At 45.6% G+C, this 72089-nt stretch overlaps 1 protein-coding gene across 1 annotated transcript; it reads left to right on the forward strand.

Moving 5' to 3' along the window:
* The first annotated feature begins 277 nt into the window (after positions 1-277).
* LOC144509848 (putative pleckstrin homology domain-containing family N member 1) lies at positions 278-54207 on the forward strand. The gene is made up of 12 exons (XM_078238744.1): positions 278-619; positions 8497-8575; positions 11233-11289; positions 17592-17738; positions 24539-24625; positions 28900-28963; positions 34181-34314; positions 36443-36589; positions 44666-44752; positions 47961-48036; positions 49624-49700; positions 50723-54207. The coding sequence occupies exons 1-12, from the start codon at positions 534-536 to the stop codon at positions 50804-50806; spliced, it is 1125 nt and encodes a 374-aa protein (XP_078094870.1). The 5' UTR covers positions 278-533; the 3' UTR covers positions 50807-54207.
* The last annotated feature ends 17882 nt before the right edge of the window (positions 54208-72089 follow it).

The raw sequence follows: 72089 nt of genomic DNA on the forward strand, positions 1-72089 counted from the left end.
GGCTGTAAAGTTCTTTCGAACATTAGGGGGGCATGAAAGAAAGCAAGTCTTTCTTTTACCCTGTCTGAGTTTGACGTGATGTGAACCACAGGACAATTTGCTCAGCTGAACACTAGTCTGAGTACCTGTACTCGGCTTGAGAAAGTAACAACAGTCGTTGCTTCGCAGACTCCACAGGAAACTAAAGACGTAGGAGAACTCGAGATTTACGCAGACAGGAAGCAGTGTAGTTTGCTAATTGTTCACCGCGAACCCCTTGGGTTGGATGATAGCTGTTGATATTGACAAATTTGGACCGATCGATTGCCTGCCAGCTTTTCGACCGAGGAAGAAACGAGGGAAAGAAACTCGGTTGTTTAAAAAGATATTTGAGCTTCTTACCGCTTTGCAAAGTGGACTTCCTGATTTTCTTCAGTGACGTTGCGCGTGAAGCAAGATGTTTATGTGGAGGATTTACGATGTGTACAAGTTAACATGCCTACCCAGTGAGTGGGCTTAGACTTTCGCTGCTCCAAGCACGGGTGGTTTCCAGGATGGGCTGCCTGCTTGTTACCCCTCGGTGTTGCAGGGTAGCCAAAGAGCAAGAGCATGAGGACTTGGTACAAATACCAAGCACCAGGTATGTACCGGGACTATACCATTGATCAACCACCAGCCATGGTGGTTCGGCAACTGTGACCTTGGAAACGTGGTTTATTCAGAAGTGAGTAGAACATTTTGAGTGGCTCAGCTATTAAAAACCAAAACCTCGTGTTCCAATTGTTCCTATTGAGAAAGTGGAAATAAATTTCAAACAAGGAGTAAGCATGGTTCAGTGATTATAACCTCTAATGTTTTAGGTTGGAGCATATTTTATAACAGGGTTGCTCATTAGTTTAATTGTATCATCTTATCAAGTACAGGCAAAGCTAGGAAGTGCCATGTTTGACCCCTGGTGAATGCCAAGCCAACTGACTTCAACCAGACTAATAATTAGTGTGTGCCAATGGCCTTCATTATCCCAGGGATGTCAAGGGAATGAATAAAATTAGCCAGGGTTCCTACTCCTGATCACTGTTTGATGAGCCCTTCAAGAAAGTGTATGTTTTGTGGATGGAAGAATAGGATTAGGATTGACTTTGATGCCGTATTGCCTACTCACCTGCATAGGAAGAATTTCTACTTAAGGGAAACTTCAGAGTTACTCAGCAACTTTGTCAAATGAACACTGTAAGTGTCTCATAAAGCCCCTACATGCAGAAGGAGGCCATTCGGCCCATCAGGTCTGCACTCTGACAAAGCATCTTATGCAGGCCCACCCCCACACCATTCCCTTAACCATGCACATTTACTCTGCCAATCCCCCTAACCGACACATCTTGGGACTCTATGGGGCAATTTAACATGGCTAATCCCCCTAACCGACACATCTTGGAATTTTATGGGGCAATTTAACATGGCTAATCCCCCTAACCTACACATCTTGGAACTCTATGGGGCAACTTAGCATGGCCAATCCACCTAACTTGCTCATTTTTGGAGTACCCGGAGGAAACCCATGCAGACACGGGGAGAACTTGCAAACTCCACACGACCCAAGGCCGGAATCGAACCTGGGTCCCTGGCGCTTCAAGGCAACAGCTAACCACTGTGCCACCGTGCCGCCCAGAAGGTGAGATTTTCCAATGTGACGGGAAAATCTTGGAATTGACGATGTGGACGTGTTACATTGCTTTCCATCTTCCTGGAACAAGCGCCTAACCCTGGCCTATCTTTCAGGGTCAGGCTCACTTGCAAGTGGATGGTGTTCCCCAGTGGTACTTCACTGCCAGTGAGCCAGTTGCCTCAGGTGGCGAGGTAGGAAGAGATGGCAGTGCCTGTCAAAGCCAACAGTGGCTGGCAGAAGGAAAGGAAGTTTTTAAGTCCCTCAGGTTGTGATGGTGACCCTTTCTATCTGTGACCATCCCTTCTCCCTACCACTCCCCGCCCTACCCAGCAGCCCCCCTCCCCCCAGTCGCCAGCCCCACCTGCCCAAGCACAACCAGGTGCCAAAAATACTCTGGCATTCTTGGTGCCCAACATAAGTAACGCAACCTGGTCTCCTTCCCCAACAGGGGAACCAGGAAATGGTGCCAGAGACCAGGAGGTCAATGGATCATTGGCCACTGTCAGGAAATCCAATCAGAGCTTTAACAACGGGAGGTGGGGTGGGGATGGGGGCGTGGTCATCTCAGTGCTTTAATGAGGTTCTGAGGTCCATATTCCCGAGAGGGACTGACATCCAGAAACTGAAGAGGGTCACTCGAGAACTGATGGCTAGATAATAATCGTTTTGAAAGCAGGCAGATGTGGGAAGACTGTGAAAGAGTTTCAGTTCCCCGGCACAGAAGGAGGGCACATGTAAAAAGGAAGACAGTTGAGGTTTTAGGTGGAGAATCAGTGTGAGAGGTGAACCTCTTTGTACAAACAACAAAACTTTGAGGGGGGAGGAGGTAGAGAGGAGCAACGTACAAAAAAAAAGACAGCAAATTCATTTTCGAAAAAGGTACTCAGGTGAGGGTAATAGCGTATCATTGAATCATAGAATCCCACAGTGCAGAAGGAGGCCATTCGGCCCATCAAGCCTGCACTGACAACAATGCCACTCAGGCCCTATCCCCGTAACTCCACATATTTACCCTGCTCATCCCCCTGACACTAAGCGGCTATTTACAATGGCCAATCAACCTAACCCGCACATCTTTGGACTGTGGGACGAAACCGGAGCACCCGGAGGAAACCCATACAGACACGGGGAGAACCAAGGCCAGAATCAAACCTGGGTCCCTGGCGCTGTGAGGCAGAAGTGCTGACCTATGAATAGGTGAAATATCCTTTGTAAGGTTGCGACTGGATTCAGTCGTATTGAAGGGTCTCAGCTGAAATGTTACCCTGACCCATCCCCATCAAATACTGATACGTCCACTGTGTATTTCTGCATTTGGCTATCAATTAAACATCTTTCTGTATGTTATTTCCTATTATCACATAATAAACAAAACATCTGATGGCATCACGAACATGCCAAAACCAAGCTAACTGATCATTGAGCTTAATGCTGCCTGTATGATCTTGCTGCTTGCAAACGTATTGCCACATTAGCCCAAGCAGCAGCAGTGACCACTTCCTGGCCTGGATGAGAAATGTGATCCGCTGTTTGTATCAGTAAATAGCGGACAGGGACCCATTTATTTGTCTGAGAGACCTGACTTGAGTAGTGGTTATTTGCCACCCTTTCCTGCATCACCCCTGCACTCGACCATCCACATTTGCTCCCGTTCCGATATCTCAAATTCTCATCCTGGTGTTCAAATCCCTCCATGGCCTCACCCCCACCCCCCTTCGTGTCATTGTAACCTCCTCCAGCCCTCCAACACCGCACTCCTTCACTTCTCGCCTCTCGCCCATCACCAATCCCCATCACTTCACTACTGGTCGCAGTAAGAAGTCTCACAACACCAGGTTAAAGTCCAAACTGGTTTATTTGGAATCACGAGCTTTTGGAGCGCTGCTCCTTCATCAGGTGAGTGGCCAGTCAACCTGATGAAGGAGCAGCGCTCCAAAAGCTCGTGATTCCAAATAAACCTGTTGGACTTTAACTTGGTGTTGTGAGACTTCTTATTGTGCCCACCCCAGTCCAACATCAGCATCCCCACAACATGTAAGCCAGACCAGGTAAGGACGGCAGATTTCCTTCCCTAAAGGACATTGGTGAACCAGATGGATTTTTCCAACAATCGACAATGCTTTCATGGTCATCAGCAGATTCTTCATTCCAGATATTTTGCAATAATGTATTATGTTCATTAAAGAATGCTACTTCCTTTTCTTCTTCTTGTTCCTTGATTTCTGTCTTTAGTTCCTTTAGTGCACTGATTCTCGCTGACGTAAAAGTCGGTACAACTGCACTGAAGTCTCTATAACCAGTTTGTGAAAAGTGTATAAATTAGTCCTGCTGTTGAGAATCTCCCCCTTTCCAGTGGGCAAGTGGTGGCCAGTGGGTTAGGCTGAGATCTTAAACTCAATAGTTGGGAGCCAGAATCTACCCGGTCAACACTATGTCCTATGTTGTTGGACCAAAAGCAGATAATCCCAATTTCACAAACCACAGGGAGCGCAGAATGTGGAATTAGCTTTACAGCAGCTGCACTAAGGTGGGAATGCTACCCTGGGGGTCTGACTAAGTTAATAGATGATGATGGTCTGACACCATCACAGCAATTGGGTTGAGTGATTGCCTCATAGTGAATAATTGACCACCATTTATCCTCAATATCTTGCCCTGGATCTCCCCGTTGTACCTTTAGTCCCACCTCACTCACAAATACCTTTTTATTCTTGGATATGCTTCCATTGGCCATCTCTGGTGCCTTGCTGGTTACTCCTGCCTTCTGTGAGTCCAGGCTGCATTTTCAGGCTGTTTGGTTGTGATTAGAATCACATCTGACCCTCATGTCTGCCCTCAATCTGCATCCATTTACACACTCACTCAACAACAGACACGGCTGAATTGAGAATCGGGAGCCAGAAATGGGGGTTAATCTTTTGAGTCCAGATGAACCTTTATCAAAGGGTCATCTGGATTCTAAACGTCAGCTCCTTTCTCTCCTTACAGATGCCAGACCTGCTGCGGTTTTCCAGCCTTTTCTCTTTTTGTTTCATATTCCAGCATCTGCAGTAATTTGCTTTTATATCAGGGTTAATCTTTATCTGTTCCTCTCTGAGGTAAATTGTACCCCACCCCCACTGCTCCCTCCCACTCCCTGCTTGAGACCACCAGTGATAAAAGCTGTGACTTTTCTGCTCTTCTTTATTGAAATTTGAACTAAAATCATTAATTGAACCATTGAGGGAACCTCCAGTGCCACACTCAAAACTCAAAGCATCGACCAGTTTGAATTCACTTTGTATAGTACTCTTTTTATTATTCATTCAAGGGGTTTGGACTTCACTGGCAAGGCCTGGTGCAACTGCTGTAAAGCTAATCCCACATTCTGTGCTCCCTATAGTTTGTGAAATTGGGATTATCTGCTACTGGTCTAACAACATAGGACATGGTGTTGACCAACTAGATTCTGGCTCCCAATTACTGAGTTTAAAATCTCAGCCGAACCCATCCCTAATTGCCCTTGGGAAGGTGGTGGTGAGCTGCCTTCTTGAACCGCTGCAGTCCATGTGGGTAACTAATGCACCCATAGTGCCGTTAGGGAGGGAGTTCCAGGATTTTGACCCAGTGACAATATATTTCCAGGTTAGAATGGGAGTAGCTTGAAGGGGATCTTCCAGTGGTGGTGTTCCCATGTATCCCATGGGGCAGCACGGTAGCACGGTGGTTAGCACTGCTGCTTCACAGCTCCAGGGACCTTGGTTCGATTCCCGGCTTGGGTCACTGTCTGTGTGGAGTTTGCACATTCTCCCCGTGTCTGCGTGGGTTTCATCCGGGTGCTCCGGTTTCCTCCCACAGTCCAAAGATGTGCGGGTTAGGTTGATTGGCCATTCTAAATTGCCCTTAGTGTCCTGAGATGTGTAGGTTAGAGGGATTAGTGGGTAAATATGTAGGGATATGGGGCTAGGGCCTGGGTGGGATTGTGGTCGGTGCAGACTCGATGGGCCGAATGGCCTCTTTCTGTACTGTAGGGTTTCTATGATTTCTTCTATGATCTGCTGCTCCCATGTATCTGCTGCTCTTGTCCCTCTAAATGACAGTAGTCATGAGTTTGGAAGATGCTGTTTAAGAAGGCTTGGTGAGTTACTGCAGTGCATCTTGTAGATGGCACACACTGCTGCTACTGTGCATTTATGGTGGGGGGATTGAATATTTGTGGATGGGGTGCTAATCCTATTTGGTGTCAGGCTTGTTGAATGTTGTTGGAGCTGTACTCATTCAGATAAGGGGAGAATATTCGCTCACACTCCTGACATGTGACTTGTAGATTGTGGACAGGTCGGGGAGTCAGGAGGTGATTTTCTCACTGTGGGATTCCCAGTCTCTGACCTGCTCTTGTAACCACAATATTTATGTGGTTCAGTTAAGTTTCTGGCCAATGGTAACCCCAGGAAGTTGATAGTGGGGGATTCAGAGATGGTAGTGCCATTGAATGTCAAGGGGTGATGATTAGATTCTCTCTTGTTGGAGATGCTGCTTGCCTGGCACTTGTGTGGTGTGAATGTTACTTGCCACTTGTCAGCCCAAGCCTGATATTGTCCAGGTCTTGCTGTATTTGAATTTGGATTGTTTCAGTAAATGGTGCTGAACATTGTGCAATCATCAGTCAAACATCCTCACTTCTGGCCTTATGATGAAAGGAAGGTTATTGATGCAGTTGAGGATGGTTGGGCCTAGGACACTACCCTGAGGAACTCCTGCAGTAATGTCCTGGAGCTGAGATGACTGACCTCCAACAACACAACCATTCTCCTCTGGGCTAGCTATGACTCCAACCGGCGAAGAGCTTCCCCCTGATTCCAGAGACTCCAGTATTGCTGGGGCTCCTTAATACCACACTCAGTCAAATGTGACCTCTTCACTGGAGTTCAGCTCTTTTGTTCATGTTTGAACCAAGGCCGTAATGAAGTCAGGAGCTGAGTGACCCTGGTGGAACCCAACTGAGCATCAGTGATTAGGTTCTTGCTAAGAAAGTGCCACTTGATAGCACTGTTAATTAATCTTTCCACCACTATGTAGTTGATAGGGGATATTTGTGGAGCCCTATCCTCCAATGAGTTGTTTAATTATCCACCGTCATTCACAGCTGGATGTGGCAGGTCTGATCCATTGGTTGTGGAATCACATAGCCCTGTCTATTACTTGCCCATGTTTGACCTGATGCCGTGAGAATTCATGGGGTCCAGGGTCGATGTTGAGAACTCCCTCCCGACTCTATACCACTGTGCTGCCATCTCTGCTGGACCTGTCCTGCCGGTGGGACAGGACAACCCTGGGTTGATGATGGTGGGGTATCTGGAGCATTACCTATAAAGTATGATTCGGTGAATATGACTATGCCAGGCTGTTGCCTGACTGGTCTGTGAGACAGCTCTCCCAATTTTGACACAAGATGTGAATGAGGAGGACTTTGGAGGGTCGACAGGTCTGAGTTTGCTATTGTTGTTTCTGGTGCTCGGACAATGCTGGGAGGTTTGCCCAGTTTCATTCTTTTGAGACCTTTTAGAAGTTTGATACAACTGAATGGCTTGTTAGGCCATTTCAGAGGGAAGTAAAGGGTGGCACGGTGGCACAGTGGTTAGCACTGCTGCCTCACAGCGCCAGGGATCTGAGTTTGTTTTCCGGTTTGGATCATTGTCTGTGCAGATTCTGCATGTTCTTCCCGTGTCTGTGTGGGTTTCCTCCGGGTGCTCCAGTTTCCTCCCACAGTCCAAAGACGTGCTGGTTAGGTGCATTGGCCATGCTAAATTCTTCCTTAGTGTACCCGAACAGGCGCCGGAGTGTAGCGACTAGGGGATTTTCACAGTAACTGCATTGCAGTGTTAATGTAAGCCTACTTGTGACCAATAAATAAACTTTAACTTTACTTTAAACACATTGCTCTGTGTCTTGAGTCACACGTAGGTCAGACAGGGTAACAGATTTCTTTCATTACAGGGGATGAGTGAACCAGATGGGTTTTTACAACAAATCGACAATGGTTTCCTGGTCATATAAAATTCTGATGTGGAGATGCCGGCGTTGGTCTGGGGTAAACACAGTAAGAGTTTTAACAACACCGGGTTAAAGTCCAACAGATTTATTTGGTAGCAAATGCCATTAGCTTTCGGAGCGCTGCCCCTTCGTCAGATGGAGTGGAAATCTGCTCTCAAACAGGGCACAGAGACACAAAATCAAGTTACAGAATACTGATTAGAATGCGAATCTCTACAACCAACCAGGTCTTAAAGATACAGACAATGTGAGTGGAGGGAGCATTAAGCACAGGTTAAAGAGATGTGTGTTGTCTCCAGACAGGACAGCCAGTGAGATTCTGCAAGTCCAGGAGGCAAGCTGTGGGGGTTACTGATAGTGTGACATAAACCCAACATCCCGGTTTAGGCCGTCCTCATGTGTGCGGAACTTGGCCGGCCATGTTTCTGACTGAGCAAAAATCGTTTGAATTTCTGGCAGTCACTTCTACAAAAAGTGACAGTGAAGTGATACAAGGCTAGTGGCTCCTGAATCAGTTCAAAGCCAGCTACGCCCATGCTGCTCTGCGTATGGTGTAGAAGGAGGCCATTCAGCCCATCATCATTCATATCATTTTGGCAAACGTGATTTTGGCAAAACATTTCTTGCTTTGAAGGCATTTCTGTTTTAAAGGTGACCTGTTTGGAATCAAAAAAAGGATGTGAGAAAATGTGAGCTCAATTTGATAGCAGTTTGGCAAGATTGAATTCCAGAGATTTTATTCCAGGAGGCTTTGTCTTATTTTTACGAAGAATATGTCTTGTGGAATTTTGAGTCTTTTGATTCCTTTTCTTTCCTAGGAGACACTCTGCACCTGCGCTGAGCGGAGGGGAAGTCGCCACTCCCCAGGAGTTGGACAAGTTGATAGGGCCGGTGGAGGTGAGCGTTCATTAGATTTCACCTTTTGACTCTGAAACTTTCATGAATGTAATGTTATCTACTATCTCTGTCTGTGAGAAAAAACAGCACAGTTTTTTTAAAAATCATTTATGAGATGTGGGCTGGACCAGAAGGAGGCCATTCAACCCATCAAAATTCAGATCATTTTGGCAAACGTGACTTTGAGAAAACATATTCTGCCTAGAAGGCATTTCTAACCCATCCCTAATTGCCATTGAGAAGGTGGTGGTGAGCTGCCCTCTTAAACAGCTGCGGTCCATGTGTGTAGGCACATCCCCTGTGCTGTTGGAGAGGGAATTCCAGGATTTTGACCCAGTCACAGCGAAGTAACGGTGATATATTTCTAAGTCAGGATGGTGAGTGACCTGGAAAGGAACCTCCAGATGGTGGTGTTCCCAGGTATCTGCTGCCCTTTGACCTTCCAGATGGTAGCAATTGTAGGATTGGAAGGCTCTGACTGAGGAGCCTTTCAACACCAGTTTAAAGCCCAACAGGTTTATTTGGAATCACGAGCTTTCGGAGCGCTGCTCCTTCATCAGGTGAGTCACCTGATGAAGGAGCAGTGCTCCAAAAGCTCGTGATTCCAAATAAATCTGTTGGACTTTAACCTGATGTTGTGAGACTTCTTACTGTGCCCACTCCTGTCCAATGCTGGCATCTCCACATCATGAGGAGCCTTTGTGAGTTTGTGAAGCCTTGTTCAAATCAAGGCACAGGCTCTGCTACCAATAAATGTTTCATTTTATCCACATAGTGTTTGGAATACAAGTGTGAGTGTGCGCGTCTGACCTTTGATTCAGTTACAGATGCAGGGTTCTCTAACTATTCAATCAGTGCTAGATTTAGCTCAATGCTTTTGTTCAGTTTTCACATTTTTGTGGCATGGACATTGCAATCAATTGGCTGCACTCTTTCCTTTGAGGTAGGCGGTTGTGGGTCCTAAGCAGCAGAGACTTCTGTGTGTAGCTCCTCTTTGTGGGGCACTACATTGTCAGGGAGGCCATCTTTTTGAGTCAGACATTAAGCTGAGGTCCCTTCGTGTGGATGTAAGAGATCCTAAAAGGGAATTCCAAGAAAAGTTCTCCAGTTTCCAGAGTGGCATTCCTCCATGTTTGCCATAAATAAAATTTACTGGCCGTTCATCTCATATGTTATTTGTGGTACAGTTGTGTGCAGTTTTGCTGTCCTTATCTGAGGAAGGATGTCCTTCCAGAGAGGGAGTACAGCAAAGGTTCACCAGGCTGATTCCAGGGATGGCAGGTCTGTCATATGAGGAGAGACTAAGTCAGTTAGGATTATATCCACTGGAGTTGAGAAGAGTGAGAGGGGATCTCATAGAAACCTATAAAATTCCAACAGGGTTAGACAGGGTAAATTCAGAAAGAATGGTGGGGGAATCCAGAACTAGGGGTCATAGTTTGAGGATGAGGGATAAGCCTTTTAGAACTGAGGTGAGGAGAAATTTGTTCACCCAGAGGGTGGTGAATTCACTACCACAGAATGGAGTTGAGGCCAAAATGTTGTCTGATTTCAAGAAGAAATTAGATATAGATCTTGGGGCTGAAGGGATCAAAGGATATGGGAGTAAGGGGGGAGGGATCAGGATATTGAATTCGATGATCAGCCATGATCAAAATGAATGATGGAGGAGGCTTGAAGGGCCGAATGGCCTACTCCTGCTTCTAGTTTCTATGTATCGTACTGTGGTAATTGCCTTTAACATCAACAGTCACTGCTCGTCAAGTAGGTAATTAATTGGTTGGAACATCCATTCCTCGAGGAGACCTCCCAAATTCACATTTAGACAATATTGCTGTTGATGTCAGCTTTGTTCAGTTGGCTGCACTCTTGTCTTTGCATCAATAGGCCATGGGTTCAAGATCAATTCCCAATGAGGAGCCAACCATTAGGAGAATGTTGGGGACAATCTGAGTGACGTGCCCCATGGCATCAACAAAATCATGTCACTGAATAGGTTACTGCAACCGGTCGTGAGAGATTTGAGAAAAACCACTTTGATGACAGTTGTATTGGATTGAATTAGATTTGTGTGGATTTCAACCTCAGAATGGTGCACTGAGGTACCTGTACAGTCATGGACATGTCTACATCACACACCATAGAGTCATTGAGGTTTACAACATGGAAACAGGCCCTTCAGCCCAACTTGTCCATGCTGCCCAGTTTTTACCACTAAGCTAGTCCCAATTGCCCGCATTTGGCCTATATCTCTCTATACCCATCTTACCCACATAACTGTCTAAATGCTTTTACAAAGACAAAATTGTACCCATCTCTACTACTGCCTCTGGCAGCTCGTTCCCAGACATTCAACACCCTCTGTATGAAATAATTGCCTCTCTGGTCCTTTTTCTATCTCTTTCCCTCTCACCTTAAAACTTATACCCTCTAGTTTTTGATTCCCCCGCCTTTGGGAAAAGATGTTGACTATCTACCTTATCTATGCCCTCATTATTTTATAGACCTCTGTAAGATCACTCCTAAACCTCCTACGCTCCAGGGAAGAAAGTCCCAGCCTATGCAACCTCTCCTTATAACTCAAACAAGTTAAAGTAACTGCACAAATGGTTCGACCCATTTAATTAGTTGATCCTTTCAATCTATTTGTCTTTCAGAACCCATTTTGTGAAAATACCCATTTGTTAGGGGGACGTCTGGAAGAATTGTCTAAGGTAAGATGTTTGAAAAATGTGTTGATTCACTTCTTTTAATTACTTCATACATGATTGCCATGAATGTAAAGCAAACTTAGAAGTTCTTTGTGTTAGGGTTCTGGACCAGAACCTCAAGGTATATTATGAAGTCAGACTAGACCCCAACAAATTTTCTATTTTGGCATAAATGTGAGGAAACGCCTTCGCTCCAGGAGTAATTCCACTGGCAAATTAGGGATCCTTTATTAAAACAACCTTTATTGATAACACAGTTTAAGTATAACTTTTAACAAAATGAAGCAAGTTCAACTATTAAACTATTGAACAATCTTTAAACATGCAAAGAAACAACTATAATTTCTAACCTATCACTATTTCAGTTCCAAATAAGCAACATTCTTCTTGAGACTTAAAACCCACTTTAAATATAGTTAGCAATCACAAATATAATTGCTACAATGAGTCTAGACAACCTTAGAGCTTTCAGAAGACTGCAAAACTCTGCTAACTTCAACCAGAACAGCTGAACTCCAACTCCTTTCCCTGCCAAAGATTTTTCTTTCTGCTACAGATCCAGTACGGCACATAAGCCACAATGTCACATGTCCCTGTCAATCACTCTAATCTGAAATCCCATAAGAACTTAAGTGATCAAAAATTAATTAACTCTACTTAACATAACCATTTACAAGGTTGAAATGAATAATTATACTGCTCACCCAGCACCTGAGCTGTATTCTTTCCTGACATATCGACATTCTCCTAGTGCTTTTCATGTTTCAAGAGAATGTTTTAAAGTTCAGCTTTTTTCTACAGGTAGTCAGTATTTCTGGAAGGAATACAGCTCAGATGCTGGGAGAGCACAGTACATACTTATTTCATCCTTGCAAGTAGTTACGTTAAATAGAATATACATCTCATTTGCACCTTTGCATCACACTTGTCTGAGTTGAAGACCCACCCTGAAAGAATAAGTACTAAATTGGCCTTCGTAATGAAATTTGAAGGTTCTAGGTTAGATCACACCTCCAACAGCACAGGGCTTCTTTCCATGGGGAGGACAGTCCGAGGGCTGAGAAATTTTGACAAATACCCAATCTAGAATAATTTTGCCGTGTTGGTTCTCTGAAAGGCAAGGGAAGTAACCCTCCTTTATAATGTTCATCAGCTCAAATGTTTCAAGCCAGCAATTGAACCTCAAGGACCAAACTGGGAGAGACTAAGGGTGGAACTTTTCCGACAAGTGGGGCAAAAAATGTTTGGAACTTTAACAGAATGCGGGGGGGGGTCATCACGTGACATTGCACTACATTCTGTCACTGTGTACTCCATTCAGCCATCGTTAATTCCAGAGATAAAGTGCCCAATAACAGGCTTGTCAGCAACGTTGATGGCCATTGAATAAAAGAGGTAGTAGCAGCGGTACAAAGCGTGACAGGAAATAGCAAGCAATTGGTGATATTCAGGCTAGAGGAAGGTATGTAGTAATGGCTGGCCAAGGGTTGGTACGTAAAACATTGTTATCTTCATCGTCATTAATGACCTAGACTCTATCGGGGGTGCAGGGTACAATTTCAGCTTTTCAGATGAAGGATTATAACTGTAAAGAGGATTCAGACTTCAAGAGGAAATAGACTGGCAGATAAAATTTGTTACAGGAAATGTGAAGAGATAGGCGAAGAAGGGCAGCACAGTAGCAGAGTGGTTAACACTGCTGCCTCACAGCACTAAGGACATGGGTTCAATTCCGGCCTCAGGTCACTGCCTGTGTGGAGTTTGAGTGTTCCCCGCTGTGTCTGCGTGGGTTTCCTCCAGTTTCCTCCCACAGTCCAAAGATGTGCGGGTTAGGTTAATTGGCCGCGCTAAATTAGTGTCAGAGGGATTAGCAGGGTAAATATGTGCGATTACGGGGATAAGGCCTAGGTGGGATTGTGGTCGGTGCAGTCTCGATGGGCTGAATGGCCTCCTTCTGCACTGTAGGAATTCTATGATTCTAAGGGACATTTTGGGAGAAAGAATGAGGAGAGGCAATACAAAATAAAAGAGACAATTTGCAAGCATGGTGGCACAGTGGCAGCATGGTGGCACAGTTGTTAGCATTGCTGCCTCATAGCGTCAGTGACCCAAGTACGATTCCTGGCTTGTCTGCACATTCTCCCCGTGTCTGCGTGAGTTTCCTCCGGGTGCTCCGGTTTCCTCCCACAGTCCGAAAGACGTGCTGGTTAGGGTGCATTGGCCGTGCTAAATTCTCCCTCAGTGTACCCGAACAGGCGCCGGAGTGTGGCGACTAGGGGATTTTCACAGTAACTTCATTGCAGTGTTAATGTAAGCCTGCTTGTGACACTAATAAATAAACTAATAAATAAATTAAATTTTGCACTGATGGGTAATTGCTGTGCAAACCTTAACCTGTGGCATGTGAACATCTCTCCCCTACCCCCACCCCACACCAATACGATCGACGCCCTGAAGCTAGGAGGTTACGGCCCAATATCTCCACGTATGGCTCGGTGCCAAATGCTGATTGATAATCGCTCCTGTGAAGCTCCTTGGGAAATTTTACAGCATTCAAGAGACGATATCAATGCAGGTTGTTGCTGGTGTGGTTTGAGAGCCCAGTGTCAAGAGTCCAGACATCTGCTGCTGAGTGTCCCAGAGGTGATCGCTCAGCCGCTGAATTGTTCCTTCAACCTAACGGTTTCATTGGGGCCTGCTGAATTGACTTCATGGTTTTGCCCTCATGAATTATGGGACACCATGCAGCAACATTGTTCTGTAAGCGGGCACTGTCTTAAAAAAAAGTCAAAGAAAGTGTCGTGTTTTGGGCCTTTTGCAGGCAGCTTCCTCACGGTTCATTGTGGCTTCCTGTGTGGGTAAAGGTGAGAATTGAAAGTCTGTCCTTGTTGCTTTCCTGCGCTCCCTGGTGGCCAGTGATGGAAGTTACCAGTAGCTTGCCAGACACCCTCTCACTCTGTGCCTCCCTTGGGACTGCGAAGGAGGGAACCATAGCTTTGAGGTAATAAGTGATTTAGAAGCATGGATTAAAGCTCTGGAGAACACAGGTTCAAATCCCACCACCAGCAGTTGGGGGTATTTAAATTCAATTATCTAATTAACCTGAGATTAAAGTCCCAGTTTGACCATGAAACTGGCCATGTAACCATGTCATTGTAGCCCTTCACTAATATCTTCCCAGAGGAGGAAGCCTAACAGATGTGACTCCAGACCTACAGCACTGGAATGCCACTCTATGGGTGGGATTTTATGGCCTCGCTCGGGCGAGACCGGAAATTCCCGCCTGAGGTCAACGGAGATTTCCGCTGTCGGACTCTCGCTCACTCCGATTCCATGGCGGGCAAGGTGGTAGAGTTCTGGCCATTGTATCAAGCGTGCCCGCCTCTGCTCAAGCTGCAGTGTTTCAAGGTAGCTACACTACCACCTTCTCAAGGGCAATAAAGGCTGGAACTGCCAGCAATGTCCACAATACAAAAACCATATATATATACATAAAAATGGAGGGGAATTGCTTCATCAATTCTGTACAGAACAAGATGAAGAATTTTAGGATGAACACCATTTTGGGAAGCAAGCTTCAATGTCAAGCGCTCCCAGATCAGGCGATGTAGGCAGAGTGCAGAGTGCAACTCTTTCTACTTTGCCTCAACTCTACCCCTCAACAATGACTTGTCCTGAATCAATGCAACAGATCTTCCATTTCCACATTGGCCTCCCTGTGGCTTTTCTCATTGCGATTGCCAATTTAGTGACAATTACTGGTAACAAGATAGACACATAGAATCACCACGGTGCAGAGAAGGCTATTCGGCCCATCGAGTCTGCACCGACCCTCCGACAGAAAATCCTAACCAGGTCCACCCCTCTACCCTATCCCTATTACCTCACTAATCTCCCTAATGTCTACATCTTGGGACATCAAGGGGCATTTTAGCATGGTCCATTCACCTAACCGGCACATCTTGGGATTCTAAAGGGCAATTTAGCATGGCTAATCTACCTAACCTGCACATCTTTGGGCAGTGGGAGGAAACAAGAGCACCCGGAGGAAACACACTTTTGGAGTATGGGAGGAAACCGGAGCACCTGGAGGAAACACGGGGAGAACGTGAAAACTCCACATAGATAGCCACCCAAGGTTGAATTGAACCTGGGTCCCTGGCGTTGTGAGGCATCAGTGCTAATCAGCTTCGATTCTGGCCTCACGAGCAGCCCCAATTTTAATCACCATTGGTAGTGTGCCTTAGCTACCAAGGCCCTAAATTCCGGAATTTTTTCCCTAACAGCGCCCCCCACCCCCTCCCAACACCCCCTCACTCCTCCTCTGAGACACTCAGTGGTCGTTGGCAGTAATGCTGTTTGGCTGCTTCCTGACACTGAAGTCTGAAATGGAATGAGACTGCCCCCTTTAGGCCATTTGCTGTCAAGTCACACTGGCCCCTGACTCGAGATTCTGCCTGATGTAACACCACAAATGCAATGGTGTGAAGCAATAGTGCAGCAAGCAATGTGGTAGTTCGAGTGAGTGTGACTCCTCCGCAATCTGAAATATTGTTTACAACAGCTTCTTACTGTGAGGCACCGGGGGGGGGGGGGGAGGGGGGCAAACTCTTACCCATTTTAAAAAATTCGTTGATGGGATGTGGGCAGTGCTGTCAAGACCAGCATTTATTGCCCATCCCTAATTGACCTTGAAACTGAGTGGCTTCCTCAGCCATTGCAGAGAGAACCACCTTAACTGTGTGTCTGGAGTCACATGTAGGCCAGGTTAGGTAAGGAATTTCCTTCCTGAGGATTGAAGGGATTTTTTTATATTGTTCACAATGAGAGCTGTCATAGTCGCCATTACTGAGATTAGTTTTAAAAATTCCAGATTAATTTAAACGCTGCGGTGGGATTTGAACCCGTGTCCCCAGAGCATTAGCCTAGGCCTCCGGATTACATCACCACTATGCCACTGTCTCCGGGGGTAACTGTGCAACAACAACTTAGCACTGTAGAATGTCCTACAGTGCAGGAGTCCCATTCAGCCCATCGCGTCTGCACCAACTCTTCAAAAGAGCATCTTCCCCAGGCCCTATCCCCTCCGCCCTATCCCTGTCTCCCTGCGCATTTACCATGGCTAATCCACTTAATTTACACACCTTTTGACACTAAGGGACAATTTAACATGGCCAATCCACCTAATCTACACACCTTTGGACACTAAGGGGCAATTTAACATGGTCAATCCACCTACCCTGCACATCTTTGGACTGTGGGAGGAAACCAGAGCACCCAGAAGAAACCCATGCAGACACGGGGAGAATGTGCAGACTCCACACAGACAGTCGCCCGAGGTTGGAGCTGAAGTGCTAACCACTGTGCCACCGTGCTTCAGGAGAGGGAGGATTTTAAAAATGACACAGTCCCAAGGCAGAGAGTTCCAAATTGGAGGTGAGCGAGATGTGTTGAAAGTATTTTAATGGCATGGTGATCTAAGGTTGTTGAACTCAGCATTGAATGGACACCAAAGAAGCAAGTGTTAAGAGGTGGGGGAAGGGGAATCAAAAGCTTGCTCAAAGAAATGGGTTTTAAGAAGGGTTTTAAAGAAGGCAAAGCAGTTGGAAAGCGGTGTGGGTTTACATAAGAACTAGCAACTCGGAAGTTGTAAATTCAGCCCTTCGAGCCTGCTCCACCATTCAATCAGATCATGGCTGATCTCTCCCTGGTCTCAAATCCACCTCCTCCCCATATCCCTTCCTCCCATTTTTTAATTAGAAATATCTTGAAACCAGTCAACGATTCAGACTCCCCCGCGCGATGGGGCAGCGAGTTCCACAAATTCACCACCCTCTGCGAGAAGTAGTTCCTCCTCATCTCAGTTTCAAATCTACCGCCTCTCAGCCTATACCTGTGACCTCTTGTTTGAGATTGCCCCACAAGGGGGAAACATTTGATCTACATTTACTTTATCAATCCCTTTTAAAATTTTATAGACCTCGATCAGATCCCCTCTCGTCTTTCTAAACTCCAGTGAGAACAAGCCCTAACTGTTTAATCTCTCCTCATACGTCAACCCTTTCATCCCCGGAATCAATCTAGCGAACCTTCTCTGAACTGTCTCCAATGTCACCACATCCTTTCTCAAATAAGCAGACCAGACCACGGGCATGTGCTCGCTGTAGGACTTGGGGCGGTTACAAAGATATGGCAGGAGCTAGGCCAGGAAAGCATTTAAACACAAGTGTCATCATTTTAAATTGGAGGTGTTAAGATATGCAACTTGTATTTATTGACCACATTTCACACTTCAATGTTTGTAGACAGAGTTGCTGTGGGGGAAGTCGCGCAGGGAACTGGAGAAGATTATCTACAGCCAGCCCATCATCGGCTGGGAAGGAGAAGACATTGGATCTCTCGGTGAAATCATCTGGTCCTCCTCAGTCATCTTCCACGAGCAGTACACGGAGGTAATTTATTTTCAAAGCAACCACTCCAGATTAAGACACGTTTAAATGATTACCTCGTTGGACTCCTTGCTCCTTTAATCTGGATCCTCTCTTTCTCCCACTCCTGCTGGAAAGGTTTAATTTAAAAGTTACTGGGGCAGAGTCTGCTGCAGGCTCAGCATTGCCCTCCGCTGGAGCGTTTGAGATCTGCAAGGAGAGATTGGCCTTGATCCAAAAGCTAAATACTGTGGATGCTGGAATTCTGAAATATGCTGGATAAGCTGAGCGGGCGGGATTTTACGGCCTTGCTCGGGCGAGACCGGAAATTCCCGCCCGAGGTCAACGGAGATTTCCATTGTCGGACCCTCACCCCTTCCATTTCCATGGCTGGCGAGGTGGTAGAGTTCCGGTGATCAGATCACCCGTGGAGAGAGAAAGAGAGTTAACATTTCGGGTCTAAATGATGCTTCCACATAACAGGCATTTTTTTTTACATTCATTCGTGAGACATGGGCGTCGCTGGCTGGGCCAGCATTTATTGCCCATCCCTAGTTGCCCTTGGAGGGCAGTTGAAAGTCAACCACATTGCGATGGCTCTGGAGTCACATGTAGGCCAGACCAGGGTAAGGACGGCAGATTTCCTTCCCTAAAGGACATGAGTGAACCAGATGGGTTTTCCGATAATCGACAATCGTTACATGGTCATCAGTCGATTCTTAATTCCAGATATTTTTTTATTGAATTCAAATTCCACCATCTGCAGTGGTGGGATTGAAACTCGGGTCCCCAGAACATGAGCTGAATTTCTGGATTAATAGTCTAGTGATAATAACACGAGGTCATCGCCTCCCCCAGCGGGGTCATTCAGATCCGAAACATGAGGTGTGATCTTACCGGCCGTTCACACCATGCTCCTGATGCAGCGAGGTCGGAGAATCTGACGCCCAGAAAGATCTCCGTTCACTGCAGTGGGATGGGAAATCCCGCCAGCGTGAATGGACGCAACACTCCGGCCATTAACTCTGTTCCTCTCCACAGAGGCTGCCAAACCTGCTGAGTCTGTCCAGCATTTTTTGCTTTTATTTCTGTCTTTACCTTGTGCTCTTCTCAACCTCCTGACAGCCCAAAGTGCTTTAGCGCTAATTAGATACATGTAAAAAATATATAGAATCATGACCCATTCTCAGGTAGAAAATGCAGCAATCATTGTTCAGCAACATCTATGTCGCTCGTGCGACTCGGCCAACCTGATACACTGCAGGAAAGGATGTCCCGAGGCATGGTACATCGGCGAGACCATGCAGACGATACAACGGATGAATGGACACCGCTCGACAATCACCAGGCAGGAGTGTTCCCTTCCTGTTGGGGAACACTTCAGCAGTCACGGGCATTCAGCCTTCAATCTTCGGGTAAGCGTTCTCCAAGGCGGCCTTTAAGACACATGACAACGCAGAATCACCCAGCAGAACTGATAGCCAAGTTCCACACACATGAGGACGGCCTTAACCGGGACCTTGGGTTCATGTCACACTATCTGTAACCCCCACCATTTGGCCTGGGTTTGCAAAATCCTACTAATTGTCCTGGCTTTAGACAATTCACACCTCTTTAACCTGTGCTTAACCCTCTCTCCACTCGCATTGTCTGCACCTGTAAAGACTTGATTACCTGTAAAGACTCGCATTCCAACCATTATCTTGCAATTGAGTCTGTGTCTATGTATGCCCTGTTTGTGACCACAACTCTCCACTCACCTGAAGGGGCAGCGCTCCGAAAGCTCGTACTACCAAATAATTCTGTTGGACCTTAACCTGGTGTTGTGAAACTTCTTGCTGTGCCCCACCCCACTGCCAGCATCTCCACATCAATGTTCATACAGCAAGCTTCCACAAAGCCATTTGACAATGATCACCAATCTCCTTTGGGTGTCTGTTGAGGAATGAATGGTGCCCAGGATAGCTCCCCTGCCCTTCTTGAAATAGTGCCGAGGGAACTTGCCAGTGCAGACTCGATGGGCCAAATGGCCTCTTCCCACTGCCGGGATTCTATGATTCAATGAGCTTTTAGACCTGTCTGAGAGGGCAATTCGGACTTCACTTTGACATCTCAGGTGAAGCACACGCAGAACCTCTGACAGTGCTGCACTCCCTCAGTACTGCACGGAAGTGTCGACCTAGATGTTGCTGTCATGTTGGTTGAATGGGTCTGCTCCTCAAGCGTTGTGGCTCAGAGGCTGGAGCGCTCCCACTGATCCATTGCTGGCAAATATTCAAAGGAGCAGGTTTTCCATCAGTCGAGTTGTAACTAAAAAAAAACTGATTAGAGTCCGTGGAGTTCAATTTGAACAAGCTGTTTATTGCCGTTGCTTTAACTAATGGCATGCCTTTGCTCATTGGCAGCAAGGGTTCAAGTGAGAGCAATCACTTTGATGGCAGCAAAACATTTTAGGAGCCAGAGATGGGTGGGAGATGAGAGGAGCGTCAGCGTGGAGGGAAGGGTGATTGGGATGGTCTTTGAGTTGCTGATGTTGGTCTCTTCACAGGATCACAGTATCACAGAATATTACAGTGCAAAAGAGGCCCTTCGGCCCATCGAGTCTGCACCGACGCATGAAATGCCCTGACCTGCCCAGCGAATCCCACTTGCCAGCACTTGGCCTATAGCCTTGAATGTTATGGAGTGCCATAAGGGGGGTCTTCCTCCTGTGCTGTTTGCCTTGTGTGCCTGGATGTTAGGTAAGGTCCTTGCGTGTCACACCCTGGGAATGAAGAGATTCACATGCTGCCGATTGGCTCTGGACTCTCAATGGAAATGTCCCCAAGACCCCGTCTTGCAGCCCATCTCAGTAACATGGGGTGGCACGGTGGCACAGTGGTTAGCGCTGCTACCTCACAGCACCAGGGACCCGGGGTCGATTCCGGCCATGGGTCACTGCCTGTGTGGAGTTTACATGTTCTCCCCATGCCTGCTTGGGTTTCCTCCGGGTGCCCCGGTTTCCTCCCACAGTCCAAAGATGTGCAAGTTAGGTTGATTGGCCGTCTAAATTGCCCCTTAGTATCAGGGGGACCAACTAGGGTAAATGCATGGGGTTATGGGGTTAGGGCCTGGATAGGATTGTGGTCGGTGCAGACTCGATGGGCTGAATGGCCTCCTTCTGCACTGTAGGAGTCTATGATTCTAACGTCCTCAGGAGAGGGAGGATTGAAAGAATCCCAAGGCACAGAGTTCCAAATTGCAGGTGAGTGGGCAGCATTGAAACTTGAGAAACAAAGTACAGAAAGGAGAGTGATGGGGGTTGAATTGGCCACAGATGGAGGCCAGAGTGAAGAGAGTTTGTTTTATTCTTCAGCTGTGAGAGTCACTGGCCAGCCCAGCATTTATTGCCCATCCCTAATTGTTCTTGAGAAGGTGGTGATGAACTGCCTTCTTGAACTGCTGGAGTATGTGTGGTGTAGGTACACCCACAGAGCTGTTAGGGAGGGACCTCCAGGATTTTGACCCAAGTGACAGTGAGAGAACGGCCAATATATTCACCCAAGATGGTGAATGGTTAGGATGGAAACTTCCAGGATGCGTTCTTCCCATGCGTCTGTTGCCCTTGAACCTCTGGATGTTAGCAGTCATGTGCTTGGAAGGTGCTGCCTAAGGAGCCTTGGTGAGTGTGGTGAACCATAGATGGTTACCACTATGGGTACTTGTATATATGTTACTCTCGTTGCTGTTGGGGCTAGGGTTGTTGGGTGTTCCACCTATTATTACTGTTTATGTGGTACACTCCGTTCGGCTCCGCCCAGGACTCCGCCTTCTTACAGGAGTATAAAGGTCACTGCTACTTCCTAGTAGTCTTTAGTCTGGGATAATATTGTTGAGTAGTGTGCTCCCATTTGTAGTGAATAAAAGCCTTTATTCCCGGGTACGTTCTAGCCTCCCGTGTGAATCAATCGCGCATCAGTGAGTTCCCGCAGTGCATCTTGTAGATGGTCCACACTATGTGTCGGTGGTGGAGGAAGTGAATATTGGGTGGATCAGGTGCCAATTAAGTTGGGCTGCTTTGCCCAGGATGGCATTGAGCTTCTTGAGTATTGTTGGAGCTGCACTCATCCAGGCAAGGAAGATTATTCCATTACGCTGCTGACTTGTGCCTTGTAGACAGTGGATAGGCTTTGGGGAGTCAGGAAGAGAGAATTCCTCGCAGAATTCCTAACCACAGCATTTATATGACTAGTCTAGTTCAGTTCCTTGTCAATCGTAGGATGTTGATATTCGGGGTTTCAGCAATGGTAATGCCATTGGATGTCAAGGGATGATGTTTAGATTCTCTCTTGTTGGAGATGGTCAGTGCCTGTGCCAGAGCAACACAGATGTTATTTGCCACTTGTCAGCCCAAGCCTAGATATCGTCCAGGTCATGTTGTATTTGAACACAGACTGCTTAGAGTAGTTTGATTCAGCCCCAATGCTGTGGGTCTGAAATCACATGTTCAATTCAATAAATCCAATAAAAAATATCTGGAATCAAAAATCTATTGATGACCAGGAAACCATTGATTGTCGGAAAAACCCATCTGGGTTGTCCTTTAGGGAAGGAAATCTGGGTGACATGGTGGCATCATGGTCAGCACTGCTGCCTCACAGCACCAGGGACCCGGGTTCAATTCCGGCCTCGGGTCACTGTCAGTGTGGAGTCTGCACATTCTCCCCATGTCTGCATGGGTTTCCTCCGGGTGCTCCGGTTTCCTCCCACAGTCCAAAGATGTGCGGGTTGGGTGGATTGGCCATGCTAAATTACCCCTTAGTGTCAGGGGGATTAGTGGGTAAAATACTTGGGGTTACGGGGATAGGGCTTGGGTGGGATTGTTGTTGGTGAATAGTCGATGGGCCGAATGGCCTCCTCCTGCACTGTAGGGATTCTATGATTCTATGTAAGCCAGACTGGGTTAGGAAGGCAGATTTCTTCCCCTGGGGGGCATTAGTGAACCGAATGAATTTTTACCACGAACCAGTAGTTTTATGGTCTTTAATAATGAGACACACATTTTATTTATTAATTAATTGAATTGAAATGACCTCAGCTGCCATGGTGGGACCTGGTCTCATGGGGACTGGACCAGGGTTCTGGATGAACAGCACATTAACATTAGCTTCCAAAGCCCTTGGCCCACTGAGCCAGTCACTCAAAGCATAGGCAACACCAACCCAGCACTGAAGATTTACAGTGGAATATTTTAGTGAGATGCATTTATCATTAAGAATCAGTGGCAGAAACCAGTGAATGGAGCAAGATGACACTGTGTGCCTCCTGATAATTACAGCTACACATTAATCACTTACTCAACTTGCCACAGACAAATAAACCTGCTCATGGGGTACAACAAGTAATTACGAAAGCTAATAAATTGTTACCATTTGTTGTGAGGGCAAGTCAACACAGAAGGAGAAATGTTATGCTTCAGTTATACAGGACATTGGCGAGACCACATCTGGTGGTCCTGTGTACAATATTGGTCTCCTTGTTTAAGGAAGGATGTAATCGTGTTAGAAGCAGTTCAGGGAAGGTTAAAGGCAAAATGTTGTGGATGCTGGAATCTGAAACAAAAACCAAAATTGCTGGAAAATCTCAGCAGGTCTGACAGCATCTGTAAGAGAGAGAATAGAGCCAACATTTCATAGAATCCCTACAGTGCAGAAGTCTGCACCAACCACAATCCCACCCAGGCCCACATATTTACCCTGCTAATCCCCCTGACGCTCGGTCAATTTTAAGGTGGCCAATCCACCTAACCCGCACATCTTTGGACTGTGGGACAAAACCGGAGCATCCGGAGGAAACCCACACAGACACGGGGAGAGCGTGCAAACTCCGTGTAGGCAGTTACCTGAGGCCGGAATTGAACCCGGGTCCCTGGCACTGTGAGGCAGCAGTGCTCACCACTTTGCCACCGTGCCGCCCAATTTTCGAGTCGAGATGACCCTTCGTCGGGGAAGGTTTAATTCCAGGAGTAGAAGGGTCGTCTTGTGAGGAAAGATTGGACAGGCTAGGCTTGTATCCGCTGGAGTTTTGAAGAGAAGAGGTGACTTTGATTGAGACTTGAGGAGTATTGACAAAGTGGAGAGGATGTTTCCTCTTGTGGGAGAACTTAGAACTAGAGGTCACTAGTTAAATAAAAGGGGTTACTCATTTAGGACGCAGACGAGGAGAATTTTTTTCTCTCAGAGAAAATTTAACTTGCTCAAAAGACGATGAAAGCAGAGTCTTTAAATATTTTTAGGGCAGAGCTAAATAGATTCTTGATAAACAAGAGGGGTGAAAGGTTACTGGATCGGTGGGATTGTAGAGTTGTTGTTACAGTCAGATCAACCACAATCTTATTGAATGGCAGAGCAGGCTTGAGGGGCGAATTCATATACTTGCATGAGTAGCTTTTTGCAATGATTGCTGATGTATCATCGAATCTCTACACTACAGAAGGAAGTTATTTGGCCCATCGAGTCTGCACCAATGACAATCCCACCCAGGTCCTACCCCTGTAACCCCATGTATTCACCCTGCGTAATCCCTCTGACACTAAGGGGCAATTTATCATGGCTAGTTAACCTAGCCCGCACATCTTTGGACAGTGAGAGGAAACTGTGCACCCAGAGGAAACCCACGCAGACACGGAGAGAAGGTGCAAACTGACCTGAGGTCAGAATCGAACCCAGGTCCCTGACGCTATGAGGCAGCAGTGCTAACCACTGTGTCACCGGGCCATGATGCATCGCCAATCAAAGAATACAGTGGAAGAATTTAACCTCACCCCCTCTTTGTAATTTCCACAGGAAGAGGGTCGAAGGCACCTCGTTCTCTTTCCATTACACCTATTAATTCTGGCTGTTGACGATGAGAAAAACAAGTTTATTTATCAGGTAAAAATCTGTGCATTCTCTTTCCTTTTAAATCAGATTGCAGAACGATGGGTTGATGTTCCCTCACACGACAGCCTTGTACGTTTCCGTTGAATCCAATAGTTTGAGACTGAAATGAACTGCCGATTTGAGGTTGCTGTGGACCAATTTCATCCCCTGAGACCCAACAGTACGCTCCAAACCTCTCTCTTATTGTTCCCCTCCTTGACATGCTGAGGAGACACAGTAAGAAGTTTAACAACACCAGGTTAAAGTCCAACAGGTTTATTTGGTAGCAAAAGCAACCAAATAAGAGAGTCAGTGTTGTTTGGAGGAGGGGGGTTGGGGAGGGGATGTGCTGCAGAGAGGGGAGGGGGGGAATTGGGGCTGTTCCAGGGGGCGCGATGTTGGGAGAAGGGCAGGAAATTGACTTGTCTTGCCGCCTCCTTTTTCCACGTCACTGTCCAGCCTGGTATTTCTGAGCCCATCGCATTTAACATCTCTCACCTGGGAGAAGGCAATGAGGGGAGGCGATGGCCTAGTGGTATTATCACAAGACTATTAATTCAGCAACTCAGCTAATGTTCTGGGGACCCAGGGTTCAAATCCCATCACGGCAGATGGTGGAACTTGAATTCAATGAAAAAAAAATCTGGAATTAAAAATCTACTGATGACCATGAAACCAATGACAATGAAAGCAACGGTTTCATTGTCAACAGTCAGAAAAAAACATCTGGTTCACTAATGTCCTTTAGGGTAGGAAATCGGCCATCTTTACCTGGTCTGGCCTACAGGTGACTCCAGAGCCACAGCAATGTGGCTCTCAATTACTCTCCAAGGGCAGCCAAGGAGGGCAATAAATGCTGGCCAGCCAGTGACACCCATGTCCATAGAATCCTACAGTGCAGAAGGAGGCCATTCGGCCCATCGAGTCTGCACCGACCACAATCCCACCCAGGCTCTATCCTCATAACCCCATGCATTTTCTCTAGCTAGTCACCCTGACACTAAGGGGCAATTTAGCATGGCCAATCCACACATCTTTGGACTGTGGGAGGAAACCAGAGCACCCGGAGGAAACCCACGCAGACAGGGGGAGAACATGCAAACTCCACACAGACCCAAGCGGGAATCGAACCCGGATCCCTGGTGCTGTGAGGCAGCAGTGCTAACCACTGTGCCACCGTGCCGCCCCACTTCCCATGAATGAATAAAAAAATAGGCTGAGATTATAGAAAGGAAGATTCTTACTCATCCTTCATGACCAGAGGACATCCCTAAAGTGCTGTGCAGCCGACTAATTATTTCTGCAGTGGAACCACCGCTGAAATCTAGGAAATGTGGCTGCCAATCTGTGCACAGCAATGTGGTAATGATCAGAGAACCTGCTTTTGTCATGTTGATTCAGGGGTGGCTATTGGCCTGGACAACAAGGACAACAAGGATTAATTCCTCTTCAAATCCGTATCTTTTCCCTCCACCTGAAACCTAACATCTCATGGATTCCTCGATTCATAGATGATTACAGCACAGGAGGAGGCCATTCGGCCCATTGTGTCCAGGCCAGTCAACAAAGATCTGACTACACTAATCCCATTTTCCAGTGCTTGGTTCATAGCCCTGGAGGTTACGGCAACACAAGTGAATATCTAAGTAATTATTAAATGGGCAGTAGGTTGGCACAATGGTTAGCACTGCTGCCTCACAGCACCAGGGACCTGGGTTCGATTCCTGGCTTGCCTCACTGTCTGTGCATTCTCCCTGTGTCTCACTGGGTTTCCTACGGGTGCTCCGGTTTCGTCCCACAGTCCAAAGACGTGCTGGTTAGGTGCATTGGTCATGCTAAATTCTCCCTCAGTGTACCCAAACAGGCGCTGGAGTGTGGTGACTAGGGGATTTTCACAGTAACTTCATTGCAATGTTAATGTAAGCCTACTTGTGACAATAGTAAATAATGTTAAAAAAGAACTGAATGTTACCAGGGTTTCTGACTCAACCACCCTTTCAGGCAGCAAGTTCCAAATTCCCACCACCCTCTGGGTGAAAAAGTTTCTCCCCAACTTCCCTCTGAGCCAATGGGTGGCACTGTGGGTTAGCACTGCTGCCTCACAGCGCCAGGGACCCGGGTACGACTCTTGGCTTGGGTCACTGTCTGTGCGGAGTCTGCACATTCTCCCCGTGTCTGCGTGGGTTTCCTCCGGGTGCTCCGGTTTCCTCCCACAGTCTGAAAGACGTGCTGGTTAGGTGCATTGGCCATGCTAAATTCTCCCTCAGTGTACCCGAACAGGCGCTGGAGTGTGGCGACTTGGAGGTTTTCACAGTAACTTCATTGGCGTGCTAATGTAGGCCTACTTGTGACACTAATGAATAAACTTTAAACTTTAGTTTCTTACTTTAAGTCAATGCCACCTGATTATTGACCCCTCTACTAATGGAGAAAGTGCCTTCTTATCCACCTTATCTCTGCCCCTCATTATCTTATACACCTCTACCAGGTCCCCTCTCAACCTTCGCTGCTCCAAGGAAAACAGCCCCAGCCTATCCAACCTTTCCTCATAACTCAGCCCCTCCCAGCCAGGCAGCGTTCTGGTGAATCTCTGTACCCTCCAGCGCACTCACTTCCTGCCTATCTATTTAACATCTCTCCAAGAGACAAATGACAATGTGGCACTTCCTCAATACCACACCGGGGTTTCAGCTTTGATTTCCACACTCAGGTCCTAGACTGGAACTTTAACCCACATCGTTCTGCCTCAGAGGCGAGAAGTGTTACCCACGTGGTTTTGAAATGTACCCAAACTATCCTCCCCACTCCCTGTGAGTGGAGGCAGGATGGTTTTCTGAACTTCTCGTCTTGCTGGATGGGTAGTTCTACTCCGGAGTGGGGAGGGGTCAGGTCATTGCCCGAAGCCTGGCTCTCCAAGGATCTCTGGTTGAGGTTGGAACCAAGGGAGGGAATAATCTCTACTTACAGTGAAATGGTAATAGCCTGTAGGAGGAATCTGTGTGTAATCACAACACCAGGTTATAGCAGTGGCACAGTGATTAGCATTTCTGCCTCAGCGCCAGGGGCCTGAGTTCGATTCCCGGCTTGGGTCACTGTCTGTGCAGAGTCTGCACATTCTCCCCGTGTCTGCATGGGTTTCCTCCAGGTGCTCCGGTTTCTTCCCACAGTCCGAAAGATGTGCTGGTTAGGTGCATTGGCAGTGCTAAATTCTCCCTCAGTGTACCCGAACAGGCGCCGGAGTGTGGCGACTAGGGGATTTTCACAGTAACTTCATTGCAGTGTGAATGTAAGCCTACTTGTGTCACTAAATAAATAAACTTTAAAACTTTAGTGCAACAGGTTTATTTGAAATCACAAGCCTCCATCAGGTGACAAGGGAGCAGCACTGTGGAAGCTTGTCATTTCAAATAAACCTGTTGGACTGTAACCTGGCATCATGTGACCTCTCATCTTGTCCACTCCAGTCCAACACCGGCATCTCCACATCTGCGTGTAATAGACACACGTGTAAAAGGACATGTGTATATGGGAGACAGATGTAAGAGATGACTGTATGGGTGGGATTGCGTTCAGTGCAGACTTGATGGGCCGACTGGCCTCCATCTGCGCTGTAGGGATTCTAGGATAATAATATAGAGGAGGCGATGGCCTCGTGGTATTGTCATTAGACTATTAATCCAGGAACTCAGCTAATGTTCTGGGGACCCGGGTTCGAATCCCGCCACGGCAGATGGTGGAATTTGAATTCAATAAAAAATATCTGGAACTAAGAATCTACTGATGACCATGAAACCATAGTCGATTGTCGGAAAAACCCATTTGGTTCACTAATGTCCTTTAGGGAAGGAAATTTGCCATCCTTAATCAGTCTGGCCGACATGTGACTCCAGTGCCACAGCAATGTGGTTGACTCTCAACTGCCCTCGGGCAACTAGGGATGGGCAATAAATGCTGGCCAGTCAGTGACACCCATATCCCACGAATGGATAAAAAAAGATTAACCTTGTGCATGAGGGACTGTGCGAGCGATGTGATTGTGTAAGGAAGCTGTGTACAATGAATGGAAGTGAGTGTGAGCAACATGTATATGAGAGATTTTGTCACAAAAACAATTAGAGGGAAAACTGTTGACTGGGGAGAAAGGTTTCCTGTGAAATGATTGAATATTAAAAGTTTCTAAACACTTTGAGGGGATAAAGAGTGAGCCTTAAAAAGACACAACTGCCTCACTCTGGATGGAACAAAAGAATGGCTAACATTTCACTAATACCCTCTTTATTTTCCAGGGATTGTTACCACTGTCCGGGATCTCAGTCAAGGCATTGACGAAAGACACTTTTGAAATTACTGGTAAGAGCAAAAAAATATGAATTCAGACGAATGAGGGGGATCTCACAGAGACTTATAAAATTCTACCCGGACTAGACAGGGTAGATGCAGGGAGGATGTTCCCGATGGTGGGGGAGTCCAGAACCAAGGGTCACAGTCTGAGGATTCAGGGTAGACCATTTAGGACGGAGGTGAGGAGACATTTCTTCACCCAAAGAGTGGTGAGCCTGTGGAATTCATTACCACAGGAAGTAGTTGATGCCAAAACATTGAATGTAATCAAGAGGAGGCTGGATATAGCATTTGGGACGAATGGGATCAATGGGGCAAATGGGGAAAAAGCAGGATTAGGCTATTGAGTTGGACGATCAGCCATGATCGTAATGAATAGCGGAGCAGGCTCGAAGGGCCAAACGGCCTCCTCCTGCTCCTATCTTCTATGTTTCGGAGCGCTGTTCCTTCATCAGGTGAGTGGCCGTATTATTATAGCCACTGATGGAGCGGTGCTCCGAAAGCTCGTGATTCCAAATAAACCTGTTGGATTTTAACCTGGTGTTGTGAGACTTCTTTCTGTGCCCACCCCAGTCCAACGCCTGCATCTCCACATCATGACAAAAATAGATGGTGCGCTCATTATCATCTTGTTGTTTGTGGGAGCTTGCTGTGCGTAAATTGACTGCTGCGTGCCCCACATTGCAGCAGTGAGCACACTTCAAAAATGCACTAGTCGTAAAATACTTGAGACATCCAGAGGGTTGTGATTAGGTGCTATGCAAATGTGAGTCTTTCTTTCTCATAGCTCCATCAAAATGATCAGATATTCAGAGCCCTCCAAATACCAATGAAGTTTGCAGAGAAAGTTTACGCACAGCCTCGTTGGGAGCTGATGGACATTGAAATCTAGTTAGACAGCTATCAGAGATTTTGTGGGGCTGGATGACACCAAGGGCTCTACGATCAGTCACCATTCACTTATTAAACCATCCTTTGACAAATAGAACAAGATATTAATATGGCGGCACAGTGATTAGCATTGCTGCCTCATAGTGCCAGAAACCCGGGTTCAATTCCCAGCTTGGGTCACTGTCTGTGCGGAGTCTGCACATTCGCCCTGTGTCTGCGTGGGTTTCCTCCGGGTGCTCTGGTTTCCTCCCACACTCCAAAACAAGTGTTGGCCATGCTGAATTCTCCCCCAGTGTACCCGAACAGGTGCTGGAGTGTAGCGACGAAGGGATTTTCACAGTAACATCATTGCAGTGTTAATGTAAGCCGACTTGTGACTAATAAATAAACTTTAAACTAATAATCGACAGGCTATCAGTCCATCATATATATTGATTGCATCTTGCGAAATCAGCTAACTGCATTTAATAATAACTTTGAGTGTACAGTGGTCAACAAGTAAATAATCCAGGTCAGACAAAGGGGCTTCTTTTCTGTTACAGTAGCCCCCTGTCCCAGGTACTCTGTGCTGTTTGATCAAACAAAAAAAAATTAACATTGATCCAGCATCTTCCCTCAGTTTGAAGCTATCATGAAGATCATCGAACCATAGAATGCTACAGTGCAGGAGAAGGCCATTCGGCCCATCGAATCTGCACTGACCACAATCCCACCTCGGCCATGTCTCTGTAACCCCATGCATTTACCCTAGCTAGACACTAAGGGGCAATTTAGCATGGCTAATCCACCTAACCCGCACATCTATGGACTGTGGGAGGAAACCTGAGCACCCGGAAGAAACCCACGCAGACACAGGGAGAACGTGCAAACTCCACACGGACAGTGACCCAAGCCGGGAATTGAACCTGGGTCCCTGCTGAGGCAGCAGTGTTAACCACTGTGCCACCATGCCACCTGGATCTCTGAAACTAATTTACTACTTTTGAAATGCTTTTGCTACTTGGGGAAATGCGGCAATCAATTTTGCTTTATTAATTTGTAGATTTATTCACCAAAACATTTTCTTTAAGAGGTGAAATTCGCCTCTGGGACTTGATTTGATTTATTATTGTGACATGTATTAACATACAGTGAAAAGTATTGTTTCTTGCATGCTATACAGACAAAGCATACCGTTCATAAAGAAGGAAATGAGAGAGTGCAGAATGTAGTGTTACAGTCATAGCTAGGGTGTAGAGAAAGATCAACTGGATTCAGGTTGGACCTGATCGAAATCTGTCTTGTTTGAACTGAATTGAGTTCCAGAGTCTTAATCCAATTGGGCTGCTACTCAAACATTTCAAAACCATTTGAGAGAGAGGAAAGGCCTTCATTTCAGCAGATCTTTCCTGAACACAGGTGCCACAGACAATAACGAGACGAATAAGCATTTAATCATTTTTTGTTGGTATTGGATGAGGGAGGAATGTTGTCCAGGACACCCTGTTCTTCTTTGATTAATGTCATGTGCTTCCCTCCCACCCTTAACTGCTTTAACATCCCCTTTGAAAGTGGTGTTTAAGTTTATTGGCATCACAAGTAGGCTTACATTAACACTGCAATTAAGTTACTGTGAAATTCCCCTAGGCACCACAGTCCGGCATCTATTTGGGTACACTGAGCGAAAACTTAGCATGGCCAATGCACCTCTTTCGGACTGTGGAAGGAAACAGGAGCACCCGGAGGAAACCCATGCAGACACAGGGAGAACATGCAAACTCCACACATACAATGACCCAAGCCGGGAATCGAACCTGGCTCCCTAGCATTGTGAAACAGCAGTGCTAACCACTATGCCACCGTGCCGCCCTTCTAATGCAGCACTCCTCCAGGACGACAGCGAAGCGCCAAGCTCAAGCTTTGTGCTCAAATCTATGAAGTGAGCCTTCAACCCACAACCTTTTAATTCAGAGTTTCAAATGTCACCCAGCACCAAGCTGGGCTTTTTTATTGAGGCAGATCGAGTGTTCATGTGAAGGCTGCAAACCGGCTGCGGTTGCCCTTTAGAAAGCAGCGATAACAGGCGAGGTGTCTCCGTGACTGAGTTTGCTCTGGTCTTCAAAACAATGATGTCACTCTCGATAGTCACTTCAGCTTGCTATATAGTCAGCAAAATATTTTCCACAACAGGTGAAATCTGATTCTGGGACCTGGGTTCACACTCATTTCAGACTTTTTATTTTATTCGCTGATGGGACATGGGCATCGCTGGCTGGACCAGCATTTATTGCCCATTCCTACTTGCCCCTTGAGAAGGTGGTGGTGAGCTGCCTTCTTGAATCGCTGCAGCTCTCGTGCTGTGGGTTGACCCACAATGCGGTTAGGGAGGGGATTCCAGGATTTTGACCCAGCGACTGCAAAGGAATGGCCGATATATTTCTAAGGATCAAATTCTTCCCTGTTTGATTAGCTGTGAGTCGTAAGAACATAAGAACTAAGAGCAGGAGTAGGCAATTCAGCCCCTTTAGCCTGCTCCGCCATTTAATATGATCATGGCTGATCTCATCTCGCCCTCAACTCCACTTTCCCGCCCGTTCGCCATAGCCCTTCAAACTCTCACTAATTAAAAATCTGTCCATCTCTTTCTTAAATTTACTCAATGTCCCGGCATCCCACCCCACTCTGGGGCAGTGAATTCTACAGACTCACCACCCCTTGAGAGAAGTAAATTTTCCTCATCTCTACTTTAAATCTGCCACCCATTATCCCAAATCTATGACCACCTGTTCTAGATTGACCCACAAGGGGAAACACCCTCTCACGTCTACTTTGTCAATCCCCCTTCTCATCTTGTACACCTCAATTAGATCTCTCATTCTTCTAAACTCTGAGGAATATAAATTGCCATTGTCTCTTCATAAGTCAAACCCCTCATCTTTGGAATCAATTGAGTGAACCTTCTCTGAATCATGCAACTACATCCCTCCTCAATAAGAAGTCCCACAACACCCGGTTAAAGTCCAACAGGTTTATTTGGTATCACGAGCTTTTGGAGCGCTGCTCCTTCATCAGGTCAGAGACACCGAGTGTTACTTAGCTATGCTGACACTTCAGTGTTGCAATGCAGCCACAACACACAAGTCATATTCAATCCAGTTCCGGTCTCCACACTTCAGGGAGGATGTAAAGACATTAGAGAGCGTGCAGAAAAGATTCACGACATTGGCTCCGGGGATGAGAAACTTCAGTAATGAAGCTAGATCGGAGAAGTTAGGATTATTTTCTGTCCACAAGAAGCTCTGTGTCTTGAATACTGTGACTTACAATAGATTGGCGCAGTGGTTAGCAGCACTGTTGCCTCACAGCGTCAGGGACCTGGGTTCAATTCCAGCCATGGGTGACTGTCTGGGTGGGATTTTCTGGCCGTACTCGCCCCAAGACCAGAAAATCCTGCCCGAGGTCAACAGACCTTTGCATGGTCAGTATCCTGCCCACTACGCTATTCCCATGGCGAGCAGGGTGGGAACGTTTCGCCCTCTGTGTGGAGTTTGCACGTTCTCCCCATGTCTGTGTGGGTTTCCTCCGTGTGCGCCAGTTTCCTTCCACAATCCAAAGATGTGCAGGTTAGATGGATTGGCCATGCTAAGTTGCCCCTTAGTGTCCAAAGATATATAGATTTGCGTTGTAAATACTTGGGACTAGAGGGAAAGGGCCTGGATCTGATGCTCTGTCAGAAAGTTGGTGCAGACCCAATGGGCCGAATGGCCTCCTTCTGCATTGTAGGGATTCTAAGATACAGTATGAAGCAGGTTGCAAATGAATCATTCAGGGATCAAGTGGTTTTTGAAAGAGAGACAACAGGTGAAGGATTAAGAATGATCAAAGCCCAATTATGCCTCATGTCTTTGGCAATGGAATATCAGGATGGCAGAGTTCAAGACAAAATCCAAAAAACGAACTGTGAGAGGCTGATGTGGCCAGGGGAATTTCTCCAACATCAACTGTGGCAAAAGCAAGTTCCTACAGCTGCGAATGTGAGAGGAATTTATGAGTGGTGGCAGAGAAATGGATGATGAGAAAAGTGACAAAGAATCCATAGATACAGATATCTCGATATATGTCATACTCTCCACTGATGCTGTGGCAATTTTATACCTTGAACAACATTAGCGCCTTGAGGATATGGGAGACTAAAGGTTAAAGCAAATGAGCTGACACTAAATTGTGGCTGAAGATTTTGCATTGTGTACTTTAAGAGTAGGAAAATCTATTGTAAGACGACAGACACCTGGATGGCTTCATAATAGAGTAGGCTTTAAATTGTCCTCATTTCTCTCTGTTTTATTTTCTCATCAGGGTCCATGTTTGACTCTAGGGTAATCACTTGCTCAGATCCAGATGAGTTTAGAATATGGATGGCTCATTTGCCAAGGAGAGTGAAGAAGGCCTCCATCTATCGTCCACATAAACAGCAAAAGTTATCTGTACTGGTGAGAAATGTGCTATTTATTTAGACTTAATGGGCTTCCGAGGGTGACAATCCTATTTACTTACCTCGCATTGGAGCTCCACATTTCTCACGTGGACTTTCGAACCCGGCTTCCTGAGATAAGTGAAGGGTCCTTCCTTTTTGGTGCTGGAGTGTTAGAGGAAACAAAGTTATACTTCCTCTTTGCAACTCCAGCTGCCATATTCTGGTGAGTTTAAATGTCCCCAGCTGCTTTGTCAAGCCAGGAGAGAAATAATGTGTGTAAAGCAAAAGGGTGAGGGGCTGGGGAAGAGTGTGGGCGTCCAGTGAGGAGTCAGAGGGATCTCACCAACAGAGTTATGCAGGAGTTCTTTGTTCTTTTCACATGAGCAGCCTGGGAATGGAGGGATACAAACGATTGGTCTAGTTGGACCAAGGAGCGGCGCAGGCTTGGAGGGCCGAAGGGCCTGTTTCCTGTGCTGTACTGTTCTTTGTTCTTTGTTCTTTGAGTTGGCATTGGTTTTAATCCTTCTAGCTTTTCCTGGGTTACCCAATCTGCTTGGTAAATTGGAACCATCCAAAGTCTCTTTTAACTCAGAGCTTCGGAGGATTCCAGATGCAGGGTAATTGCCCAATGGAAGTTAAAACTTCCCTGACAAATCCGGTGTATGGGATCTTCTGAGGGGGTCCCCCGGTGCACTTCTGGGGCAACTCTGGGGTTCGAACATCTGGAGACTGGAAGATCTGGGCCTTGTTTCTTGATGTGAATTTGTATGAGATAATTTTGGAGAGTCCTGGGTTCTGTCACTGGTCTGCATTAAGTCAACTAGTATTGGCCAGGGTACCAGCTGGGACATTGCAATTAACCTCAGTGATTGTGGTACCAAGGAAAATGGGAAATCTAGCAGAGTTCCTGTCCTGTTCACTACCCAATGGTGACAAATATATATCTGGATGGCATGTGAGTGGGGATGAGCTCTGTTTTAACTCTTCCTGTGCTGAAGTGGACAGTTAGTATCCAGTATCAAGGCTCACTCATGAAGATCAGTCCTTCAGACAAGATAGAAAAAAGCAGTCAATTGGCCATCCAATGGGCCGGCAGGGTGGTGGGGGGTGGGGGGTGGGGGGTGGGGGGAGGTCATTGCCATTTAAAGGAAGTTCTAATTTAAAAAATGATCATTGAAATTTATAACTTGGCTTGAGTATTCGTAAGTTGAGACGTTCATAAGATATAGGAGCAGAATTAGGCCAGTCGGCCCATCGAGTCCACTCCGCCATTCGATCATGGCTGATATGCTCCTCATCCCCATTTTCCTGCCTTCTCCCCATAACCCTTCAACCCATTATCAATTAAAAATCTGTCTCGCTCCTCCTTAAATTTACTCACTGTCCCAGCATCCACCACACTTTGGGGGAGCGAATTCCACAGATTCACAACCCTTTGGGAGAAGTAGTTTCTCCTCAACTCTGTTTTAAATTTGCTACCCCTTAAACCAAGACTATGACCTTTCGTTCTAGAATGCCCCACAAGAGGAAACATCCGCTCCACGTCTACTTTATCCATACCTTTTATCATCTTGTATACCTCAATTTGATCTCCCCTCATTCTTCTAAATTCCAGAGAGTATGGGCCTAAACTGTTCAATCTCTCTTCATACGTCAATGACGTACGAGTGGATTGACAAAAGGGAAAAAGACAAGCGGGTCAGGAGCTATGGACACGAAATCAGTGACGTCAAATTATCCCCTTTTTGAAGGTCAAACAGACCTCTTATCATTGAAGGGTACAATTTGTAATTGTGAATTGTATCTGTCTTTGCATCTGGAGAGTGGTTTTTTTTCAGAACAAGGGAATGACGGGAATGTTAAGACAATGGGTCTGTTATGGATTTATACCTACTTTGTACAAGTGATATTTCTGGAGATGTGCGAACTCGTTCATCACCTTCGCCATGACCTGGGAGGGAGAATTTAGTAGAACTCAAATCCTTCCTGGTCCCTGCGTAACCTGACTGGCTTCCTTGAATTTGCCGCAGAGATATATATGAAGGAGCTTGCTTTCTCTTTTTGAACTCTTTGTGAGTGCACCCAACAGGGAAACATGTCGGTATTTTATTTAATCTTCTTTGTTTATTGGTTCCGATGGAAAGATTCCTTGCGATGAGACATGGAAGAGACAGGAGCTGGAGAAATATCTGCTGCAGAATCCCATTAAAGACTGGGAAGGAAGCCCCATCCAACATCTGGGAGGCATCATTTACTTGTCCATGGTGAAAATCAAATTTGCACAGAGTGAGGTCGGTCAGATTTAAGTTAACATCTGCTTAGACCATTCATTAAGAGTATGTCAATAAGTATATAGGGCTTTGGGCTGTCTTATACTCCAGCACTAATTAATAATATTTTTTTGTAATTCTGCTCTCCTGTTGTTGACAGCCAATATTTGCACAGCAGGATCCCACATTCAGCAGATGTGATTAATGAATTGTTCATTTGTTTCTTGGTGGTATTGGGTGCAGGAGGAATTTTAAAAATTCACTTGTGGGACATGGGCATCGCTGGCTGGGCCAGCATTTATTGCCCATCCCTAGTTGCCCTTGGAGGGCAGTTGAGAATCAACCACATTGCTGTGTCTCTGGAGTCACATGTAGGCCAGACTGGGTAAGGACGGCAGATTTCCTTCCCTAAAGGGACATTAGTGAACCAGATGGGTTTTTCTGACAATCGGCAATGGTTTCATGGTCATCAGTAGATTCTTAATTCCAGATATTTTTTTAAATGTTAGCAAGGACAGTGGCAATGTTTTCTTCACAGGGTCTTTGACGTTGAGCTGATCTGACAACAGAGGCCTTTGCTAAGCATTGTATTGAAAGATGGGCACCTACAACAATGCAGCACAGTTTCATTATTGCCCCGAACTGTCACCCTATCATAATCCCTACAGTGCAGAAGGAGACCATTCGACCCTCTGAAGAGCATCCCACTCAGGCCCACCTCCCTGCCTCATCCCCGCAACCCAGCACATCCACCCTGGCCAATCTACCTAACCTACACACCTTTGGACTGTGGGAGGAAACTGGAGCACCAGAGGAAACCCACACAGACATGGGGAGAATGTGTAAGCTCCACGCAGACAGTTACCTGAGGCCGGAATTGCCCTTTGGTGTCCAAAGATGTTCTGGTTGCATGAATTGGCCATGGTAAATTGCCCCTTAATATCCAAAGATGTGCACGTTAGGTGGATTGGCCATGCTAAATTGGCCTTAGTGTTCAGAGGTGTGTTGGTTGAGGGGATTAGTGAAACAAATACATGGGTTTACGGGAATAATGCCTAGGTGGGATGCTGTGTTGGTGAATCAGTGCAGACTCGATGGGCCAAATGGCCTCCTTCTGCACTCTGAGGACTCTGTGGCATGTTAGAAAAAAAAGAAATTGTCTTCATCCTTTAAGAAACGCTGCAATGTTCATACCTGGCATGAAAAGCTACTAAAGCTACACTTGTCCCTCACCCTGGGTGATTGGGATTATGGGAAAAGACAATGCAACGAGTTTCAGTGAGACAAGAGAGTGCATCGTAGCTTCATGGCCTCCTTAGGCACAAGCTTGTATTATACTCTCGCCTCTGATTGTGAAGGTGTTAAATTTGAAGCATTTTCTAGAATTTGAACTATTTGCCTTGACATTAATGCAATCATGAGAGGCAGAATCTTACAGCAGTCATTTTTTCTTCTTTCGTGGGATGCGGGTGTCGCAGGCTGGACCATCATTTGCTGCCCATCCTTAATTATTCCTGAGAAGGTGGTGGGAGCTGCCTTCTTGAACTGCTGCAATCCATGTGGGATAGGTACACCCTCGGTGCTGGTAGGAAGGGAAGTCCAGGATTTTGACCCAGCGACAGTGAAGGAACGGTGATATATTTCAAAGTCAGGATGGCGTGTGGCTTGGAGGGGAAGCTCCAGGTGGTGGCGTTCCCAGGTATCTGCTGCCCTTGTCCTTCTAGATGTTAGAAGTCTTTGGTTTAGAAGGTGCTGTGTCAGGAACCTTGGTGAGTTCCTGCAGTGGATCTTGTAGATGGTACGTACTGCCGCCACTGTGAGATGGCGGTGGAGGGAGTGGATGTTGGAGGTGGTGAAATGGGCCTATTTGTCTTGGGTGGTGTCGAGCTTCTTGAGTATTGTTGGAACTGCACTCATCCAGGCAAGGAGAGAGTATTTCATTACACTCCTGACTTGTGCCTTGTAGATTGTGGACAGGTTTTGGTGGATTCAGGAAATGAGCTACTTGCCGCAGGCTTCCCCTACTCGTGGCTTAGGGTGGGAAATGCAATCGAGGGCATGCCCCCACCCACCTTGCCAAGTTAGGAAGATGGCAAGCATGGTAGTTTGATGTGAAACAGTGCCTCGCTCCTGCCAGTTTGAACTAAATAGTAGCGCTGTGTTTATCTCGTTACTGAAACATGGTGACTATTATCAGTTAGCTGTGGGTAATATTCAGAGCTGTTTATATGGAGTGTGTGATTTCTGACTTTGCGTGTGCGCTTCAGAGGGGAAGTACTGGCCACAGCACAGATATGATATCAAAGGCTAAATGCAAGATAACTGTAAGTATGTCAACTCACCTTTACAATGAAAATATTTTCACCATGTCTCGCTGAGGCGATTGCGAGAAATGCGTAAGCGATAATAGCCGGAGAATTTTTAAGCTGTGCTTTTGTTCTGTTCCTCCCCTTTGAATCTAATTTTTATTTTAACATTACTCACTGGTTGATTTTTTTGTCCTCTGCACCGCACCCAACAGTAAAGACAGCAAAGCAACTTGTTCAAACTGGTGGCTAACTTCATTCTGCATTTGCCCATGTGAGAGTAGCCATGGGTGCCTCAGCCTCCTATCTCCCTGTCCCTCTCTGAAGAGGGGCTTAGTCTCCACTCTATCCACCACTTGGTGAACTCCAAAACAATTGTGGGCGGCACGGTAGCACAGTGGTTAGCACTGCTGCCTCACAGCGCCAGGGACCTGTATTCGATTCCCGGCTTGGGTCACTGTCTGTGCGGAGTTTGTATGTTCTCCCCGTGTCTGCGTGGGTTTCCTCCGGGTGCTCCGGTTTCCTCCCACAATCCAAAGATGTGTGGTTTAGGTGCATTGGCTATGCTAAATTGCCCCTTAGTATCCCAGGATGCGTAGGTAAGAGGGATTAGAGGGTTAATATGTGGAGTTACAGGGATAGGGCCTGGGTTGGATCATTGTTGGTGCAGACCCTATGGGCCAAATGGCCTCTTTCTGCACTGCAGGGATTTTATGTACGCCATATCACAAGGCTTGGAGCAATTTTTCCAGATTGTGCTTTTCTCTGCCTCATCCATTGATCTGCCTTATCCATTGATCCGCCTTCCAGAACTTTCTGCCTCATTCTTTCCTTTCTTTACGTGCACTGTTCACTTTTTTTCCTCTGTCAGGCACTTTAGATTCTCTGCTAATTCCATCAACTCTTTATGCTTTTCTCTTGAAGGTTTCCGACCCTCAATTCCTTTCTTTCTATTTTTCTCCTCTGCTGATTGGCTCTTGTTGGAGTAAAGTTCCCCGGGCCCGAACAGTCTAATTTTGATTGATCCGAGACCCATTATTCCTGGGTGGGTATGGGTGGTGAGTGGAGTGTAGAGAAATAACAGCCAATAATGACCCAGTCTTACCCTCATATTAACACCATGTCCATTCCAGCGAGCGTCACTGAAGATTGACCAGGGGATGAACCCCAAGCTGACATTCTCCCCTCTCCCTGAAGCAACAGAAACACCTTCTTCTTTAGAGTTCTTTTATCCATTAAACTATTGGGGGCACTTTCTTTTTTACATGCATTGGCTATGGCTCAGTTTGTGGCCCTCTTACCCATGAGTTAGTAATTTTTGAGTTCAGGTCACACTCTGGAATTTGAATACAGAAACTAAGGCAATCGAGATAACCTTCTTCAATGTCCACGATGCCACCAATCTTGGTGTCATCCCAATGCAGTATGGTTGGAGGTACCATCTTTCAGATGAGACGTTAGAACTCAGACCTTGTCCGTCCTCCCAGGTTAATGTGAAATATCCCAGAATGCTATCTTGAAGAAGACCAGAAGATGGTGGCACGGTGGCACAGTGGTTAGCACTTTTACCTCAGATATGTAGAGTCCAGTTTTTACCAATTTTACCAATGGACTCAGCTCCACTTACCCGCCCGCTCACCATAACCCTTAATTCCTTTACTGTTCAAAAATTTATCTATCCTTACCTTAAAAACATTCAATGAGGTAGCCTCAGCTGCTTCACTGGGCAGGGAATTCCACAGATTCACAACCCTTTGGGTGAAGAAGTTCCTCCTCAACTCAGTCCTAAATCTGCTGCCCCTTATTTTGAGTACAGTAAGAAGTCTCACAACAGTCCAACAGGTTTATTTGATAGCAAAATCCACTAGCTTTCGGAGCGCTGCTCCTTCGTCAGGTAAATAGGAGTTCTGTTCACAAACAGGGCCTTATTATGAGGCCATGTCCCCTCGTTCTAGTTTCACCCACCAGTGGAAACAACTTCCCTACTTCTATCTTATCTATTCCCTTCATAATCTTATATGTTTCTATAAGATCTCCCCTCATTCTTCTGAATTCCAGTGAGTCTCGCCCCAGTCTACTCAGTCTCTCCTCATAAGCCAACCCTCTCAACTCCGGAATCAACCTAATGAATCTCCTCTGCACCCCCTCCAGTGCTACTATATCCTTTCTCAAGTAAGGAGACCAAAACTGTACATAGTATTCCAGGCTTCACCAGCACCCTATACAGCTGCAACATAAGTTTTTAAACTCCATCCCTCTAGCAATGAAGGACAAAATTCCATTTGCCTTCTTAATTACCTGCTACACCTGCAAACCAACTCCTTGTGATTCTTGCACAAGGACACCCAGGTCCCTCTGCACAGCAGCATACTGCAATTTTGTACCATTTAAATAATAGTCCATTTTGCTGTTATTCCTACCAAAATGGATGACCTCACATTTACCAACATTGTACTCCATCTTCCAAACCTTCGCGCACTCACTTAGACTATCTATATCCCTTTGCGGACTTTCAGCGTCCTCTGCATATTTGCTCTGCCACTCATCTTAGTGTCATCTGCGAATTTTGACACACTACACTTGGTCCCCAACTCCAAATTATCCATGTAAATCGTAAACAATTGCGGTCCCAACACTGATCCCTGAGGCACACCACTAGTCACTGATCGCCAACCAGAAAAACACCCATTTACTCCCATTCTTTGCTTTCTGTTAGTTAACCAATCCTCTATCCATGCTAATACATCACCCGTACACTGTGCACCTTTATCTTATGTAGCAGTCTTTGGTGCGGCACCTTGTCAAATGCCTTCTGAAAATCCAGATACACCACATCCTCAGGTTCCCCATTGTCCACTGCACATGTAACGTTCTCAAAGAATTCCACCAAATTAGTCAAACATGACCCCATGCTGTGTCTTACCAATGGGACAATTTATATCCAGATGTCTCGTTATTTCTTCCTTGATGATAGATTCAAGCATTTTCCCTACTACAGAAGTTAAGCTAACCGGCCTATAGTTACCTGCCTTTTGTCTACCTCCTTTTTTAAACAGTGGCATCACATTTCCTTTTTTCCAATCTGCGGGAACCACCCCAGAGTCCAGTGAATTTTGGTAAATTACCACTAGTGCATTTGCTATTTTCCCCGTCATCTCTTTTAGTCCCCTGGGATGCATTCCATCAGGGCCAGGAGACTTGTTTATATTTAGCACCATTAACTTGCCCAACACTACCTCTTTCATGATAATGATAGTTTCTAGGTCCTCACCTGCCATCGCCTTCCTGTCATCAATTTTTGGTAAGTTATTTGTGTCTTCCACTGTGAAGACCGACACAAAATACCTGTTCAATGCCTCAGCCATTTTCTCATTTCCAGTTATTACATCCCCCTTCTCATCCTCTAAAGGACCAATATTTACTTTAGCCACTCTCTTTCGTTTTATGTATTTGTAGAATCTTTTGCTATCTGTTTTTATATTCTGAGCTAGTTTACTCTCATAATCCATCTTACTTTTCTTTATAGCTTTTCTCGTGGCTTTCTGCTGACCTTTAAAGATTTCCCAATCCTCTAGGTTCCCACTAATCTTTGCCACTTTGTATGCTTTTTCTTTCAATTTGATACCCTCCTTTATTTCCTTAGATATCCATGGCTGATTATCTCTTTTTCTACAGTCCTTCCTTATCACTGGTATATACTTTTGCTGAGCACTGTGAAAGATTGCTTTGAAAGTCCTCCACTGATCCTCAATTGTCCCACCACAAAGTTTTTACTCCCAGCCTACCTTAGCCAACGCCTCCCTCATCCCTTTGTAGTCTCCTTCGTTTAAACACAAGACACCGGTCTTGGATTTTACCTTCTCACGCTCCATCTGTATTTTAAATTCAACCATACTGTGATCGCTTCTTCCAATAATTTTTCCTGCCTCATTACATAGGATCTAGAATAGCTTGCTCCCTTGTCAGTTCTATTACATACTGTTCAAGGTAGCTATCGTGGATACATTCTATGAACTCCTCCTCAAGGCTGCCTTGACCGACCTGGTTTGACCAATTGATATGTAGATTAAAATCCCCCATGATAATTGCTGTACCATTTTTACATGCATCAGTTATTTCTTTGTTTATTTCTTGCCCCACCATGATGTTATTATTTGGTGACCTATAGATTACGCCTATCAGTGACTTTTTCTCCTTACTATTTCTAATTTCCACCCAAATGGATTCAACTGTTTTTTCCATGGAACCTATATCATCTCTCACTACCACCCTGACGTCATCCTTAAATATCAGAGCTACACCACCTCCCTTACCTTCCTGTCGGTCCCTCTGAACAGTCTGATACCCTTGGATATTTAACTCCCAGTCGTGACCATCCTGCAACCATGTCTCTGTAATAGCCATCAAATCATACTCGTTCACAATGATTTGGGCTGTCATTTACCTTGGATTGTTGTTGATGCAGGCTCGATGTGCCAAAAAGCTTCCTTCTGCACTGTAGGGATTCTATGATTCTATGCAGTGCATCCACAAGATGCATGATAAGAACTCACTAAGGCTCCTTAGACAGCACAGTCCAAACCCATGACCACTACCATCTAGAAGGACAGGGAACACCACCACCTGATAGTTCCCCCTCCAAGATCCTGACTTGGAAACATATCGCTGTTCCTTCACTGTCACTGGGTCAAAATCCTGGAACTCCCTCCATAACAGCACTACTGACGCCACAGGGACCACAGTGGTTCAAGAAGACGGCTCACCATCACCTTCTCAAGTATGATTAGAAATGGGCAATAAATACTGGCCTAGCCAAAGAAGCCCACATCCTTTGACTGAATATGAAAAGGTAGGGGAGTTCTCCCCATGTTTTGGTCAATATTTATCCCTCAACCAATACCACAACAACAGATTATCTAGTCATTATCACATTGCTATTTGTGGGAGTTTGCTGTGTACAAATTGATTGCTGTGTTTCCTACATTAAAACAGCGACTACACGTTTATTTATTTGATTGCAAAGTGCTTTGAAATGTCCGATGGGTGTGAGGGGCACAATTTAAAATGATATTTTTAGTTTTCTTGGTGGGTCTTCCATTTGGGCCTTCACTGGCCCTGCATCCAAGCTTCTCGCGATGGGTACTCTCCACTCAACAGAGGGTGCCTATTTCTCCAGCCTTGATCATTTCACGCATTTCACACACTCTGCCCCAAGTTTTATTCTATTCCGATTTTGGATTGAATTGGTTGTGCAATTTTGAATGATCGACATTTTGTGTGCATTGGGGTGGAACTTTATTGTGGATAAAGCGGGTTTCCTCCGGGTGCTCCCGTTTCCCCACACAGTCCAAAGATGTGCGGGTTAGGTTGATTGGCCATGCTAAATTGACCCTAGTGTCGGGGGATTAGCAGAGTAAATACGTGGGGTTACGGGGATAGGACCTGGGTGGGATTGTGGTCGGTGCAGACTTGATGGGTCGAATGGCCTCCTTCTGCACTGTCGGGATTCTATGATTCTATGAAAAGGACACAGAAGTCCGACAGAGGGCTTCTATTCTGAAAAAGAAAGTCAGTCTCTGTTTCTCAGCTTAAACAACAGCGTGCTGAAAAAGTTGGTCATGGATGTGTAACGTGGACAATTACCGGGTGTCTCCTTGACACGCCTCCACTCTCTTGTGGCCCGGCAATAATATTGTTAATCGTTGACTATTAGAAATGTCCACACCATTTCTCCCTATTATCAGTACCATTTCTCTGCTTTTTTTTTAACTTGTCTAATCTCATTGTACAGATATTTGAAGAAAGGATCATGATTTTATTTCCTGATGATCTCATTATGCTTTCTACCGATGAACAGAAAACCGTTGTTCAGTATGAAGTGAGTCCCTCATTTATGTCAGCTCCTACTTTTAAACTCACACAGAGGTGAAAGTGCACAACACAGAGGAAATATTTCTGGTTCATCCTACAAGGCAAGGACGATCTATAGCTCCTATTCAGCACGACAAATACCCTCTGAAATCACTTTGCTTCATTTCCCGCCATTGACACTTCCGATACCATGTTCAAAAAGCTCATAGATTCCTTCACCTCGAAGAGCTCAACATTCCACGGAGTTACTTGTGGATCAATCCCACCTCTGGCCCCAGGGTCAGTCCCGCCTCTGACCCCAGGATCAGGCTGAACCAGATCGTGTGAGACCTCGATGGCCTGGAATCATAGAATCCCTACAGTGCAGAAAAGGCCATTCAACCCATCAAGTCTGCACCCACTCTCTAACAGAGCATCTTATCCAGGCCCTCTCCCCAACTCTACTCCATAACCCCACACATTCACCATGGCTAATCCCACCTAACCTACATATCTTAGGTCACTAAGGGTCAATTTAGCATGGCCAATCCACCTAACCTACACATCTTTGGACTGTGAGAGGAAGCCGGAGCACCCGGAGGAAACCCACGCAGACACAGGGAGAATGCGTAAATTCCACACAAAGTCACCCGAGGCTGGAATCAAACCCGGGTCCATGGTGCAGTAAGGCAGCAGCGCTAACCATTGTGCCACTGTGCCGCACCACCTATTCATCCCAGAGCTGGAATTCAAACCCTGCGTCCTATTCATAACAAACACCACAAACCTCCACCTCCACACCATTCCTACCTCACCCTGGATAGAGTTTTATAGCACAGCAAGAGGCTCTTCAGCCCATTGAACCTCCTGCCAGCAAAAACCTTCATCCACACTTTTATCTCCTCAACACCCATGGCAAGGGAGGCATAAATGTCTTTGGTTATTTTACTTTAAGCTGATTGTTCAGTGACATCTAGTTCATAGTGATTACCTTTCGTGGTTGATTTTTGTGTAGAATTGTTGACTCTGAACGTTTTGCAACCCTCCAGTGTCCTGATCACAGCAAGAACCCTTCCGCTGAAAATTAGAATCCATAGAATCCCTACAGTGCATGAAGAGGCCATTTGGCCCATCGAGTCTGCACCGACTCTTTGAAAGAACATCTTACCCAGGCCCACCCCACTGTCTTATCCCTGAAACCCCGTACATTTACCACACCTAATCCAACTAACCTACACATCCCTGGATGCTAAGGGGCAATTTAGCATGGGCCAATCCACCTAACCTAGATTTGTACTCATTTCTCAAAATAATTCATATCATTCAGACAAGCTTGGTGGATGGTTTACTGTTGTGGAGTGAATATCCAGCTTTATCCCTTGATCAAAGTAACCTGTTTGATTGGCATCCCATCCACCACCTTAAAGATTCACTCCTTTCACCAACGACACAGTGGCAGCAGTGTGTGCCATGTACAAGATACACTGCAGCAACTCACCAAAGCTCCTTCAACAGCAGCTGCCAAACTCCCAACCTCTACTGCCTAGAAAGACAAGTAAGAAGTGACTACCATAGAAAGACAAGGGCAGCAGACACATGGGAACACCACCACCTGTAAGTTCCCCTCCAAGTCACTCAGCATCCTGACTTGGAAATATATCACAGTTCCTTCACTGTCACTGGGTAAATATCCTGAAACTCCCTTCCGGACATCATAGTAGGTGTGATAGTAGGTTAGTCAGAACATTGTAAGTTGGTCAGAACATTAAATACAGGAGTTGGGACGTCTTGTTGAAGTTGCACAAGACATGCGTAAGGCCACACTTGGAATATTGTGTACAGTTCTGGTCACTCTATTATAGAAAGGATATTATTAAACTAGAAAGAGTGCAGAAAAGATTTACTAGAATGCTACCAGGACTTGATGGTTCGAGATATAAGGAGAGGCTGGATAGACAGGAACTTTTTTCGCTGGAGCATAGGAGACTTAGGAGTGATCTTACAGAGGTCTATAAAATAATGAGGGACATAGATCAGCGAGATAGTCAATATCTTTTTCCAAAGGTAGGGGAGTCTAAAACTAGAGGGCACAGGTTTAAGGTGAGAGGGGAGAAATACAAAAGGCTCCAGAGGGGCAACTTTTTCACACAGAGTGTCTGGAACAAGCTGCCAGAGGTATTAGTAGAGGTGGGTACAAGTTTGTCTTTTAAAAAGCATTTAGACAGTTACATGGGTAAGATGGCAATAGAGGGATATGGGGCAAATGCGGGCAATTGTGTCTAGCTGAGTAGTTAAAATGAAGGGGCGGCATGGACAAGTTGGGCCGAAGGGCCTGTTTCCATGCTGTAAACCTCTATGACTCTAGAACTCTATCGTGGCACAGTGGTTAGCACTGCTGCCTCACAGCGCCAGGGATCCGGGTTCGATTCCCGGCTTGGGTCACTGTCTGTGTGGAGTTTGCACATTCTCCCCGTGTCTGCGTGTGTTTCCTCTAAGTGCTCCAGTTTCCTCCCACAGTCCAAAGATGTGCGGGTTAGGTGGATTGGCTATGCTAAATTGCTCCTTATTGTCAGAGGAATTAGCTAGGGTAAATGGGGTTGTGGGGATAGGGCCTGGGTGGGATTGTGGTCGGTACAGACTCGATGGGCCGAATTGCCTCCTTCTGTACTATAGGATTCTATGACTCTAACAGAAATTGGCACAACCACGAGAGAAAGTGTCTGAAAGGAGAGAAAATTGGATGTAATGGGAGAGTGATGTGTTATGTATGCCCCTTTAAGAGGATGGGTCAGGTGATTCGGGGCATGGGGTGACCAGCCCAGGAAACTGCCCCTACAGCCACTCAAGGGCTGGAGTGCAAGGTGTACAGTTCTATAATAAACCCTATTGTTCCTGTTGCTTGCCTTTGGTGTGGTTTCTTTGGAGCTACCTCCACGACGGTCGTTTTAGACTTAAAGTAATGTTGCCATGGTAAAACCAACAACATATTTTTAAAAGCCTCCGGGTCCCTACCAGATTTATTTTGGGGGATATTTTGGTTTTTAAAACCTTGCTTTGATTTATTGCAAGCTGTTGCCTACTCTTCAAGCACATTGGTGGTATGGTTAGATTCTAATGTTTCAGAACACTGAAATCAGGATTAATTTGTGCGTTTAAAACCTACTGATCACAGTAGAAGTGTTTGGAAATAGAAGAGAAGAAAGATGGACCTTTAATCATAATTTTCTCCACCTCAGGGGAGACTTCCTACCCAGAGCATCAAAGCATTGGAAAGATCAGCTCGTGTAGGGCACCTCGAGTTCGAAATTACAGGTGAGTCATTTAATTACATGCTCACTCTGTTCTTATATCTTCCACTAATACACACTCCTTTTATTATTTATGAATGTGATTGTATCTGGTGGAAACTCTCACCTCATTAAGACGGATTTCATTTCTAATGAAACTGCAGTGTAAATCCCCACGTTTCCGTGTTCGAGAGCTTGGTAGCTAACTGCTCTATCTCGTCGTTTTCTGAGCCTTACAGTCTATGGATTCTCTCCGAATTAGCTTACCCAAACTCATCTGGAGCAACACTTAAAGCTCTACAATTGGCCTCAGTACCTTCCCATATCCACCAGTGCTCCTACCCAGGATTGGGATCCCGTGCTGGAAAAGGCACATATGGATTCATCCAGTGTTGAATAACCTATGAGTGGTCTTGAAAGTTTAGTCTAGCAAGTAGTTGGATTGATACAGTTTACTGTTGCGCTTTGCTCATTTGCCGAAATTCGTGTCCTCACTGAGACTGATTGAGGAGAAATCTTTTGAATCAGGTCCGCATTCCTTGGCTGGTCAAACATCTTGCAAGAGAGATGTAGTTAACCTCGTCCAAATTTGCGAGTCCAGCCAGTGGTAACAAAAGGGCTGCCAGTTAGATCGTGATGACCTTGGTCTGGAGATGTTGCAGCTAATACAATCATTTCCGGCTCAGTTTTGTTCAAGTGATCTTAAGATCTATCCACGAGCGACCCAAAGCCTTGGCCAGCTGTTTTTCAGACCTGTCTCCTGGGAGGCGATAGCTAGTGGTATTATCGCTAGACTATTAATCCAGAAACTGCTTTGGGGATCCGGGTTCGAATCCCGCCACGGCAGGTGGTGGAATTTGAATTCAACAAAAAGTATCTGGAATTAAGAACCTACTGATGACCATGAAACTATTGTCGATTGTCAGAAAAACCCATCTGGTTTACTAATGTCCTTTAGGGAAGGAAATCTGCCGCCCTTACCCGGTTTGGCTTACGTGTGACTCCAGAGCCACACAGATGTACTTGACTCTCAATTTTCCACCAAGGGCAACTAGGGATGGGCAATAAATGCTGGCCAGCCAGCAACGCCCACGTCCCACAAATGATTAAAAAAGAAAATTCCCAATTCACCTCCAGGCAGGTCAGCTGAATGATACTGGCAGCATTCATTGAGTTGACTAGCATTGAGTTGACTTGATTATCCTGCCCTCCTGGCTATGAAAAGCAGGGCTGGAACTTACTTGACAAAAAGCTAAACTAAAATCGAAAGCAAGCTGAGGCAAGGGCGAGGCTCAGAGAAAGGCATTCTCCTAAGCCTCAGGAGGGGGTCATATGAACCTCGGGCAGACATGCTGGTAAAGTTCCGTCCAAAGTTTTCAGTTGCCTTGGTCCTAAGCTCTGGAATTCTTTCTCTACCTCCCTATTTCTCTCTTTCCTTCTTTAAGATGCTTCTCTGAACTTTTTGATCAAGGCTTTGACCTACATCAATATCTCTTTCCATGGCTCTGTGAGAAAATCTTGTTGAAACAATGCTTCGGTGCAGCACTTTGGAATGTTTCACTCTGTTAAATGGTACCGAAATGTAAGTTGTTGTTGTTTTGTCATCTTTAAGGCAATATGATGGAGCCTGTGAAGGTCTCATGCGCAAGGCCAGGCGAATATAAAAAGTGGTTCTTCCACCTCCAGAAGGTATGGCAATGTTCAACACCTGTAAAAAATCAAAAACTCCAACTGTGCGGGATATTGTTTGGTAGTTTGACTTAGTCAGTGGGTAAAGGAACATAAGCTCAGGTGTTGGCTGCACAGTTTAATTTCCAAGTCTACATAAGATGACACAAATGTTTGGACCTGCGTGTATTGGGTTAACACAGTAAGAGTTTTAACAACACCATTTAACCTGGTGTTGTTAAAACTCTTACTGTGTTCACCCCAATCCAACGCCGGCATCTCCACATCATGTATTGGGTTACCCAATGCAGCACGTAGCAAGAAATTAAACAGGAAGGAACACATAATCGGAACATAACCTACTTCATTATCAATGATGAAACCAGAGATTAACCACGGACTTCTATTTGTACAAATAATTTACATTTCAATTGCTATATTAGTCCTGTTAAATACCCTTCAGTGTTAAATCTTACTAAACCCCTAATAGCGACACGGTGGCCCAGTGGTTAGCACTGCTGTCTCATAGTGCCAGGGACCCAGGTTCAATTCCAGCCTCGGGTAACCGTCTGTGCGAAGTCTACACATTCTCCCTATGTCTGCATGGGTTTCCTCTGGGTGCTCCTGTTTCCTCCCACAGTCCAAGGATGTGCAGGTCAGGTGGATTAGCAGGGTAAATTGACCCTTAGTGTCCAAAGGTGTGCAGGTTAGGTGCATTGGCCATGATAAATTTCCCTTGATGTGCAGGTTAGGTGGATTGGCCAATGCTTAATTGCCCCTTAGTGTCCAAAGATGTGTAGGTTAGGTGGATTGGCCTTGGTAAATTCCCCTTAGTGTCCAAAGATGTGAAGTTTAGATGGATTGCCCAATGTTTAATTGCCCTTTAGTGTCCAAAGATATGCAGGTTAGGTGGATTAGCTATGCTAAATTGCCCCTCAGTGTCCAAAGATGTGCAGATTAGGGGGGATTACAAATTGTGTTTAGAGACTATCATTCAAGATATTTTGTTAATGAGTTAACACTCTTTTGTCTTTTCCTGTCAGCCGGACTATAGCAATAACACTCTGCCTTCCCATGGGCAGCTCCCCCCTCAACCACCCAAGAAGAGAAGGAGCTGTCGTTATTAGGGTGGTCATTGCACACACCCAAGCTCACCATCATAATGACCCGTTTATATTTGGAAACTATGAAGGCTTCAGGACAATGATGCTGAAGACACTGATGCACTGAACATCTCTACTGGATTTGAAACTGTCACTTTGTTACTCACTAATGGAGTGAGTGAGTAACCAGCATCTTGCTTCTCTAAGATAGTCATTGTTCGTCTCCCTGCCTCACAACTCAACACAAGCCAAACGGAGATGGACAAACCTGTTTGCTGACTTCTGCTGACTTCACTCCTAAACTGGGTGTGTCTTCATTCCATTTTCTCCCTCTGTCTAATTCTTGACAGCCTGGCAACTGAGAGTCTCAACTTGGCACATGGAAAATCATAGTCGCGGTGTCATAACTTACCACTCTTTTGGATAGCATGTTCAAATTACTATGGATTGGACTACCATGGCCATCAGACATCAGAATGTCACTTGAAATGAGAAAACTGAGATCTCCAGTGATTCAGATAAGTATGCTAACTATCATAAAGGTGTTGGGTGCAACTCCCATGTGTTAGCCGCTCTCTCCTGAGATGGTGGTCGGGGAGTATGTCTCTGAGGTACAGCCACTAAGCTGCTACTGTTCGTTATCTGGGATTTGCAAGTGTGTAGATATTGGGTGAAGATGGAGTCAACCCCGGACATTCCGCTTCCTTAGTTAAACTCCAGCCTCACAAATGGAGAAAGAATATTTTGGTGAGACTCAATGCACAAAATGGCACCCATGGAACCATAGGTCAGGGTGAATCACTGCTGCTGGATTGGAAAGGAGGTAGAAACTATTTTAATTAAATTATCCTTGGACTATGAGCATCGCCAGTAAGGTCGATATTTATTGTCCATCCCTGGTTATCGTTGAGAAGGTGTTAGTGGGCTGCCTTCTTGAACATCTGCAATCCATGTGCTGAAGCTGCTCGCATTGTGAACTCCAATAGGCATTTTGACCTCACAACCATAGGAACATAGGAGCAGAAGTTGGCAAATTCAGCTCTTCGAGCTGCTCCTCCATCCACTCAGATCATGGCTGACCTCAACCATGAACGAATAGTGATTTAAGCCGCATTAATGTCTTTGGTTTGCCTTTTTTTCTTTATTTAGTACCGCTAACGGCATTGGAATTTTGCATTTGGAGGAGAGAAAGAACTCAGAAATGCGATGGAGCTGAATTAAGGATCGGTAGACAATCACTCAGCAGCGTAATATCTGATTCAGCACCACCTATCAGCTAATTCTTTACTCATCACGTCATCAGCACTTACAGTTTAAATAAAATAAAAGACATATCTTTTTTAAAAATCATCAAATTAAACCATGAGTTGATGATTGTTCTTCACGTGATAGTCTTCCTTAAAAATCCAGGTGAAGTTCTTTAACAATCCATTGCAAACTTCAGATCAAAAATCTTATATCAGCATTCAGAGGGGAGGCAACGGCCTTGTGGTATTATTGCTGGATTATTAATCCAGAAACTCAGCTAATGTTTTGGGGACCCGGGTTCGAATCCCACCACGGCACAGAATGGAATTTGAATTCAATAAAAAAAACTATCTGGAATTAAGAATCTACCGATGACCATGAAATCATTGTCGATTGTTGGAAAAACCCATCTGGTTCACTAATATCCTTTAGAGAAGGAAATCTGCTGTCCTTACCCGGTCAGGCCTACATGTGACTCCAGAGCCACAGCAATGTGGTTGACTCTTAACTGCCCTTAGGCAACAAGGGATGGGCAATAAATGCTGGCCCAGCCAGCGATGCCCATATCCCACGGATAAATAAAAAAGAGGAAAAACAACCCATGTTAATTAGAGCCCGTTGCTTGACGATATCCAGATTCGAAATGTTGGCTCTATTCTCTCCCCACAGATGCTGTCAGATCTGCCGAGGTTTTCCAGCATTTTCTGTTTTTGTTTCGGAGCCCAAGGCTTACTGCTTCGTCGGTATTGCTTCAGTTTTGATAAAGATAAACTTATTCATTGAGAATGTGCTCAATGTCTGTAGAATAGTATATGGGTGAAAAACTCATGCCTCAAAAGGATACATGATACAAACCTTCATTGGCAATGACTGTTGTAATGTTGTCTTTTTTCTCATTTTCCTTTTGCATCCATAGTGTCATTTGTAGATGTGTTTTATATGAATGTTTCCAGGGCTGGGAAATATATTTTTTAAGCTTTTGTATTTAAAAGGAATAAGTTTGTAGGAAGAAATTGTTTCCACTGGCAGGAGGGTCGGAAACCAGCAGACACAGATTTAAGGCATTTGATAGAAGAACCAGCAGACAGATGAGGAGATTTGTTTTTTGTTCTTAACACCATGAGTTGTTATGATTGGAATGCACTGCCTGAAAGCAGATTCGACAGCAACTCCCACAAGGAAATTGGATATATACTTGGATTGGAAAAAACTTACAGGGCCACGAGGGAAGATCAGGCAAGTGGAAACCGACTGGATGACTCTTTCAAAGGGCCAGCACAGGCAGGGTGGGATGGATGGCCTCCTTCTGTGCAGTGAGCTTCTATGATTCAAGCTTTGGAAGGTCTCTAGCATTTATCACATTTACATTTTTGCTCAGCAAAACTGTGTTGCCCATATTCTAACCAGGACAAGAATCATTAAAATAAGGAATAAGTAGGGCAAGGCTTGGGCGACAAGTCGAAATGGATACATGTGGCAGCCATTTTGGACAACAGAGGCTCGATCACCTAGAACCATAGAAACATAGAAAATTACAGCTCAGAAACAGGCCTTTTGGCCCTTCTTGTCTGTGCCGAACCATTTTTTGCCTAGTCCCACTGACCTGCACTTGGACCATATCCCTCCACACCCCTCTCCTCCATGAACCCGTCCAAGTTTTTCTTAAATGTTAAAAGTGACCCCACATTTACCACTTTATCCAGCAGCTCATTCCACACTCCCACCACTCTCTGCATGAAGAAGCCTCCCCTAATATTCCCTTTAAACTTTTCTCCTTTCACCCTGAACCCATGCCCTTTGGTTTGTTTCCCCCTAGCCTCAGTGGAAAAAGTCTGTTTGCATTCACTCTATCTATACCCATCAAAATCTTATACACGCCTATCAAATCTCCCCTCATTCTTCTACGCTCCAGGGAATAAAGTCCCAACCTATTCAATCTCTCTCTGTAACTCAGCTTCTCAAGTCCTGGCAACATCCTTGTGAACCTTCTCTGCATTCTTTCAACCTTATTTACATCCTTCCTGTAACTAGGTGACCAAAACTGTACACAATACTCTAAATTCGGCCTCACCAATGCCTTATATAACCTTACCATAACACTCCAACTTTTATACTCGATACTCTGATTTATAATGGCCAATGTATCAAAGGCACTCTTTACGACCCTATCCACCTGTGACATCACTTTTAGGGAATTCTGTACCTGTATTCCCAGATCCCTCTGTTCAACTGCACTCTTCAGAGTCCTACCATTTACCCTGTACGTTCTACTTTGGTTTGTCCTTCCAAAGTGCAATATCTCACACTTGTCTGCGTTAAATTCCATTTGCCATTTTTCAGCCCATTTTTCTAGTTGGTCCAAATCCCTCTGCAAGCTTTGAAAACCTTCCTCACCGTCCACTACACCTCCAATCTTTGTATCATCAGCAAATTTGCTGATCCAATTTACCACATTATCATCCAGATCATTGATATAGATGGCAAACAACAATGGACCCAACACCGATCCCTGCGGCACACCACAAGTCACAGGCCTCCACTCAGAGAAGCAATCCTCCACAACCACTCTCTGGCTTCTTCCATTGAGCCAGTGTCTCATCCAATTTACTACCTCCCCATGTATACCCAGCGACTGAACCTTCCTAACTAACCTCCCATGAGGGACCTTGTCAAAGGCCTTGCTGAAATCCAGGTAGACAACATCCACCGCCTTCCCTTCATCCACTTTCCTGGTAACCTCCTCAAGAAACTCTAATAGATTGGTCAAACATGACCTACCACGCACAAAGCCATGTTGACTCTCCCTAATAAGTCCCTGTCTATCCAAATATTTGTAGATCCTATCCCTTATCACACCTTCCAATAACTTGCTCACCACCGATGTCAAACTTACTGGCCTATAATTTCCTGGATTTCTTTTGGAACCTTTTTTAAACAACGGAGCAACATGAGCCACCCTCCAATCATCCAGCACCTCCCCCGAAACGTGTGTTTCGGTCTGTGCTCCCAGGCTTGGGGTGAGGAAAGGTCAGGTAGAGTTTTAGTCCAAACTCCTTTATGTTGAACACTGCTGACTGGAGTACATGTTGGATGATGGGGGGTTCAGAGGAGATTCACCAGGATGCTCCCTGGGATGGAACACTTAAGTTATGAAGAGAGGTTGGCTAGGCTTGGGTTGTTTTCATTGGAGCAGAGAAGACTGAGGGGTGACCTGATCAAGGTGTACAAGATTATGAGAAGATGGCACAGTAGTTAGCACTGCTGCTTCACATCACCAGGGACCCGGGTTCGATTCCTGGCTTGGGGCACTGTCTGTGTGGAGTTTGTACATTCTCCCCGTGTCTGCGTGGGTTTCCTCCGGCTGCTCTGGTTTCCTCCCTCAGCCCAAAGGTGTGTGGATTAGGTGGATTTGCCATGCTAAATTGCCCCTTAGTGTTAGGGGACTAGCTAGGATAAATGCATGGGGTTATGGGGATAGGGCCTGGGTGAGATCGTGGTCGGTGCAGACTCTAGAGGCCGAATGGCCTCCTTTTGCAATGTAGCATTCTATGATTCTATGATTAGTTGAAGGATCAGTCACGAGGGGACAATGGTTCAAGGTGAGGGGCAGGAAGTTTAGGGAGGATGTGAGGATAAATGTTTTTACCCAGAGGGTGGGTGATGGTCTGGAACGCACTGCCTGGGAGGGTGGTCGAGGCGGGATGCCTCACATCCTTTAAAAGGTATCTGGATGAGCACTTGGCACACCATAACATTCAAGGCAATGGGCCTAGTGCTGGTTGGTGGGATTAGGTGGGAGTTTGGGTGTTTCTCGTGTGTCAGTGCAGACTCGATGGGCCGAAGGGCCTCTTCTGCACTCTATGATTCTATGATGTCAGGTTCACCTTTCGGCCTTGATAGTTGCTGCAATGCACTGTTCATGGCTGATCTCTGAATGATGGTGACTAGGCTAAGTATGCTGCCAATACCCGGGAAGCCACGTCTCAGACTCAGATCCATGCTTTGAGCAGCAGAAGAAGGAACATAGAAAGGTTCAAAATGGGAGGATATATAGATGATTGATTTATCGTGTACAGGCCTGCAAATTATTTTGTTCTGAAGCTCAGAATTTGCCACTTGGCAAATCAACTTTTCCAGCCCTTTCAAACTTGTAAATTATTTAAATGTTTTGTCTGTATGCTGTATAGCATCCTCTATTTGCAACAACCCAGCTAAATATTGACTAAGTTCTGAAATATCTCTGTGATGGCACCACTTCATTTTATCAGTCACTGTTAATAACTATTGGCTATACTGTGATCCAATTGTGAAATATCCCTCTTGTTTTTAGTGCCCGTCTTAACTTTTGATTTCTAATTTAATTTTCTTGTATCCTTCTCAACCTTGGCTCAATGGTAGCACACTTAGTTCTGAGTAAGGAGATTGTTTTTTCGGAGATCTACTCCTCAAACATGAGGACATAATCTAGGCTGGCACTTCAGTGCAGTGCTCAGGGAGGGCAGTATTGTCAAAAGTGCCATCCCACAGATGAGACATCAAACCAGACCCCACCAGCTCTCTCATGCATGTCAGTACGAACATACAAAGTAGACGTATGAAATAGGAGCAGAAGTAGGCTATTCGGCCCCTCGAGCCTGCTCCGTCATTCATTAATATCATGGCTAATCTGTTTGTGTTTCCAATTCCATATTCCCATCTATCCCCCCGTTATCTTTGATTCCCTTGCCCAATAAGAATCTATCTACCTCTGCCTCAAAAATATTCACAGTAAGAAGTCTCACAATACCAGGTTAAAGTCCAACAGGTTTATTTGGAATCACGAGCTTTCGGAACACTGCTCCTTCATCAGGTGAATCTCATTCCGAGCTCCGATAGCTCAAGATACCAAATAAACCTGTTGGACTTTAACCTGGTGTTGTGAGACTTCTTACTGTGCCCACACCAGTCCAACGCCGGCATCTCCACATCAAAAATATTCAATGATCCTGCCTCCACTGCCTTCCGAGGCAGAGAGTTCCAAAGTCACACAACCCTCTGAGAGAAAGAATTTCTCCTCATCTCTGCCCTATAAGGACTACCCTAGTTTTAAAACAGTGCTCCCTAGTTCTGGACTTACCCACAAGAGGGAACATCATTTCCACTTCCAGCTTGTCAATCCCATTCAGGATCTTATATACTTCAATCAAGTCATCCCTCATTCTTTTAAATGCTAATGGAAATAAGTCTAACTTTCCCTGGTAAGACAATTGTGATTAATTGTGTTCAATTGTATGTAAACTGTAAGCATTAACTGGGGTTTCACTTGTGTGTTTTTAAAGAGACACTTACTGAAACTGTGGTGAGGTTCAATTAGGAGTTGTATGCTTGTAATGTTTAACTCTGTAAATAAACGTAAGTCTGAGTAAAGATTGGCTCCAGCACTATCCTTCATCAACTGACTTCCCAGAATTTAACAAGCACTATTTCAAGGAAAAACCACCAAGTTCTCCCCAGTATCCTGGTTAATATTTAACTGATAGCCAAGTTCCGCACACACGAGGACGGCCTCAACCGGGATATTGGGTTCATGTCACACTATTTGTAACCCCCACAGCTTGCCTGGACCTGCAGAGTCTCACTGGCTGTCTTGTCTGGAGACAATACACATCGTTTTAGCCTGTCTTGATGCTCTCTCCACTCAGTTTGTTTGTTTCTTAAAGACTTGATTAGTTGTAAGTATTCGCATTCCAACCATTATTCATGTAAATTGAGTCTGTGTCTTTATATGCCCTGTTTGTGAACAGAATTCCCACCCACCTGAAGAAGGGGCTTGGAGCTCCGAAAGCTTGTGTGGCTTTTGCTACCAAATAAACCTGTTGGACTTTAACCTGGTGTTGTTAAACTTCTTATAATATTTAACTCAGCCGGCATCAGTGAAGTAGATAATCTAGTCATTATCGCATTTCCGAGTTCAGGATTCTCCTCTGGTTAACTTCCAGGCTGAGTTGGTAGTTAGGAAGGCAAGTGCAATGTTAGCATTCATTTCAAGAGGGCTAGAATACAAAAGCCGGGATGTACTGCTGAGGCTTTATAAGATCCTGGGCACCACTTTTGGAATATTGTGAGCATTTGGGGCCTATATCTAAGGAAAGAAGTGCTGGCCTTGGAGAGGGTCCAGAGGAGGTTCACGAGAATGATCTTGGGAGTGAAAGGCTTGACGTATGAGGACCGTTTGAGGACACTGGATCTGTACTCGATGGAGTTTAGAAGGATGGAGGGTGGGATCTCACTGAAACTGTTGTGGGAAAATCACCACTCGGAGTCAGACTTGAAGATTGAACATGCAGTTTTATCGGACAAAGCTTTGGGAGAAGCGCTGGGCTCTCCGCAGTGCACGCAGTCACCTTCTCAACTATACAATGGCAGTTGAGCATCTTTTATACATTTTCAAATAATAGACAAGTACAGACATTAGCCGTTATCACATCGTTATACATAGAGTCGATACATTTATGCATTTATGTCCCCCATCAACGACTGATCTCATTACCAAAACTCATTGTTTTGGTTCTGCTTTATCTCAAGCTAAGGTGCCTCAAGGTCTGATCTATTTCCTGCAGTAATTTAGACACTAACAGTTTTAACTCGCTGTGCAATGTCTGTGCCCAAGTCAGCACATCTCAATGTCTTTTCCCAGAGTCCATTTTGTGCCAGGTAACCATCTTGTATCCTTTAATTTTGAGTTTACTCCAACAACTCTCCCTTTTGGTCAGGATTATGATTTAATAATCCACAGACCAACAACAGCAGCATCGTGGGTCCGGCAATCGATATGTCTGACCCATAACCAACAGGTCGTGCGTTCACAGGTAGACGTCCACCTTCTCACCCTTTCCTTCATTGTCGTTGTCTTCGGTGTCTTAGGGTGTTCTTCTCCGGTGACCACACTGGCCCCTGGCACAATCCGAGTCATCATGACTTTACAGTAGACATTAAGACATCCGACAATTAGGCAACAGATAATTATTATTGCAACGAGAATAATCAGTCCATGCATTAAATAGGACCCCCAGGATCCCCCCAATAACCATTCGAGCCAGCTATTCCCCCTCTTGGGGCCTTGTCTAAAGTCATGGAGCTGCTTTCTTATGTCATTAATGACTTGGGTGATATTGTAGGATTCATCTGTAACATGCGTTATACATTTGTCTCGTATTATTGCGCACACTCCCCCCTGTTGGGCTAACTGATAGTCTACGGCATAGTGGGTCTGCTGCGCGTATAATCTTAATTCAGCCAATTCTTGGTTGACGGCCTCCAGTGCCTTTGATGTGCTGTTTCCCAGGATGGTTAATCCACAGATAAGATGGTTTCTATTTTTGGCACTAATTACTCCTGCTGCCCCCACCTCCCAGAGACAGGGCCCCAAGGAACCCGTAGCCGAGTGACGATCCCAGTGTGACCGGGACTTCTCAATCGGCACAGAATTCCTTGCTGACGGCCCGGGTCACTATCATTCTCCGGATATGCCCCTTTGAGGGCATGGAACAGTGAGTGGTCCTATTGTTCCTACTGCAAAAAGGATCGGGAGGGTTGGTGTTGCCGTCGTGAAGGTGCCGTTGAGGAGGAACACAAATCCCTCCTTGGCACGGTAGCATTTAATATCCTGGTTATTGGTCTGTATGAATTGTATATACCGCCAATTGCTCGGTTCACTTGACTTTCTGCCTGATCCTACTAATTGGTAAGTATCAAACGGGTATGTCCATGCAGCTGAGCTGACATGACTCCCATTACACTGACCGCAAATGAGTTGCCTCCCCGCGATTACGTTCAGGCACCTTTGCTCGTTACAGGTACAAGTGAACTGGCCTCTGTTTACCTGACAGTGCTGACGGACAAACTGCATCTGTACACAGGAAACATTCTTGGGGACCAAGGCATATGCACATCCCCATCCCTGCCCCGAGAAGCAAAGTGGGTAGCTTGCATCATCTGAGCATACTCTTCCTCCCACTCCCTGGAGCCCCCTGCACACGGGATCGGTGGGGTTTATTAGTTCCACACATCTTCCCTGTATACCCCTTTTATATTTGCCTGTTTGTCCTTTACAGGGTGCGTCCGAGGTATCTGCCGTATATAAGTCATGGGGGGTCCACCCAGGGGTGGCCACAAATAGGATCTCTACAGATTGGGCTAGCGCGTAACACACGGTTCGATTACCGTGTAAATGTACATGAGCCTTGTAAAATAAGTTATCCTCTCGCCCTGTCAATCTTACAATCGCGACAACATAGAGTAATGCAATCATATACGCGATCTTAGACATGTTCGCAACAGGCAGGTATCAATCTTATTACTTTATGTTAACAACTTCCCAAAGGCTGTATTACCAACCCGAACGCGTCAGTTAATCTTGCTTGTAGTCGTCACCTGTTTTGGGGAAATCACTCTGGTCACTTTAATATCACTCATTCATTTCTTTGTATAATTTCAGCTGGGTCCAATGTTTCCATACACCTTTCCCCCTTATGTCCAGACAGGCACAGGTATCTCCACTAATTATGGCCCTCATATGGCCCATTCCATTTTGGTGCAAACCCTGGTTTTTCAGGTAATGTTTTTACCAAGACGCGACTTCCCGCGGTTGGGACGTCAGGGAGCATTTCAAGCTCTCTCTGTGCGTCTCTTTCTTCCTGATTATCCTTTACTAATTTACGCATCCCTTTGAGTTGGGTGCTTAGTTCCAAAACATATCGTTTAATTTTGTCTGTTAGTGGACCTACATCGACCCCACCTGTTATGATGCTTTCTGGTAATTGCATCACCCTTCCTGTCATTAGTTCATAAGGGGTTAATCCGGTTGTCCGGTTTGTGGTGGCTCTTAACCTCATTAATATAGTAGGTAATACTTCTGTCCACGTTTTTCCTGATGTTTGCATGGCTTTGGCCAGGGCATTCTTAAGGGTTCTGTTCATGCGTTCCACCATTCCAGAACTCTGCGGGTGGGAAGGGATGTGGAATTTTTGTTTTATTCCCATCAGTTGGCGCACTGTTTTTACCACCTTTCCGGTGAAGTGTGTCCCTTGATCCGAATCAATTTTTATGAGTATTCCCCATCTAGGGATTACCTCCTCTGCCAATATTCTAGCCACCGTGGTGGCAGTACAATTTTTAGTAGGGAACGCTTCTACCCACCTGGTAAACTGGTCTATAATAACCAAACAATTGGTTTTGCCGTGGGATTGTGGTAGTGGCCCTGTGAAATCTAGTTGCAGATGTTCCCAGGGTCCCTTTGGTCGGGGCTGGTGCCCCATCTTAATTTTTATGGGTCGCCCGGGGTTGTATTGCGCGCATGTCACGCATCGGTGACAATGTCAGGCTATGTCCCTTCCCATTCCTTTCCAGCACCATTCTTTTCCTATACTAGTTGCCATGGCCTCTCTTCCCGCATATGAGAGTCCATGGTGTAGTTCCAAGAGGGTGTTTTGTGTGCACTCCGGTGCCATTACCTTGTCATTTTGTCTCCAAACGTGATCAGTCCTCTGCTCGCTCCCTGTGCTTCCCACTTCCCCTCGATCCTTTGTTGGTGTTTAATCGGAGTTCCTCCCGTGATTACAAACCCCCTTCTACCCCATGCCATCACATAATCGTGTACTACCCCGAATGTGTACCTACTATCGGTATATATGTTTACTGTCTTTCCTTCAGACAATTCTAGTGCCTTTGTGAGTGCCATTAGTTCCGCGACCTGCGTGGATAGACCTCCGTCAATTCTTTCCGACTTTACCGTTTCCAATTTGTCATTTACTACTGCCCACCCTGTCCGGGGTGATCCTTCCACGTATTTACGTGAGCCATCTACAAAAATGGTCTCCTCAGCTGTTGCTAAAAGTACATCCTTTACCCTACCTTCTTCTACATCCACATCTACGTCTCCACAGTTATGTGGTTCTCCTGTATCCAAAATTCCTTCTGCTGGGTTATCTCCTGTATCCCTTACTGTTATAACTGATTTGCTGGAGGACGGCTTCCCATTTAGCCCTTCTCATGTTCAAGATGGACCTTAACTTTCCTGTATTTAGCATTTCCCCCAAGGTGTGTTTGGTGTGGAGGATTACATTTCCTGTCATTATTATCGGTTCGCTAACCTTTACGGCCCAGGCGGCGCGATCTAAGGCGGCTCTGCACCTTGGCAGTCCGGTTAGGACCGATCCCTTCTGTTGTTGAATAGTAACCTATGGGTCTCCATTTATCGCCATGATCTTGCGTTAATACTGCAGAGTAGAAACCCCCTTCATTGTTACAGTGTATGTGGAAATCTTCATTGGAATCTGGTAGTCCCAGTCCAGGGGCTGATATCAGTTCTGCCTTTAACTTATTATAGGCCTCTTCTTACTCAGGTCCCCATTCTATGGAGTTTAAAGCTGGCTTTCCCCCTTTAACGAGTCGCTGTATAGGCTCTGCCAATTTTGCGAATTCCGGGCTAAAACTTCCGCTTTCGTTAAACAGTCCCAACACCTTCCTGACTCCTCTTACGGTGACTGGCCGCGGCATTTGTTGTACCGCCTTCTTTCGGTCTGTTGGCATTTCTTTAAGCCCTTGTGATATTAAGTGTCCGAGGTACAGGACTTGTGCTTTCCTGATTTGTGCCTTTTTGGGGCTCACCTTTAACCCTGCGGTTTTCAGTTCATTCAACACTCGGTATAGTGCTCCCTAGTGTCCTGACTTAGATTCTGAGGCTATTAATATATCATCCACGTATTGTAGAATCGTGCTACCCTCTGGTAGTTCTACCCTGTTCAGGATGTCACTCATTACTCGATGGAATATAGCGGGGCTATTGTGGAATCCCTGCGGTAGGCGAGTCCAAGTGTACTGTTTGTCTCCCACTGTAAAGGTGAATTTGTCTTGGGATTCTGGATCCAAGGGTAGGGACCAGAATCCATTGGTTATATCTAATACGGTAAAGATTTTATGCTCCCGTGACAATCCATTCAGGATTGTCAAGGGGCTTGCTACAATGGGATGCAATTTTATTGAGGCCGGTGTAGTCTATTGTGAGTCTGGAACTTCCGTCGGGTTTGCTCACTGGCCAGGTGGGGGAGTTAGTGGTACTCGTATTTTCCCTCAGGATTCCTTTCTCCACTAACCCTTTAACTATTTCTACTACAGCTGCCTTTGCTTCCGGTTTTATCGGGTATTGTCGGTGGGGCTTATGCTCTGGTCCGGGCACCTTTATCGGGTCAGTTTTGGTTAGGCCAGTGTCTAATTTCATTTCGGCCCATACTCCGGGGACGGAGGCACAGATGGCTCCAAACCCCTCTGTTTCTAGTCGCCAATCCCTGGTGGTGGCTGTGGCCACCTTGATAGTCTCGAGGTGACTTGTGAGTTTTCCTATTCCGGTTTTCCGGCCGTCCCATTTTGGCCAGATTAATTCTCCCTTCCCACAGTCAATCAAAATCTCATACTCCTTCATTAAATCATTTCCCATTATTGTACCCTCGTTATTTTTACATACATAGAATCTCATAGGTATATACAAATTATTTATTTCTACTAACGTGGTCTCGCTCAGGTAGGCGGGTGTTTTGTTCCCTCCTATCCCTGTTAGATAAATCATCCTACTTGTAGTGGGTAAGGGAAGGTCGGTGACAGATATGGATGCTCCTGTGTCCACCAGCATCTCACATTGCCTGCCCCCTACCAGTGCAGATACATAGATCCTTCCCTCCTTCTTACCCTTATGAATGGGGGCTGCAGGTCGTCATTCTTGCTGATCTCGGAGGTTCCTTAGTTTCTCCAATCCTGCTGTCGACATGGATCGGGGCAGGGGTCTCCCATGTTTGTCCCAACATATTGCTTCCGTGTGTCCATTTTTATTACAATGATTACAATGTCTCCCACCATTTCCAAATTTATTCTCTTTCCTTGGGACACAGCGCTCCTTTGCAAAGTGCCCTTGTCGGCCACAATTGTGACAGGTCAGTTTGGGCTTAGTTCCGCTCCCGCTACCGTAGGCAGCTACTCTCTCCTGTCTTACCCTCGTCTGAGATTTCTCGTCCCCGCCTCCAAGTACGCCACGAGCCCATTCCACTAGTTCATCATAATCCTGGGACATGATCACTCCCATTTTTAGGATGGTTTGGTGAGCGCTGGAGTGTCCATCCTTGAAAGCCTGGATGAAGGCTCGATTCCCACGGCCTGGGATTCCTTGCCCTGAGCATTCCTGGTAGACTTGGAACAACGATTCCCCGTATTCAGAAGCTCCTTCCCCCTTTTGTTGCTTGGTCGTTGTGATTCTACTCCAATTAGTAGGAGCATTTCCTAAACCTCTCTGGACTTCTGTTTTAAACAGAGTGAAGGGTGCCTGTTGGGCATCTATTTCTGCTGTTAGGGCTACTGCGTGTGTCCAACGTCCCCCACTGTAGTCTTGTGCTGGATGAATGGCGGGCCTTCCGGCTACCTGCCTCCATTTATCCGCTGGACATGCAGCCCTGACCAATTGGTGTATATCCCTTAAGTGCAGTTGGTGTCCTACCCAAACCGTATCTAATTCTTCCCAAAATTTCATATTTGCGCTTCTAAGTTGTAGTTTACCCAGGGAGGCCATTATCTGTTGTCTTTTGCCCAGGGTGAATGGTTTGTAATTTGCTGTTGGCTGCGCGTCCGTTCCCCCTCGGGTTATTGGTGCCAAGTTGTGTTCTAGCGCTTCCCCTTCCTCTGGAGGGGCAGTGGGTCCCTGTTGTGTGGCCTCATAAGGGGGCAGAGGAACAGTTTCCCCATCCCATTTATTCTCCTCTAATACTCGATTCCTTTTCTCCGATTCCCTTACTCTGGATTCTAATTTTTAAATCTTATCCTTATCTTCGTTCCACTTTTTAGTGGAGGCGACTACTTGTTCAATTAGTCCAGCTAATTGATGTACTAATAATACTCCTGCCTTTTTTGTTTTGTCTCTCTATTCCCCATCTACCCACTTGCTCTGTTGTTCTAAGGTCTGAGAAACATCCCAGCCATCCCTTTGCATCTTCTTAATCAGCACATGTCTGTCTGTCATATATTTATCAATAAGAGAACCCGCAGGTCCCCACTTAGTTTCTCTATCTGCCATCTCGCAGACTTCTACACCCCCGGCCATGATTACTTCCTTAGCAACGTGTTTTCTCCACCATTAGGGTTTCTATTTATACTCACTACCCCCGGCCACAATTACTTCCTTAGCAACGTGTTTTCTCCACTGTTAGGGTTTCTATTTATACTCACGGCCACGATTACCTCCTCGGCAACGTGTTTCCTCCACCGGAGTCCGGCTCTAGATCAAAGTGATCAGCTCCTTTTCCGCACCGCTTTACAACGTGACAGACAAGTACACAAACCTTTATGCAAACAGGTGGCAAACTCTGCGTTTGTTCGCCACTACAGAGTTTGATGCTAAATGACCTTTGTCACTTGTGCTTCACGATCCTAAGTGCCCTCGTGCCTCTATGCCCACTTCAGGGTCCTGACCTTCATGTGGGGGTTTTCCCCTCTTAACAACCGGTCTAAGGCTGCGCGTTTGAGACAGGCACTTCCTTGTCCTTAGTCGATCAGCTCAAGTGACAATCAATACTTATTTCTATCTGATAGTACCATAAATTCCCCTAATTTTCACCCATTTCTAACTGCATTGTTGACTCAGTCTGACTCCCACAGATTCAATAATCTCTACTCCAGTTCGCCGATCGAGGCCAACTGATCAACTCACCAGCAGTGAGATCCTGCCCGACTACACTAATTTGTTGTGGGAAAATCACCACTTGAAGTCAGACTTAAAGATTCAACACGCAGTTTTATCGGACAAAGCTTTGGGAGAAGCGCTGGGCTCTCCGCAGTGCACGCAGCCACCTTCTCAACTTTACAATGGCAGTTGAGCATCTTTTATACATTTTCAAATAATAGACAAGTGCGGACATTAGCCGTTATCACATCGTTATACATCGAGTAGACAAGTACGCTCATCGGCAGTTATCACATCGTTATACATAGAGTCGATACATTTATGCATTTACGTCCCCCATCAACGACTGATCTCATTACCAAAACTCATTGTTTTGGTTCTGCTTTATCTCAAGCAGCTAAAGTGCCTCAAGGTCTGATCTATTTCCTGCAGTAATTTAGACACTAACAGGTTTTAACTCGCAGTGCAATGTCTGTGCCCAAGTCAGCACATCTCAATGTCTTTTCCCAGAGTCCATTTTGTGCCAGGTAACCATCTTGTATCCTTTAATTTTGAGTTTACTCCAACAAAACTTACAAAATACTGAAAGGCCTGGATAGAGTGGACATGGAGAAGATGTTTCCATTAGTAGGAAAGACTAGGGCACAGCCTCAGCGTAAAGGGACAATCCTCTAGAACCAATAGGAGAAGGAATTTCTTCAGCCAGAGGGTGGTGAATCTGTGGAATTCACTGCCGCAGAAGGCTGTGGAGGCCAGGTCATTCAGTGTACTTAAAACAGAGATAGATAGGTTCTTGATTGGTAAGGAGATCAGGGGTTATGGGGAAAAGGTGGGAGAATGGGATTTAGAAACATGTCAGCCATGATCGAATGGCAGTACAGATTCGATGGGTCGAATGGCCTAATTCTGCCCCAAATCTTACTTCTGTTTTCTAACCTTGGAAGCTCCATGACTACAATTTAAAAATTCTTCATGTGTTGTGAAGCGCTTTGGAATGTCCTGAGGTCATGAAAGCTGCTATATAAATGCAAGTTCTTACTTTTGTTCCTCCTTTTGCTTTCAGAACTTCTTTTCCTCTTTCCCCTTTGACCTCCAAAGACCACATGATATTCCCAGGGGAAGGTACAAGAACTGGACTCCTCTAAGGTTAAATCTGCTTTTGGGGCCAAGCACTAGAAGCTTCACAAAAGGAAGCAGGGGTAACAATAAAGAAGGGTTATGAAATTTAAATGGAATTAAAGATTTATGTAGTTTAAAAGTAATGCTAAACATTACAAGTAGTAGCGACTGATAACCATAGACACTATTGTTTGATCATTGGCAGCATGAGATTAGTAAATATATATGATGGACTCAGATCATTTTTGTAAATCAAGATGATGGCAACCTTTTTTTAAATTCATTCGTGGGACATGGGCGTCGCTGGCTGGCCAGCATTTATTGCCCATCCCTAGTTGCCCTTGAGAAGGTGGTGGTGAGCCGCCATCTTGAATCGTTGCAGTCCACATGACCCACAATGCCGTTAGGGAGGGATGGATCAGCTGTGGATTTATGGACTAAAGACTGAGTTGAAATAACATTTGAGCTGCTGTATATTGGTTTTAAGCCACTGTTTGTATTCTTTTAACGTGTGCCAGGTGTGGAAGTGTCAATTACAAGGGGGTACAGCTTCAAGATAGAGGAGTGAATGTTTCAGGGAAATGTTCGGTGGAAGTTTTTCACGCAGAGAGTGTGGGTGCCTGGAACCCACTGCCAGAGGTGGTGGTGGAAGGTACAAGATTGTAATCACCACTGGTGACGTGCTTTATTTTTACCGTGACCATTATATGAATCTATTTTCTGCCTTCCTGGCAGAAGGTGCAAACACTGAACATGCCACTGAGGTCCAGGCACTGGCTGTACAGGCGGGTTAGAGTGTATAGTATTCTCTTCAGCCACCACCTTTAGGAGTGAAGGGGGACAGAGGGATTGGGAAGGGGGAAGGAACAATGTGTGAAGCCATTAACCAAACTAAAGTTGAGTAACTGCTCTCCTATAAGAAGCAGGATTGGAGCGAGCACCAAATGAGCTACAATGTCAATGGGCAAGAGAATTTAAGGGGTAATTGGTGTGAACAACATGTTGCTACAGTAACGTACTGACTGGAACATGCTGCCAGAGGAAGCAGGCACATTAGCAACATTTAGGAGACATCTAGATGGGTGCATGAACAGGCAGTAACGTACTGCCTGTTATATAAAAATGTAGCCAGCAAAATTATGAAAAGCGTAGACAGGGTGGATAGTCTAGGCTTTCTCCCAGGGGTATAAGTGTCAATTACAAGAGGACACAGCTTCAAGGTGGGAGGGTGAATGTTTAAGGAAAATGTTCAGGGGAAGTTTTTCGTGCAGAGAGTGGTGGGTGCCTGGAACGCGCTGCCAGAGGAGGTGGTGGAAGCAGGCACATGAGCAACATTTCAGAGGCATCTGGATGGGTGCATGAATGGGGAGGGATACGGACCGAGTAAGGGCAGAAGGTTTTTTTTTAGTTTAGTTCAGACATCACGATTGGCACAGGCTTGGAGGGCCGAAGGGGCTGTTCCTGTGCTGGACTTTTCTTTGATCTTTGTTCATGACTCAATAACATTCTAAAAGCAGTGAACTTTGTAATCTCGCAATGACAACATTTTACTGTTATAAGTTCAAAGATGTGTGGAGATAACAAAGAAGATGTGATTCATTACAATGTAGGCTTCTTGGCTGAGTGTTTGAAACACAAATTCAGGGACTTTTCTTTATTGATTGTCACTGCAATGCTACAGTCTCCTTGCACTGTCTCCTACTTTAGATGAAGCTTTCCGTGAACCGTAAATCCAAGGGGCTGCTTACCCCTCTCAGTCTTTATCTCTGACCCTCCGCTCAAGTCTACTATGCCGTGACACTTCTCTTCATGGGAGCGGTGTAAGCACGCTCCAGGCGGTATGCTAGTATACCATTTTCTGACTCCTTTGTCTGTATATTCTTGGTAAGAAGTCCCACAACACCAGGTTAGAGTCCAATTGGTTTATTTGGAATCAGGAGCTTTCAGAGCACTGCTCCTTCATCAGGTGAGCGAGTTACTCACTTGAGTGAGCACCGTGCCCACCCCAGTCCAACGCCGGCATCTCCACATCATGTATATGCTTGCGTAACCAATACAGAGGAGTAAAAATGAATCATCATTGACTCTAGGCACACATTTCCTGAATCAATTTACTCGTGTACAGGAATCGCTGAAGGGAAAATACTGCGTTGGAACATTTTGAAACTTGATTTGTATCAGTTTCCACATATTTGTATAATTTGTGACCCCGGTCAATATGTCTCCTGCAACCAACTCTTAAAGGAAACAGATGACCTGGTCTTCATCACGTTACTGTTTGTGGGATCTTGCGGTGTGCAAACTGACTGAAAAGATGACAACTGTTGGGTCCATTCATTCATTTGAAGAGATGAGAGGACAGCACTGGTATAAGTTTTAAAATGGTTTTATTGAAAAGAACTTAAAGAATTAACATGGCAGAAGCAAAAAAAGTGAACCTGGAGACTGGCTTCTCGATCAGGCACTCTACAACAAAGTACATATACTGAAATGAGCGGTATCTAAGAACTGAACTGAACTGAACTGAACATACACACACACACTCCAAAATCAAAATACATCTTAACCCTTATCTCATTATTGGAAGTGTTTTTCACAGGCTGTCTCCATCTAGGAAAACAATCCTCGCAGCTGATGTTATGGGAAACTGTTGTTTGCCTGCATTGTGTACCCTTCAGGAATGCAGTCAATTTTTAGCGAACCCATCATGCCTTACAATTCTACATGTAGTCAAGTTAGCTACAATTGTTCAGCTGAGCAGAGTTAGTTAACCCCTACAGTCTAGCATTTAAATGTAATTGTGCATAGGCAGAAATATCTTAAAATGAAGTCTTTGCATAGACTGAAGCAACAGGGCTACACACACACAGGATCCCTCAACAACATTGACCACACTTCAAAATTAATTATTGGTCATAAAGGACTTTGTTTAGCTTTTTTTAAAAGCTTATTTATTAGTGTCACAAGTAGGCTTACATTGACACTGCAATGAAGTCACTGTGAAGATCCCCGAGTCGCCACACTCCAGCGCCTGTTCGGGTACACTGAGGGAGAATTTAGCATGGCCAATGCACCTAACCAGCATGTCTTTCAGACTGTGGGAGGAAACCGGAGCACCCGGAGGAAACCCTCGCCGACATGGGGAGAACGTGCAAACCCCACACAGACAGTGACCCAAGCCGGGAATTAAACCCGGGTCCCTGGCGCTGTGAGGCAGAACGATGTGGGTTAAAGTTCCAGTCTCGGACCTGAGTGTGGAAATCAGAGCTGAAACCCCGGTGTGGTACTGAGGAAGTGCCACATTGTCATTTGTCTCTTGGAGAGATGTTAAATAGATAGGCAGGAAGTGAGTGCGCTGTAGGGTACAGAGATTCACCAGAACGCTGCCTGGCTGGGAGGGGCTGAGTTATGAGGAAAGATTGGGGGTGTTTTCCTTGGAGGAGCGAAGGTTGAGAGGGGACCTGGTAGAGGTGGATACGATTATGAGAGGCAGAGATAAGGTGGATAAGAAAGTACTTTCTCCATCAGAAGAGGGGTCAATAATCAGGTGGCATTGACTTAGGGTAAGAATTTAAAGGTTATTTATTAGTGTCACAATTAGGCTTACATTAACACGGTAATAAAGTTCCTGTGAAAATCTTCCAGTTGCCACACTCCGGCACCTGTTCAGGTAATCTTAGGGAGAATTTAACATGGTTGATGCGCGATTAAATCACTCGGGAGGCTAGATCGTACCCGGGAAATAAAGGCTTTTATTAGTAACAAGAATGGAGCATACTATATAACAATACAATCCCAGACTAAAGGGTCACTAGGCAGTGCAGTGACCTTTATACTCCTACAGGTAACCGGAGCCAACCGGAGTGTACCACAGAACAATACCAACAGGTAGAACACCCCAACCCTAACCCCAACAGTGACAACAGTAACATATGTACAAGTACCCATAGTGCTAACCATCTATGGTTCACCACAATGGTCAATGCACCTAAACAGCACATCTTTCAGGCTGCGGGAGGAAACCCAGCACCCGGATGAAACCCACGCAGACACGGGGAGAACGTGCAAACTCCGCACAGACAGTGACCCAAGCCCGGAATCGAACTGGGGTCCCTGGCGCTGTGAGGCAGCAGTGCTAACCACTGTGCCACCGTGCCACCCTAGATGTCCTGAGGTAGTGAACGACACTATATAAATGCAAGCCTTTTTTAAAAATTGTTTCCTTCCCATTTTCTTTCTTTCCATATCATAAGTTGCTGATGTAAAATATTCCGGGCGTTCCTACATCGGATTAATTCATCAATGGGGCAATGGCATTAGATTAGCCCTTTCTCAAGCTTAGAGTACTGAGTGCTGGGCAGAGATTGGGACCTGCATGTGGTGCCTGGGACGTGGGGGTGCATAGGTTTAATGTTGCTGATTTCGAGACCACTGTAGTTGGATGTTGCATGAATGTGTAGTGAGCTGTGAAAACAGTAGGGGGAGCACTTTCCCTGAATTCGCTTCCATAAAGGAGCTCTGACTGAGATTTTTGCGTTTGAGGCAAAGGGCTTAACTTTTGTCTGGCGTTCAAAGACTTTGATGCAGATTCTTTATTTTTGAGCTTAATCAGCAAGTCAAAACAAAAAAAACATGTTATTTGGTACAAATTGTCCCCAGGTTTTGTTTTTCTCTTCCGGCCCGCTGTTATGTGGCTTATGAGAGACACCCTGACTTCTGGACCCTTGGGTAAGAGGTAGATTCATTGCACCCCTTGCCAGGTTGAGTTAATAATCCGAGGGAACATATTCAGCCCTCAATGGAAACTGGGCTGGTTTTGGGTGGGGGTGGGACGGGCAGTAGAATTACGACAAGGCCATTGTGCCAGGCTGCTGTATGTGGAGTGCCAACGTTCTGGATTTAAAGGATGTGGTCAAGGAAAAAGCTTTCTTGGAAGTGACTTGACATACCAAGCCCCAAGGTGGGCAGTTAAAAGAAATGTATGGTTCTTATCCATTAAATGGAAAGATGCAATCGCCAAGGCTGTTTGTTTCCATTACTGCAACATTGCCCAGCCTGTGCAGCACGGCGGCACAGTGATTAGCACTGCTGCCTCACAGCGCCAGGGACCCGGGTTCGATTCTCAGCTTGGGTCACTGTGTCTGTGTGGAGTCTGCACGTTCTCCCCGTGTCTGTGTGGGTTTCCTCCGGGTGCTCCAGTTTCCTCCCACAGTCCAAAGGTGTGCGGGTTAGGTGGATTGG

This window comes from Mustelus asterias, chromosome 22 (assembly GCF_964213995.1).
Source record: "Mustelus asterias chromosome 22, sMusAst1.hap1.1, whole genome shotgun sequence".
NCBI classification, from domain to species: domain Eukaryota; kingdom Metazoa; phylum Chordata; class Chondrichthyes; order Carcharhiniformes; family Triakidae; genus Mustelus; species Mustelus asterias.

What these genes read in the sequence shown, in the direction of transcription:
- LOC144509848 (XM_078238744.1), top strand. Translation starts at nt 534, where the DNA reads ATGGGCTGCCTGCTTGTTACCCCTCGGTGTTGCAGGGTAGCCAAAGAG. An exon ending in AGTTGATAGGGCCGGTGGAG is followed by an intron (nt 8,576 to 11,232) that starts GTGAGCGTTCAT and finishes TTTGTCTTTCAG; the next exon opens with AACCCATTTTGTGAAAATAC. An exon ending in AGACACTTTTGAAATTACTG is followed by an intron (nt 28,964 to 34,180) that starts GTAAGAGCAAAA and finishes TTTTCTCATCAG; the next exon opens with GGTCCATGTTTGACTCTAGG.